This window comes from Nicotiana tomentosiformis, chromosome 1 (genome assembly GCF_000390325.3).
Source record: "Nicotiana tomentosiformis chromosome 1, ASM39032v3, whole genome shotgun sequence".
NCBI classification, from domain to species: Eukaryota; Viridiplantae; Streptophyta; class Magnoliopsida; order Solanales; family Solanaceae; genus Nicotiana; species Nicotiana tomentosiformis.
The window spans coordinates 52,133,563-52,205,394 of NC_090812.1; the positions used below are offsets into that span (position 1 = coordinate 52,133,563).

At 39.0% G+C, this 71,832-nt stretch overlaps 5 protein-coding genes across 6 annotated transcripts; 3 read left to right on the forward strand and 2 right to left on the reverse strand.

Annotated features, from left to right (window-relative positions):
* The first annotated feature begins 10,400 nt into the window (after window positions 1-10,400).
* LOC104116995 (UTP:RNA uridylyltransferase 1) lies at window positions 10,401-21,643 on the forward strand. Its single transcript, XM_009627968.4, has 6 exons — window positions 10,401-11,823; window positions 15,812-16,180; window positions 18,182-18,405; window positions 18,488-18,551; window positions 20,849-21,045; window positions 21,186-21,643. The coding sequence occupies exons 1-6, from the start codon at window positions 10,588-10,590 to the stop codon at window positions 21,394-21,396; spliced, it is 2,301 nt and encodes a 766-aa protein (XP_009626263.1). The 5' UTR covers window positions 10,401-10,587; the 3' UTR covers window positions 21,397-21,643.
* Window positions 21,644-21,711: 68 nt separating this feature from the next.
* LOC104116994 (glyoxylate/hydroxypyruvate reductase HPR3-like) lies at window positions 21,712-23,192 on the reverse strand. The gene is made up of 2 exons (XM_009627967.4): window positions 22,758-23,192; window positions 21,712-22,371 (listed from the first exon to the last, which is right to left on the reverse strand). Exons 1-2 carry the CDS (start codon window positions 23,190-23,192, stop codon window positions 21,850-21,852), a joined length of 957 nt encoding a protein of 318 aa, XP_009626262.1. The 3' UTR covers window positions 21,712-21,849.
* An 86-nt stretch (window positions 23,193-23,278) lies between these two features.
* On the forward strand, window positions 23,279-26,475 carry LOC104116993 (glyoxylate/hydroxypyruvate reductase HPR3). 2 transcript variants are annotated; one of them, XM_070182704.1, is made up of 3 exons: window positions 23,279-23,842; window positions 25,552-25,773; window positions 25,867-26,475. In XM_070182704.1, the coding sequence occupies exons 1-3, from the start codon at window positions 23,279-23,281 to the stop codon at window positions 26,071-26,073; spliced, it is 993 nt and encodes a 330-aa protein (XP_070038805.1). In that variant the 3' UTR covers window positions 26,074-26,475. The 2 variants fall into 2 exon arrangements, with proteins under 2 accessions (XP_070038805.1, XP_009626261.2); XM_009627966.4 differs by having other exon boundaries at window positions 25,552-26,475.
* A 799-nt stretch (window positions 26,476-27,274) lies between these two features.
* On the forward strand, window positions 27,275-31,731 carry LOC104116996 (glyoxylate/hydroxypyruvate reductase HPR3-like). The gene is made up of 2 exons (XM_009627969.4): window positions 27,275-27,937; window positions 30,709-31,731. Exons 1-2 carry the CDS (start codon window positions 27,479-27,481, stop codon window positions 31,228-31,230), a joined length of 981 nt encoding a protein of 326 aa, XP_009626264.1. The 5' UTR covers window positions 27,275-27,478; the 3' UTR covers window positions 31,231-31,731.
* A 17,304-nt stretch (window positions 31,732-49,035) lies between these two features.
* On the reverse strand, window positions 49,036-51,550 carry LOC104116153 (gibberellin 20 oxidase 1-D-like). The gene is made up of 3 exons (XM_009626953.4): window positions 50,980-51,550; window positions 50,330-50,651; window positions 49,036-49,603 (listed from the first exon to the last, which is right to left on the reverse strand). Exons 1-3 carry the CDS (start codon window positions 51,525-51,527, stop codon window positions 49,340-49,342), a joined length of 1,134 nt encoding a protein of 377 aa, XP_009625248.1. The 5' UTR covers window positions 51,528-51,550; the 3' UTR covers window positions 49,036-49,339.
* Between the last annotated feature and the right edge of the window lie 20,282 nt (window positions 51,551-71,832).

The following is a 71,832-nucleotide window of genomic DNA, read 5'->3' on the forward strand; positions in this document are numbered from 1 at the left end:
GCAGAGAATTGGGTTATTTCAAGAGAGATTGTCCTAGGCTGTTGAGTGGGGCTCCACAGTAGAGTTCTCGATCGACAGCACCAGCACCAGCATTTACACCACCTGCCCAGCCAGCTCGGGTAGGGGTCAGGCAGCTAGGGGTCGACCAAGAGGGGGAGGCCGATCAGGTGGCGGGCAGGCTCGATTCTATACTTTTCCTGCAAGGCCAGATGTTGTTGCCTCAGACGCAGTGATCACAAGTATTGTTTTAGTGTGCCACAGGGAGGCTTCTATATTATTTGACCCTGGTTTCACTTATTCATATGTATCATCATATTTTGCTTATTATCTGGATATGTCATGTGAGTCCTTAGTTTCACCTGTTTGTGTATCTATACCGGTGGATGATATTATTACTGTGGATCGTGTGTATCGGTCGTGTGTGGTAACTATTGGGGAACTGGAGACTAGAGTTGATCTCTTATTACTCGGTATGGTTGATTTCGATGTAATCCTGGGTATGGATTGGTTGTCTCCATGTCATGCTATTCTGGACTGTCATGTGAAAATCGTGACGTTGACGATGCCGGGTTGCCAAAGGTTGAATGGAGAGGTTCTCTAGATTGTGTTCCTAGCAGGGTAATTTCTTATTTGAAGGCCCAACGCATGGTTCGAAAGGGATGTCTATCATATTTGGCCTTTGTGAGAGATGTTGATACAGATACTCCTATTATTGATTCAGTGCCGGTCGTGCGAGACTTTTCGGATGTATTTCCTGCAGACCTGCCGGGTATGCCACCCGACAGGGATATTGATTTTGGTATTGACTTGGTGCAGGGCACTCAGCCTATTTCTATTCCTTCGTATCGTATGGCACCCGCTGAGTTAAAAGAATTGAAAGTGCAACTTCAGGAACTCCTTGAAAAAGGGTTTATTAGGCCTAGTGTGTCACCTTTGGGTGCACCAGTTCTGTTTGTGAAAAATAAAGATGGTACTATGCGGATGTGCATTAATTATAGGCAGTTGGACAAAGTTACAATCAAGAATAAATATCCATTGCCGCGTATTAATGACTTATTTGACCAGCTTCAGGGAGCGAGGGTGTTCTCCAAAATTGATTTGCGATCTGGGTATCACCAGTTGAAAATTCGAGATTCGGATATTCTGAAGATGGCATTCAGAACTCGTTATAGCCACTATGAATTTCTTGTGATATCTTTTGGGCTAACAAATGCCCTATCAGCATTTATGCATTTGATGAATAATGTATTTAAGCCATATCTTGATTTATTTGTCGTAGTATTTATTGATGATATTCTGGTGTACTTACGTAGCCAGAAGGAGCATGCACAACACTTAGGTATTGTTTACAGAGGCTGAGGGAGGAGAAACTTTATGCCAAATTCTATAAGTGTGAGTTCTGGCTTAGTTCGGTGGCATTCTTGGGACATATAGTGTCCAGTGAAGGAATTAAGGTGGATCAGAAGAAAATAAAGGCAGTTCAGAATTGGCCTAGAACATCTTCAGCTACTGAGATTCGGAGTTTTTTCGTCTTGGCCGATTATTATCGTCTCTTCGTGGAGGGTTTCTCGTCTATTGCATCGCCTATGACTAAGTTGACCCAGAAAGGTGTTCCGTTCAGGTGGTCGGATGAATGTGAGAAGAACTTTTAGAAGCTCAAGATAACTTTCACTACAGCTCCAGTATTGGTGTTGCCTACAGGTTCAGAGTCTTATACTTTGTATTATGACACATCGCGTATTGGTCTCGGCGCAGTGCTGATGCAAGACGGTAGGGTGATTGCCTATGCGTCCAGACAGTTAAAGGTACATGAGAAGAATTATCCAGTCCACAATTTTAGTTAGCAGCTATTATTCATGCTTTGAAAATTTGGCAGCATTACTTGTACGGTGTCCAATGTGAGGTATATACCAATCATCGGAGTCTACAACATTTATTTAAACAGAAAGATCTTAACTTGCGGCAGCGAAGGTGGTTGGAGTGTCTTAAGGATTATGATATCACCATTCTTTATCATCCCGGAAAGGCCAATGTGGTGGCCGATGCCTTGAGTCGTAAGGCGGAGAGTTTGGGCAGCTTAGCATACTTATCGGTGGTAGAGAGGACTTTAACCTTGGATGTTCAGGCCTTGGCTAATCAGTTTGTTAGATTGGATGTTTTCGAGCCGAATCGAGTTTTGGCCTGTGTGGCTTCTCGATCTTCTTTATATGTCGCATCAGAGAGTGCCAGTATGATGATCCACATCTGCTTGTCCTTAAAGACACGGTTCAGCACGGTGATGCCAAGGAAGTCACCATTGGATATGACGGTGTATTACGGATGTAGGGCAGGTTATGTGTGCCTAATGTAGATGGTTTGCATGAGCTAATTCTCCAGGAAGCTCATAGTTCGCGGTACTCTATTCATCCAGGCACCGCGAAGATGTATCAGGATTTGAGGCAGCACTATTGGTGGAGTCGGATGAAGAAAGATATAGTTGGGTTTGTATCTCAGTGTTTAAATTCTCAATAGGTAAAGTACGAACATCAGAGACCGGGCGGATTGCTTCAGAGACTTGAAATTTCGGAGTGAAAGTGGGAGCGTATTATCATGGACTTCATAGTTGGACTCCCACGGACCTTGAGGAAGTTTGATGTTGTCTGGGTGATTATAGATCGGCTAACCAAGTCCACACATTTTATTCCAGTTGGTACTAATTATTCTTCGGAGCAGTTGGCTGGGATTTATATTCGCGAGATTGTTCGCCTACACGGTGTGCGGGTGTCCATTATTTCAGATCGGGGTACGTAGTTTACCTCACAGTTTTGGAAGGCAGTGCAACGAGAATTGGGCACACAGGTTCAGTTGAGTACAACATCTCACCTTCAGATGGATAGACAGTCCGAGCACACTATTCAGATATTGGAAGATATGCTACGTGCTTGTGTCATTGATTTTGGGGGTTCTTGGGATAAATTTCTGCCACTCGCGGAGTTTGCTTACAATAATAGCTACCAGTCAAGCATTTAGATGGCTCCATATGAAGCTTTATATGGGAGATGGTGTCGGTCTCCGGTGGGTTCGTTTGAGCCAGGTAAGGTTAGACTATTGGGTAATGACTTGGTTCAGGATGCTTTAGAGAAGGTCAAAGAAATTCAGGAACGGCTTCGCACAGCACAGTCTAGAAAGAAGAGTTATGCCGACAGGAAGGTTTGTGATGTTGTTCACATGGGTGGGGAGAAGGTTCTGCTCAAGATTTCATCCATGAAGAGTGTGTTGAGGTTCGGGAAGAAGGGAAAGTTGAGCCCTCGGTATATTGGGCCTTTTGAGATACTTAAGAAAATTGAGGATGTGGCTTATGAACTTGATTTGCCACCAAGTCTATCAGGAGTTCATCCAGTGTTCCATGTATCCATGCTCCGAAAGTATGTCGGGGATCCGTCTCATATTCTGGATTTCAGTACAGTACAACTGGGCAGTAATATGACTTATGATGTGGAGTCGGTGGCTATTTTAGACTGACAGGTTAGAAAGTTGAGGTCAAAGAGCATAGCATCAGTGAAGGTGCAGTGGAGAGGCCAGCCATCCGGAGAAGCTACTTGGGAGATTGAGCAGGAGATACGGAGCAAATATCCACACTTATTTGAGACTTCAGGTATTGTTCTAAACCCGTTCGAGAACGAACGTTTGTTTAAAAGGGGGAGAATGTAACGACCCGGTCGGTCTTTTTGAGTATAATAACCCTGTTCCCCCATTTACTGCTCAATTTATGCTTTATAGTTATTTTATAACTTACCGGGGTAGTTGATTCGGGTCCGGAAGGAATTCGGAGTGAAATGAGACACTTAGTCTCATAATTGAAAAATTTAAGTTAGAAAAATGGACTGAATATGGACTTATGTGTAAACGACCTCGGATTTGAATTTTGATGATTCCAATAGCTCTGTATGGTGATTTTGGACTTAGGAGAGTGTCCGAAAAATTATTTGGAGGTCCGTAGTAGAATTAGGCTTGAAATGCCGAAAGTTAAATTTTTGGAAAGATTGACCGGGGGATTGACTTTTTTATATCAGGGTCAGAATCCAATGCTGAAAATTTGAATACCTCCGTTATGTCATTTATGACTTGTGTGCAAAATTTGAGGTCAATCGGATGTGATTTGACAGGTTTCGGAGTCATTTGTAGAAATTAGAAATTTCAAAGTTCAATAGACTTGAATTGGGGTGTAATTCATGGTTTTAGCATTGTTTGAGGTGATTTGAGGATTCTACTAAGTTCGTATGATATTTTAGGACTTGTTGGTATATTTGGTTGAGGTCCCGAGAGCCTCGGGTGAGTTTTGGATGGTTAACGGATCAAAAATTGAACTACAACAACTGCTGCAATTTCCTTCTGCTGGAAATTTCTTCTGCCAGATTCGAGCCCAAAATCAAGCCACGATCGAGCCCAGGGTCGAGGCCCACGATCGAAGGCAGGATCGAGGATCAGAATCGCAGCCACGATCGAGCACATGGTCGAGGGCCACGATCGAAGACCAGGGTCGAAGACATGATCGAAGGCCAGGGTCGAAGACATGATCGAAGGCCAGGGTCGAGAGCCATAATCGAGGCCCATGATCGAGGCCTAGAATCGAGGACCTCGATCGAAGGCCAAGATCAAGGCAGAACCGAGGCTGTCTGGGCAGTATTATAAAATAGGGACTTCGTCCTATTCGCCATTTTTGACAAATTGGTGCTTGAGGAGAGGCGATGTTTGATAGATTTTCAAGGAAAACTTGAGGTAAGTCCCTTGTAATCATTTCTACACCATAAAATTGAATTATCATCGAATAATCCGACTAGATTACATGATTTTGAGGTGTAAATCGGAGATTGGAACTTAGAAATTTGGAAATAAAATTTATAGATTTGAGGGTTGAGTTGAGGTCGGATTTTGGTAAAATTTGTATGGGTAGACTCATGGTTGAATGAGCTTTCGGATTTTGTAATTTTTGTCGGGTTTCGAGACGTGGGCCTCACAGGCGATTTTTGAGCAAAAATACAGATTTTTATTGAAAATTAGCATTTTCTTATGAAATTAATTTCAATAAATTTTATTGACTGAAACGAATTATTTATGGATAGATTCGAGGCGTTTGGAGGCCAATTCACTAGGAAAGGGCATTACAGAATAAGAATTTCATGGCTTGAGATAAGTAACAATTATAAATCTGGTCCTGAGGGTATGAAACCCCAGAATTTTGTGTCATGTGAATATTTTGGAGGTGACGCACATGCTAGGTGACGGGAGTGTGGGCGTGCACCGAGGGGATTGTGACTTAGTCCGTCCCGTGAAACTGTAAAGTTGAATAACTTGTTGTTAGCTATATGCTCTCTATGTGTTGAAGAAATTTGACTGTAAATCATGTTAGAAATCATGCTTAGGCTATGTGATAGTACTGTTGGGACCCACAGAGGTCACATACTTATTGAATTATTTGCTAATTGCTATCTTGTGCTCAGTCATGATTTTACTTGCGTATCATACCTCAGTCTTTCTTGATATTTGTTGATGCATTATGTTATCTTTGTTTGGGCTGATCTTGGTGATTTCTAGGAGCCCGAGAGACTAGGGAGGTTGAGGACTGAGTAAGGCCGAGGGCCTGTCAGTGAGGTAAGGATATTATGGCACGTGAGTTGTCAGTGCAGGATATTATAGCACGGGAGTTGTCCGTGCAGCACGTGAGTTGTCGATGCAGATTATGGCGCTTGGGCTGTAGGAGCTCCTTCGGAGTCTGTACACCCCCAGTGAGCGCAGGTACCCATTGAGTCTGAGTATTGAGGCCTGAGAGCCGAGTGGTTGAGTTGTTGTGATGAGTTGAGTGACTATTGCCTGAGAGGCTGTACTTGCTTTGCATTTGTTGCTGCACTTGGTTGCTATCTGTCATTGTTGTGAAATCTCTGAAAGATTTTATATCCGAATTACATGAACTTGAACTGTATAAAATTTATTTGACTTAAACTGCCGGGTTTGAAAACATGTCTATTCTTTGCTGGAATTACTGAAAGTGAACTATAATTGTTTAGCTCGTCATTATCTTCAGTTCCTTAGTTATTATTGTTACTTGCTGAGTTGGTTGTACTCATGCTACACCCTGCACTTCGTGTGTAGATCCAGATATTTTTGGACATGGCGGGTGTTGATCATTTCGCACAGTTGAGTTTCAGGATATTTTGAGGTAGCTACCGTATTCCGCAGACCTTGTCTCTCCTTCTCTATCTCCTTGTTTACTATATTTGGTCTCAGACTATTATAGACCATATTTTTCAGACTTGTATTCATATTAGATGCTCATGTACTCAGTGACACCAGATTTTGGAGAGTGTTCGTATCAGTATTTGTGAAATTTTGTATTGTATTAAGTTATTGTATTTTCAAACTTCAGAGAAATCGTGGTTTATCGAGATTATCGGCTTGCCTAGTATCGAGATAGGCGCCATCACGACAGGTTGGGATTTTGATTCATGACAGTGTCATTCGACCCTCGGCAATGCACATATTATTTTTGGATCGGGCAGTACAACCTTAGCATAAATCATGCATGATAGTACTCGCAGCCCGATTACACTTGATATTATTTTATAGCTTGAGAGGTTTTAATTATTTAATGGCCTGAAGTTGTTGGAATTAGCATGTGTCAATTGGAGACTTTTTAAATTGACTATTAGTTAAAGAACCATTTATTTATTGCTGGTTATTGTGTTATTATTATTATTATTCTTGTATTCCATGCCTATTTATAATTTTTGTATTTTATTATTGGCCCGTAGTAACTGTCGATGTCGACCCCTCGTCAGTACTTATTCGAGGTTAGACTGGATATTTACTGAGTACATGTTGTTTATGTACTCACACAATACTTCTGCACTAAACGTGCAGGATCTAAGGCGGGTGCATCTGACAATCATCTAGGCGCGCACCCCCGTTACTCTCGAGGCATAGTGGCGAGCTACTTTCTGAGTCCGTTCTGCAGCACCCACAGTCTCTATTTTGTATTTACTTTCTGTCAATATCATTTCAGACAGTAGCATAGATATTTTGTATATTCTACTAGTTGCTCATACACTTATGACACCGGGTCTTGAGAATATGTTAGTAGACACTTTATGGCTTTTGAGTATTTATTTCATTGTATTTGCTCTTTTATTAGTTTACGCTTTACCTTATTAAATTTTTCACTTCTCATTTACTCAAAAATAAAAATCAACTACTTTGAAATTATTATAAGGAATAAATACACGGCTAGTTCTCCGTTGGCTTGCCTAGCGACAACGTTGGGCGCCATCACGGCCTATAGGGGAAATTGGGCCGTGACAGGTCTCCCGAAAAAGGTTGGGAATATGTGTTGGTGATCCCAACATTATAGGGGAGAAAATGGGCATCTGAAAAAGGAATACATGGAATGAATTATTATGAGCACATCTAGATCCTCGTACAAGAAAATGTGAACTTGAAGTTCAAGTGATAATTCATTTGCAAAATATTGTCCGACGCATTTGCCGACCCAAAGCTAAATATCATATTTCAGCTGCTAATGTTCCAAATAGAATAAAGTCCATGATGGGACTGAGTCTATGTCACGCATAAAGCGTAATAGACTAATCGGTTCCAAAGATAAAATTTCTTGAAGAAGAAGAGGAGCAAATGATCAAGATGGCCATAATAAATAGGCTGGTGCTCTAGAAGAGCACCACGACATAACACTTCATAAAACCTCATGGGAGAGGCTCGGGTACCTGAAAATAATGAGATAAAGAGATCTTAATAAGTTATGTCTTTATTGGATAATGATGGAAGATATAAAATGATCGTCGACGATACTGTTGATATAATGTAGCACTGAATATTATTAATATTGACGAGGATCTTGAGCTCAAATCTGTTATGAAATTTGGATAGATAAATGATTGGCCAAATGAAAAAACACACTAAAAATTAATTTCACCTGAAAAATGTGAAGTTGGCCGGATAGTCCCAACACCTAAAAGTATAAAGCCAATGGAGGTATAAATGTGTTCTTGTGCGAAAATTTAAATAAACAATCAAGCCGATAGATATAAAGACGACGTGTGGCACAAGAAGGTTTGTATATATCTTGATATTGATTATATGGAGACATGTTCTCCTGTGATGGATGCAGTCATTTCAGATTTTGGTCTGACAATACATTTGATAGGCGTAAATTGAAGGATTTAAATTGTTCTGAAGTATATTAAGGTTCCCAAGAAATTTATTAAATAAAGCTTCAACAAATACTTATGTGGATTAGAACAATCATGCCGTACATGATTATTTTTGTGTCTATTGCAATTGGTGCACTAACGTATCTTGCTAGAACTATGAGTATAATAATATGCGAGCGAGATATAGTTTTACCTCTATATGAAGATATTGGAATGCGATTATTATTGTATTGCAAAGGAAATCTTTGATATAGATTTGTTTATTCTAACAAGTATTGTCAAGGTTTTATTGATTATGTAAATGCATGGCTGAAGTTCGTTCTTTAAGCAATTTATGCATGTGAGGGTATTATCATATTATGATATTCTACAAAGGCTGCCAATTATTGATTCAAGTCATGCCAAGATATTAGCAACTTATAAAGCAAGTGACTCAACACACAACAAATGTATGATTTTTCGTTGAAAAAGAAGATTTCATTAATATAGAAGACAATGCTGCTTGCTTATCTCAATTAGAAGAAGAATACATTGAAGGCGACAGAATAAAACACATTTTACCAAAGTTCTTTGTCAGACACAATCTTCTGATATTTTCATCAGGGGGAGTAAGATACGCGCTGCACTCTTTTTTCCTTAACTAAGGTTTCCTTAGCTAGTATCTGGGCATGTGCGTTGCACGTGTATCCCATATCAGCATTTATATATATATATATATATATATATATATATATTAAAAATATTTGATTGAGCTATAAATTAAAAATTAAATTACACATACAATTAACATTATTAAATATCCATAATACTACCTCTTAGGAATGAAGTCAAAAGACATACTATGTTATCTTTTTGAGTCGTCATCCTTTCAATTAAAACTTTTCTTTCTAAACTATGTAAATCTAATTGTTCTAAGTTTTATGTACGGGTCGACCATCAATTATTGTAATAATTACTATCACACAGTGTAAGCACCTTCCTCGTTTAGGGACAACTACTAAAATATTTGTATAAAACATAGTAGAATAAATATTTTAGAAATATTTGCTTGGAGTTTTAAAAAAGAAACGAAAATATACAAACAGTATCCTTTCATGAGTATATTGAGAGGCTAACAATTGTAAAACAGATGGAAATAGCTACAAATTATGCCCTTTCATTTAATTTGTCAACCGATCTCTATAACAACTATACTTCCAACAATTTCAATTCACTTTTTTCTTTTCAAAATTTAGTACCTTATCTAAAGTACTTTTTAAACTTTTAGCCGCGTAGCGCAAACAAAAACACTAATTTATATATGTAGCTTAACCAACCAAAGAAAACAAATGGAAGTAACGAAAACTAATGACGCAAAAATTGTTCAACATGGTAATCATGAGAAAAACAGAGGATCATACAAATTAAGATTCAATAAAAGTCTCACTTTGCAGTACATCTCAAACAAATTAGAAACAATTCTATTTACACAAATCAGAAATTACATCTAATCAAAAGATAATGAATACAGACTTAGTGTATCCAACGTCCAACAATCACATTATTTATATTCGAGATATGAAAAATATGAGGAAAAATAGTACTGCTCCTATTATAAATGAGTACATATCACCATTTCTCATCAAACTTGTATCTTCCATATTAAAGAAGTACATGGAATTTATTTTTGATTGACCAACAAAAGGCTTTATAAGTGAAAATCATGTGGAGTTATGTTCTAAGAACACTTTATTAATCTCCATTTTAAGACGTGAATGTGCATATAAAGTATTCTTTAAAAAAATTAATTATCTTCTTCTTTTTTCGTAGAGATAACAAAAGAGACTTATATGAATGATTTTAAAAAGTTGAATACCATACATATATAGTATATGCCTTAGGAGTTATTTCGTGTCAATAGATATCATCGTTTATAAAATATGAAGTAACTTTTGATTATCACTTTTAAATTTCAAAAATATATAAAGCATATATAAAGTGAAAATTCAAATAGCCAATTTGGATTGAATATTATTCTTGTTGTTGTAGTTCTCTTAATTCCTTACATTTCTTTAGGTATCAAAACTGAAAAGAGAAAAACAAATCTTGGTATTTCTACTTTTCTTTTCTTCTTTTCTTCTTTTTACTCTTTTTTGTTTTTGTTTTCGTTTTTCTACTAAAGTCTAATACTACAACTAGTAGTCTAGTAGTAGTGGAGTACGAACCATCCTACAAAATGGAGAAGACTCTTTTTAGTTTCCAGATATTTAAGAAGTATCAATAATTTAAACTAACATTTTTGTTTTCGAGAAATCCAATCAACGGACGGAATAGTTAAAGATTTGGTCTTTTTCTTGGATCGAAAAAAGTGTCAAATTAGACTTCTCCAGTACTAAGTTTCTGAACCATGAACGGCGTAGGAGGCGACGCCGCATCGCCGCCGCTATCCTCACAGTCAGCGACACCAAACAGCGGCGAATTCCTTCTTCAGTTACTTCAGAATCGTCCACATCACCACTACCCTCAGCACCAACCGCAGCCGGAATTGCAGACTCTGCCACATGATCCGGCGGTTGCCGCAGTAGGTCCCAGTGTACCCTTCTCGCAGTTGCCCTATTCTCACTCTCCTCCTCTCTTTGCACCCCATAATTTCTTCATTCAAGGGTTTTTCCAAAACCCTAATCCTAGCCATAACCTTAACCCTAATTTCTCATCTCCTCCTGCCCACCCAAGTGGGTTCAGTCAAATTCAACATGCTGGTGGCCCACTTGGATTTGGATCAGTAGGGGAAAACATGGGCAATTTGGGGATTTTCAGTGCTGATGCTAAGCCCTATAATTCAACTCATGAGCTTGATCAAAATTTGACCTTTGGTTCGTTACGTAGAGATATTCGAGGGGATTTGGGTATACTAAATAATCGTCTCAATGGTGATTTAGCTGGTAAAGTTGGTAACTTTGCACAGAAAAACCAAGAATCAAGATTAGGGAATGTTAGGATGTTGAATGGTGTGGAGGGTAAGCTTGACAATGTTATTGGTTCGGGTCGAAAACAGCACGAGAGTTTGGGAAATTTGAGGGGTCTTGAGCAACAGAATAGTACTAGTGGTGGAGGTGGGGGTGAGAGTGGGGGTTTGGGGTGGGGAAGACAGTTTCCGAGTGGGAGTGTAAGAGGGGTGGTGCCACCACCAGGTTTTTCGGGCAAGCCGAGGAGCATGGGCTTTGAGCATAATGTGGATAAGGAGAAGAGCAATTTCGTTGAGTTGAACCATAGGGGTATTGGCTTGAATCATAAGAATGAAAGGGAAAGTAAGTTTCTTCCCAGGAATGGTAAGAATTATGCTATTGTTTCAGATGGTCGAGGGATTTTTCGTCAGCTGGACGCACCTGGCCCCCCGGCAGGAAGTAAACTTCATTCTGTTTTGGCTTCTGATGTTGAGGATTCTATATTGGAATTACATGGTGAGGAAGCTGAGAGTGGAGAAGAAACTGGCACTGGGATGAGGGATAAGCTAGGTAGAGGTTCCTCTCGAGGTCAAAGCGAATTGGATGATTTGGGAGAACAACTTATCAGTTCGCTTGGACTCGAGGATGAATCAAGTGAGAGAAGTGATAAAAAGAAACATCATGGCTCTCGTGATAAGGTATTTGTACCCACATTTATTCAGATTTAATGTGCTGGATTTGGTAATGTGCCTCCTTAGTCCTTTTTTAGCCTTCCTTGTTACAGTGGTTTAAAGAATTTGAACTGTTAATATACAATGGAAATACATACATGCACTGAAAATATTCTTAGCTTACAATGCATGGTCTTGTGCCCTTATGTATGTTAAAAGTTTCAGCAGCAAATTAGGATTTAAGATTACTTTTTTCACAGTTTATATTTGTAAAAGAAAATTTGTATCAAGTACCTCTTTTTCTTTTATGCTACAATGTCTAACAATTTGTGATGTCAATTCGTATAGACATAATACATCTTATTGATTTCCTTCCCATGCAATGACTGGATTGTGTATAACTAATTGACATGTTATCTGACTTTCACAGCACATATATGTGAGGCTGATAGCTTTGACTGTGAGCTACCATATGCACTGACTAGCTGAGTTGCTAACTCATTGCATGCATAGGTGTATGTTAAATGCTACTAAAAATCCTCTTCAATTTCTGCTTTCACAATTTGAATCGAAGTCCTTGGGAGCAAAAAAATATTTACCTGGAAATTCAGATTGATTTTGGGAAATCCTCTTCAATTTCTGCTTTCACAATTTGAATCGAAGTCCTTGGGAGCAAAAAAAATATTTACCTGGAAATTCAGATTGATTTTGGGTGATATTGCCTTAAAAACATGGATCAATGTGTCGAGCTAACTAGACATAAATTAGAGTTTCAGGATGATTAGTATACTAGTCTTGTGGAGTTTTAATCTGAAATGAAGCACATCAGTTGAGTTGTGAACAATTGACTTTGGGGATAACATTGCGCCTATTTGTCAGTGTATCAAAATATATATGCTTTATCGAAGACATTTCTGACCAGCGTATTGTCGAAAGCTAGAAAATGACAAATTATAGAAAACAATATCTAGCTTTTTCACCCACGCATCTTTTCAAAGCAGATCGAACATCATAAGTACTTCCCGTTTTGTTTTTTGGCAAGTCAAAGAATACTTTCCTTGTCTCTGGTTATTTTCTTTTTCCATCCTACTATCTGGTAAATTTGACAAAGCTCCTTGGCGAAATATTGTTCGCCTTTTTTACCCCTTTAAAAGAAGCTCTCACATTAGACAAATCTGTAATTTATGTTACTTCCGTAATATTTAGGATTTTACAATCAATTAAAATTTGGTTATTAAATATTTCCTTATTGAACTAGGTAGAAAATCCTAATATTCAGGATTTTAAAATTAATTGAGATTCTTATAGTCAAACTTACACCACATCAAAAGAGCTTAATAAATATTTCTAAATCTAATTTTTACGGTAACCTATGATTAATAGGGAATATTATTAAAGCTGAAGTTGATTGACATGATTTGGATTCAAATATTATCTGATATACATATACAAAATGTAATTACATATCTAAAATAGTAAAAACTGTTGAATCATGTATGAATTCAACAATAAGCAAATATACATGAACATACATCAAGAAATAATAGTACTTATCAGATGAAATCATTAATCTTTGTAGAAGTGAAGAAAATAAAAGAGAAGAGATTAAAATTACCTTGTTAAGAGTCAACAACAACCAACCCAGTAGAATCCCACAAGAGGGGTTGGGGAAGGTAATGTGTATGCAGACCTTACCTCTACCTTTATGAAGGTGGAGAGGCTGCTTTCGATAGACCCTCGGCTCATGAACAGTGAAAGTAAGCAATAACTAATTAATAGCAACGACAAGATAAAAGGCAGCGGAAGCAAATGGCAAAACTTGTAATAACAAGAACAAGGACTACGAGAATACAAGACTAGTGTCAACTACTGGTAGCAGTGACGACGCACCGTGTAGTAACAAGGAACTAGGAATAGGATACCTTGTTAAGAATCAAGCTTTTGAAATTTCTTTCGAGAGTACTGATTACACCAACTACACAATTTTTTCTAAAATTGAGGTTCGATATAATTTATTTTGCTTATCAAATCTCAATAATAGTGGTTCAATGTTGTTAAACTAAAATATTGTATATTAAATTGTTTCTTTATTTAAATTTTTGGCTGAGCTAATATTAAAAATTTAAATCAACAAAAAAATTATAATATTAGTAATAAATTGAATATAACAATAATTTTTCGAAAAATATTCTCACATACCACAATAATATAACTTTATGAGACAAGATTTCTTCCTACACTAAGCTACCTAAATGAGATTAATTTTCATCCTTTTTAGGAACTTATTTTTTATTTTATTTTATAACACAAACATATTATTTATAAGAATTTAAGTAATCTATCTATATATCTATCTATACTGAATTAAAAGCACGAAGCCCCTTAGCAAAATATCACTCGACCTTTTTACCCTTTAAAATATATTTCATACTGGACAAAATTGCCATTTGATTAACTTCCTAATATTTAGGACTTCAAATTAACTATAATATTTTACTTATTAATATTTAAAGTACCAATACTTAAGACTTTGAAAAATCAATTAAAATTTTACCTATATAACATAACATAATTCGTTCCATCATGTCGAAGTTTGATTAATTAAAAGTTTTACTTACGTAATCTTTATGAACGAATATATTTAAGTCATAACGAAAATATTAGCGTCTGCTTATTTTAGACTCCTATTGTTATTTTTCCTCCCCCTTCGTCAAAACCAAGGTAATTAGTTTTTTATCTTCTCATTTTTTTTGGTTTTGAATCTGTCAAGCATAATAAAATGCTTAATTGAAAGTAGTAGACTTTATAACTCTTAATAAAGAACTTCCACATGATCGGTAAATACTTAGTAACTATCATATAGTTAATCCGTTAAATTAAAAAAATTATAGAAAGAAACTAGCGAGTAACATTCATTTGATTGCGTCTCAATAGGCATTGTTAAATTGAAATTATGTTCTCGTTATTTTCATGAGATATCATGATAGCTATTTCCCATTGGATTTTTAATATATTTAATCATAATTCTTGAAAGATTATCAATAACACAAATTATACATTAAATCCTTGTCTTTGAGAGATTTGGGAATGAAAAGGTTCATTTTCATTCCAAGTAAAAAGAGCATGGATAGTGGAAGAAATAAGAAAATAGGCAAAATTTGATTATAGTATATTATAAGAGTCGGTTGGCATTAAACTGCAATTTTGAAGGGAAAATAAAAGGACGAGACAGTAAAAGACAAAGCTTGTTCTAAATGGGTTGTCAATTATTTTTCTTTATTTTTTTCATTCATTCCGACTCAGAGAAATTAAAAATAATTCAGCAAAGTAAAGAACTTAAAAGTACAGTAGAACAAAGGAAGAAAGAAATTTAGTTTTTACTGAGTTAACAAGATCAGAAACAAATACAGGAGCAAATTGAAGAAAACAATCACTCAAGGGGATATGAAACCCTAAACAAGATTAATATTTATCATTTTAAGGATTTTTTTAGTTTTTAATTTTTATTTTATAACTCAAACACTTCTTTTAAATATTATGCATGTTGATTGTTTTTAAAATCTCATTAATATGGGTTACACGCGCAAAGCGCATACCCTAAGACTAGTCTCTATAAAACTGTGCAACTGTATTCTATTTCTCTAGCATATTGTGTTTTATTGGTGTCTCTGCTACAATGTTCCAATGGGGGTAAAGAGGAGCCGGAGTGAAAGTGGAGGGGTATGTGTCATTTCCCTTGTTTGTTAAGAAAGCAAAAAAGGAGCTGAGGGCTTCCCTTTGTGTCGGATCTTTCAATCCATTTAAAATTAGATGCAAAAAAGGAAGCATGGTATTTTACTTTCTTCCAATTGCGCCAAACAATTGGAAGTAAATCACTAATATCTCATAAAGGCGAAATAAACCAATTAATCTCTCTCCCTTATAAGAAAGAACAGTTAATATCTCTACCCTTTCTCATATCCTTCTTGAAGCCAAATTTAGTAATAGCGACTCACTTTTGTGCTGCTTTCATCAGGACTACCGATCAGATAAGAGAGGAGAATTTATACTTGGCCAGAGGATGAGGATGTTGAAAAGGCAGATTGCATGTCGGAGTGACATTAATAGGATGAATGCTGCTTTACTAGCAATATATGAGTCCTTAATACCTCCAGAGGAAGAAAAGGCAAAGCAGAAGCAGTTATTAGCACTTTTGGATAAAATTGTTAGCAAGGAATGGCCTGGTGCTCGGCTCTATGTTTATGGATCTTGTGCCAATTCTTTTGGTTTCTCGAAGAGCGATATTGATATTTGCCTTGCAATTGAGGATGCAAATATTGACAAATCAGAGGTATTGTTGAAGTTGGCTGACATGTTGCAGTCTGACAATCTCCAGGATGTGCAGGTATTGCAAAAATCTTAGCTACACATCTACTGATGTTCATTTATGCTCTATCCAGAGTATACATGATGAAGGGTACAACACAGGCCAGACTGGCTTCTAAAGAGGGGTTTCGAGCCAGAGATGGCAATGGGGCGAGGCGGGGCGGGTTCATCCTTAACCTGCAAAAAGTTCGCCCCGCTCCGCCCCGCATAGCAAGATATTCTTTTTTCAAACCGCCCCGCCCCGCCCTGCACAAACCCGCCCCGCAAAGCAAAAAAAATCATTTTTTCATTTTTAACAAGTAGCTTCTCTTTATAAAAAATTTTACAAAAAAATTAGTGATAACCTATGGCCTTCTTTTCTCTTTTTCTCGGTAGTTCCAGCTATGTCCATAATGTTTTCCATGTGCTACTGTATGTTTACTACTAATCTTGTTAGAAAATATCTTTTAGCATATTACTCCATAACAAAAGTAGTAATTTGATTAGTGAGTTAATTATAGTAATCAATTTTAAATATATCTTCTTAAAACTAGTATGCTACATTCCTACCGGATAGACACACCAATATTTGAATGACCCAAAAATTGGTAATATCTGAATATGTTCATATTTATAACTAGAATATATTATATGGATATTATATGACTCACATTTAAGCTTAAAGAAGCAAGAAAAGAGGAGATTAATGAACTAACAAAATTTAAAATAAAAATAAAAATATAAAGATGAGCAAGGGAAAGTTTATAAAACAGATTCCAATTGAGAAAGCAGATTACAACTCTACGAAAACATTTGAATCTTCTTTGACGAAAACCAGCAAATGTGCGATGCAGGTATTAAACAAATGCATAACCCGCAACCGCAGTTAAATAAATAAAAAATCCTTGAACCCGCCCCGCCCCACCGCTGCCCCGCCCCGTTTGCCATCCCTATTTCGAGGGCGCTAGGGTTGGTCTCAGCCAAAGGGGCGACAATCCAGGATTTGCCAGGAGGGCTGGTCCAAGGCCACTTTTCTTTTTATTTAATTAGTTATTTATGATTTTGCATATTGCAAACTGAAGAAAATAAAAGAAAACTGCCTTGCTCAAAAAATAAGAAGAGAAAATTGGACACAACTGTGTAAAAGAAAACTCCGAAGCCCTATAGACCTTGGAGAGAATGAAGGATATATATAGAAGGACAAACTTAATTTTCTAGTTTTATAGAACGATGAATTTCATTTTAGAAACATAATATACGAACAGGCGGAATTCATATGGGGTATTCATATAGCTAATTGCAACTGCTTTAGATTGAGACTGATTGAACTTATAGGTGAAAAATAATGAACGATTCCTTCATTAAATTGTTTAAATTATCGCCTGAATTAGAACTTTCTTGAATCTGTGAACTAAATTTATGTTTTTTTTACGAGTCTATGACTAAATTCTATTATCATTTCACTCTCATTACTGTTGACTTCAGAACGATGACGCTCAATGGATATATGAATATAGGCTAAATATTAGGGGTGGAAGAGTGAAACTTTAGACTCGCATAGTTTTGGGCTTGCATGTTGGTTTTACGTTTTTTTTTTTGGGTGTATTCTTCCGAGATCTAGCTACCAAAGCTGTGGTTGGGTGGTTTGACGATCCATTCAATTTACGAGTGCTTTCTCTAAACAATTGAAAATTCAACCATATATAGAGGTCAATGTATATGGATCCGACCTATTTTTTGGGCCACAAGACGGTTCGCTTGAAGGCCACGACCGATCCAGGTTGAGGCAGGTTCTATTCATCAAGTGGAGGACAGGGTGTTGGGTGGTCCCTGGCCTCCCCTTAGTGGTCTGGACAAGTCCACTTGCCATGTTCGTTACTTCAATCCAGAGTGGATCTAGAGTCTTATATGCTTCTGATTTGTTATGAGGTCCTTAAGTTTTATGGTACACTTCCCCTATGGGGCATGTTCAGCTTTGTTATCTGGCTAATCTTCTTGTAACACACATTTCAGCATGGTTTCTAACTAAGTTCCCGTACAGGCGCTAACGCGTGCTAGGGTGCCTATAGTCAAGCTTATGGATCCAGAAACTGGGATATCATGTGATATATGTGTGAATAATGTTTTGGCTGTTGTTAACACAAAGCTGCTTCGAGATTATGCACACATAGATGTGCGATTAAGGCAGTTGGCATTTATCGTCAAGCACTGGGCTAAGTTGAGAGGGGTAAATGTAACTTACCAGGGGACATTATCTAGCTATGCGTAAGCCTATGTTTTCTCAATTATTTTCTTTTCCTCTCTCATTCTCTTATACAGTAGGCTAACTTTTATTTTCTACTTCCAGGTATGTGCTAATGTGCATTCACTTTCTACAGCAGCGAAGACCTGCCATCCTTCCATGCCTACAGGTGTGTTTTCTTTAGCTCCTGTGTTATGATATATGCCTTGCATGTGAAACTTGTAAGATTTGCAAACTACCTGAACTGTTTGTCAGTAAGCCATAACTGCAAGGATGTGCGAACTATGTGTTGTTTGGTTGAGTGTGAATGGCTTTCCTCATCAATTGTAATCGGGGGCGGAGCTAGCGTGTTGGTCACGGGTTCGGTCGAACCTAATAACTTTGGTTCAAATTCTGTATTTGTTTTAGGAAATTCATTGAATACGTACCAATTATTAATTTGGACCCAGTAACTTAAAAAAAATTAGAATCCCGAACCCATAAACTTCGAATATTAGCTCCGCCTATGATTGTAACTCTTCTCCTCTAGACAATGACTCTGCAAATTATTAGTTGTTTGACTTTGATTGAGCTCAAATTACTTTTGCTCAATCTATTCTAGTCATATGTACAATGACTCTTCTTTCTTTCACGTGCTCCTTCAGTTAAGCACGTATAGTTTTCTGTGAATAACCAAACTGTTTCTTCTTAGTTTTCACTGTATGATTGTCCGCATGGATGCATTTGGAACTTATGAGCTGTGGGTGTTCATGTGATACCATTTAAAATTCTATCAGCATCTTGTACTAGTTAATTTACCCTCTCACCAAAAGACACCAAGATTCTGTCCTGTATTCTAAAAGGTAGGATTTAAAAAGTATGATCAAGAAAGAACTTAAATGATTCCTTCTCAAAGAAAAAGGAATATAAATGTTTTATTCACATGGGCAAATGAAAAGAATGAGCAATATGCTTTAGCATTTACCATAAAGTAACATGAAACATGCATGCTGTTTTCCTTATTTTTTCTCCTGTCTACAAATTATGTGTAGTTCACTTACTGCCATTTGGTTAATCAATATCTTTTGAAAAAAGTTAATCAATTTATTAATTTGTCATAACTCATTTGGAACGATAATGTGTCATGTCTTTGCTCTGGAATATTTACCCTTTACCAGGGCCGGCTCCAGTGTTATGGAAGGTAAGACTTGTGCCTTAGGCCCCTAAATTTGAGGGGCTCATTTTTTTAAAAATAATAGGTTTATAGGTATTTAAAAATAATATTTAGTACTTTTAATATAAAAGTAGAGTTTTTAATATAAAAAGAAAGAAAACTTTTTTGATATATAAATAAAGTAATAACTTAACTTACTTAAAAATGGGTGGATGAATAGTTCTCCTAGTGTTTTAATTTTTCACTTTTTACTCCTTCATTAGATAACGTGTAAAAATTTTACTCTATTCCTTAATTTGTCCAAGTCAATCTTTCTTATTTACAATCTCTTCATATTTCAGAAACTTCTACTTATTTTCTGTATCTCTTTGATATTCTTACTTACCTTCTTTCTCCAAGATTTCATTAGTTCAAGTGCTCAACAATACTTTTAAGCTTCCAATAGTTATATACTTCTATTGCTCTATAAAATCTTATTTTTAATCAACAATTTCTCAAGAAAGATTAAATGATGAATTGGCTATATTATCAATTGAGAATGAATTATTAGAAAAAATCGATTATAAAAAAGATTATTAAAAATTTGTATCTCAAAAAGTTAGAAGAATAGACTTCAAATAAAAACAATCTTATAACTTTCTTTTAAAAATTTAGGCTCCATATTAAACTTTGGCTTTAGCCCCCACATGTTCTTGAGCCGCCCCTGTCCTTTACATGTGTTACTTCTCGGGCTTGCAACCTGGTTGGGATATCAAAGTCTTTTCTAGTGGTGGCAAAATGGATTAAAAAAAATAATTATCCATCCATATTATTCACTGTGTTGAATAATGAACTTTTTAAAAATAGGTCATTTTTAAAATGGGTCAAATATAGATAAGATCCATATTATCCGCTTAAAAAATGGATAACCAATGTATGTTTTTACATTTGCAAAAACTCAAATTGGGGGTTACTCAAATTTGGGAGACTAGGAATGCTCCAAAAAGTGATCATATTCAAGAAGTCATGGATAATATGAATATCCATATTATATGCCGGCTAATCCATTTTCTATCCGTATTAAATATGGCGGGTCGGATTTTTTTATCCGATTTTGGCATTACCCGTTTTCGACCCGCCCGTTTGCCATCCCTATTCTTGCCTTTGATCTATTCTTGCTATATATTTCTTAACTCACAAGAGAAACCAAAAAACTTAAATCTAGAGGGGAATTCAGGCAAATGTATAATTGGAAGGGCACTTCTATCTATGTGCTACTTTATGTGAAGATAGTTATTCTTTTGTCATATTCATTTCCCCTGTTCGCTTATCAGGGAATGCAGCCAACCTACTCTGTTACTGTTGACAACATTGAATGTGCTTACTTTGATAAAGTGGAAAAGCTTTGTGGTTTTGGATCCCACAATGGGGAAAGTCTTGCTCGGTTGGTGTGGGCATTCTTCAACTACTGGGCCTACTGTCATGATTATGCAAATGATGTTATTTCTGTTCGTACAGGAAGCATGTTGAGGTAGGTCATTGCAGCTACACAACTGTTTTGTTCTTGTTGATTATTTGTTTTTGAAGATTTTCAAAATGAAATGGCATTAGTCATTTAGTGGTTCTGTTTTGGGTTGCTTACTACTACTCTTCCTGTATGGTTATGTACAGCAAGCGAGCCAAAGACTGGACTAGGAGAATTGGGAACGACCGCCATCTGATATGCATAGAGGATCCCTTTGAGGTTTCTCATGATCTTGGTAGGGTGGTAGACAAGTTCAGCATAAGAGTACTGAGGGAAGAGTTCGAACGCGCTGCTGAAATAATGCAGTGTGACCCGAACCCCTGTGTCAAGCTCTTTGAACCCTATATACCTAGCTAAGTTTGCCTTTTTCCTCAAGGAAACTGTCCCATAATTCTAAGAATGCCCTTTTGGATGTAAAATCGTTATTAAGTTCGGTTTTTTGTCTCTCTTCTCGTTTTTGCTTTCACCTAAATGTATTTAGGAATTAGGTGCTTTTGATCATCATCTAGGTGTCTATTTTTGTATGTAAAGAACACTGTCCTAGAATTCTGTGGTACATATTTATGTTGCGTATTATTAAGGCATGGAATTGTTGCAATGGTAACTTGATTTGTATGCTGGCCTTCTAGATTCGTGGATCATAACTATAGTAATTGATCAGGAGAATAATCGTTGCTGAAGGAACGACAATGTAGAACTTACATTTTATCTGGTGGTAAATTAATTATTCAATGATATACATGCATACTTTGTGATGAATTGTCATGAGGTCAAATCTGAACCTGAAAAGACCCAGTTCTAGTCCTCTATTCATTCATCTATAACTGGAGAAATCAATGGTTTATTCGAGAAAAAGGCTTCTAAGTTGGCCAGAACTAGTTGGAAAGCATCGCGAAAAGCTTCCTCAGTGAAAGCAGCTCTATGTGGTGTAAGAACAACATTATCCAATGCAATTAATTCTTGAGGAACCTTAGGTTCATTCTCAAACACATCCAAACCAGCACCTGCTATCTCACCTTCAACCAACAACTTCACCAGTTCTTTCTCATCGACGATAGGTCCACGAGCAATGTTGATGAGAATTCCATCCTTCCCTAATGCTTTTAGAACATCCTTGTCAATCATGTGACGAGTTTCGATAGTCAATGTACAGCATATGACGAGGATGTTACAGTTGAATGCAAGTTCACAGACGTTTGGGTAGAAATCGTAGGGAACTGGCTTCTTTTGCCTAGAGTTGTATGAAATTGTGCAGCCAAATGCCTCTAGCCTTGTTGCAACTTTTAAACCGATGTTGCCTAAACCAACTATTCCCACATGCTTACCTCCCAACTGCAAATGAGCAAATGCCAAATAAAAGACCAACATTAGATCAATTAACATTTTAACTAGTTAATTGATTATAACTAGCTGTGAAAGTTGTACAGTATCAAATGTTGTGATGAAATAGAAAGTATTCAATTTTTAACGAGCCTCGGAAAAAAAGGGTTTTTGGTAGGAAGCACGTTATCCCATAGTGGGACTTTTGGCACAAATCCGGACTATTCAGTTTCCAAAACGAATACCGAGTACTAGACGGGAAACCATAAAATTTTATAAATACAATATTATGTAAAATACCCGATATATACATACCAAAATTGAAAAGAAAATTATAAAATTGGACCTAATAAATTTACTACTACATTTTGTTATGGTGAATATGAATATTGTTATACCTTGGAACCCAAAGGATACTGAACGTTTTTAGGCCAAATTCCAGAGCGAACAAACCGATCACCGGAGCTAATTTTCCGAAGTACGTCAATCAACAAACCGACACCAATATCAGCAGTATCCTCAGAAAAGACATCAGCAGTATTAGCAACGGCGATACTTCGGCGACGGCATTCGGGGAGATTGATATGGTTGAAGCCGGTGCTAGCAGTGACAACGAGTCCAAGAGAAGGGAGATGGCGGAGTATGTCGCTAGTGATAGGGCTCTTGCCGTAGCAGATAAGGGCCTTAGTGGACTGAGCGTGGGCCTGTAGGAAGAGCTCTGTGGAGAGTGGAGATTCGTAAGCTTTGAGAAGTTTGAATTTTTGTGAGAATTGTTGTTGGTGGATGATGAATACTGGAGGTGGATGTATGACTAACAGCTCTGGCAGCTCCATTTCCACTTCAGATTTGATGAAATGGTTGTATTTCTTTTTTCTTTTGATCGTTGGAAATTTTGTTGAAATTAAATTAAATTAATTTAATGCAAATCAAACTCATCAATTTGTCCCTACCGTTTTCCTTATATTGGTGGGACCCTGTGGAATCCAATAACATGTGCCCCAAAACAAAAAAGGAGTTACTATCAAACTCAACAATGGCAGAACCCAAGGACGAGCTGCCGGCGGTGATAGTCCTGGGCCGGCCATCGGTTCTTAATTTCTACGGCGACCAATTTTCCTCAAAATTCCGACTCTTAAAGCCATGGGAATCTTCACTTCCATTGGACCAATTCATTTCCACACACGCTCAAACCGTACAGGCTATGTTTTGCTCCGGCACGACCTGCGTTACTCCGTCGCTGCTCCGCCAACTTCCTTCTCTTCGGGTAATCGTTACCACCAGCGCCGGCCTTAACCATATGGATCTCGACGAGTGCCGCCGCCTCGGAATTTCCGTTGCTAACGCTGGTACCGTTTTCTCGGAGGATGTAGCTGACTTTGCTGTTGGATTGTTAATTGATGTACTTAGAAAGATATCTGTTGCTAATCGGTTTGTTAAGAATGGACTTTGGCCTCTTCATGAGGATTACCCACTTGCTTCCAAGGTACTGTCACTTAGCTTTCTCCATTGATATCTTAAAATTTTGTGTCCGGATTGTAATTCTTTTCTTGTTACGATTTTGTAATTGTTGTTGAACTCATAATTGCATTTTAGTACGCTCACATATACATGTGGTTAGGAAAATCATCCATTTTGGTTAAACATGAATAAACCTGGGATTGTGCCTAAGGTTCATAGGTTGCCCAATTTGGGTATGTTTAAGCTCCTAAATTTGGGTAATATGTTCTATCATGGCTTAATTAGCTCAATAGGACTTCCACGTGCACTTGTTTTAAATATAAGAGATGGGTACTGTATTGGGCTAAGAGTTAAACTGCTTGGAGATTTTACTGAAGTTGAAAAAAAGAGTATTCGAAGTTGAAGTTGAAAAAGATCATTTGGATTTTCTTGGACATGAATATAACTTGGAGAAACGATGACATTTTGGAAGTGAGAACTATTATTTGACTTGAAATACTTCTCAAGCAATTTTTTCAACTTTAAATTCTCTATTTCTAGTTGAAGTTGAAATAATGGACGGAATTGTAAAACAAACATTGACTTCCAAATAATTTTTCAATATTTGCAAATAATATTTGGCTGAAGTTATGTCTAAATTCCTACGAAGTTAAATGAATGCATTGGTGTCCCTCACGATGACTATAGCGCTTGCTTCCTTGCCAATCCAAGAATGAATTGTTTAGCATCAAAACAAGAAAATGGCATTTGAAGGGGATAGCTATTGGACATCGAGGGACTATTGTACGCCGAAACATGCATGGAAAGTCTTGAGATATATGAGTTACTATCCTTCTCATATTATTTCCTAAACGTTTTTCTTCTAAAATTTTGAGACCTGCACTTTAAATAGAAAAGTTAAAATCATGTAACAAATTGAATTATGTATTAATGTGAAGTCCAAATTTTGTGTGCCCATTTGGATAGTGAGAGTAGCATAAATACATCTGAGTGCTGTAAGATTATGATAGTTATGAAACTGTAGTCGTCTTTCTATAATGTTTGTTGAAGCTAAGATTGGTTTGTGTTGCATAGTTTACTATGTTTCTGGTCATGCCTTGTTCTTCCTTAAATATATTGCACAGTCGAGGAGTACAAGGCTGTATAACAAGTTTTCAATAATCATTAGTGCATTTGGTTAAAGATCAATTTACAAATGTTATGTCAGGCTAACAGGTTCAATGTGCTTAGAAGTTAGAACTTTCCTCATCAGAATTCCACAGACTGGGGGATGTAAGGTGACATGCATGAATTGTCCCTGTTTTGAATCCAAGCCTTAAGTTTGGGCTGTCATGAGTGGACCTCACCTGCCAGAGAACAAGGTTTGGGCTATTTATATTGCTCTGATACTCAATCTGGCAACTGCAAAGGCTTCTAAATGTCAGCAAAAGAGTGGTGTCTGTACTTGATATTACAGAGGCTGTTTATAAAGATTTTTATGCTGACTTGGGTGGCTGGGCATTAATGGAGGAATTTTGGAGTTTATCTCATGCTCCTTGCCTGACTTCAGTTGGTTAAATTTGGAACAATACTTGTTGCAACAGGCTAGTACCATGTGTCCCATGGTTTTATCTGTCATCAACTGGTTTCCTTGATTGTTCATGATCCTTAAGATTTCAGGTCTACTAAATTTTCTTGTGTGGATAAGTTCTGCATTTCTAATTGTATATTCTTGATGGTTATTGATGATGGCAGGTGGGAGGCAGGAAAGTTGGAATTGTTGGGCTGGGAAGCATAGGCCTAGAAGTTGCAAAAAGGCTTGAAGCATTTGGCTGCATTATATCATACCAATCGAGGAAGAAAAAGCCTGTTGTCTACTCGTTCTATCCCGACGTTCATGAACTAGCAACCAAATGTAATGTCCTTGTCATTTGTTGTGCATTGACAGACGAAACTCATCACCTGATCAATAAGAAGGTACTACTGGCACTCGGTAAAGAAGGAGTAATCATTAATATTGCACGAGGAGCCATAATCAATGAGATGGAGTTGGTGCAATGTTTGGTGCAGGGACAGATTGCAGGTGCTGGCTTGGATGTTTTCGAGAATGAACCTAATGTTCCTGAAGAGCTCTTTTCATTGGATAATGTTGTACTGTCACAACATGTCGCGTTTTTTACCGAGGATTCTTTTCGAGATTTATATGAACTCATGTCAGGAAATTTGGAAGCTTTCTTCTTGAACAAACCTTTGCTTTCTCCAGTTTTAGATGACTAAGATATTCTTTTCAACTGGGAGATCTATATAATGTATCCTGAATTCCTGATCTGTTTTCATATTTTCAACGTCTCATTCTGGATACTCTCAGCAAAAGTGGAGTATGAATCTGCCTTTTGTCCCGCTTGACAAAAAACTTCCTTAACCTATTGGCGTATTACTGGAAGCAAGTTCTGTAGGATCCTTTTAATGGAGAAGCATTCTCCATACCAAATATGAAATGATTGTGCTACAACCAGGAGAAAAGCATTTGATTCATCTGCTACAACTCTGCAGAAAGAAGCTGCTTGTTTTATGACATTGTACTTGTGCGCATGCGAATGCTTGTCGTATACAACTTTCAGTGTTTGATTTCAGTGATGTTAGACATAGAAATCTGTCAATATGAGTTTCTATTTTCAACGTGTGGTTTCTCTGTGATCTCATGTTAAGGGATTACTCCTTGTAGTGTGAAAATAGAATTTCAGCTGATTGTCGATGTTAATGGTGTCTTCTTAATGCCACAAATAAAGGGTTTACCATTTCTTAATGCCACAAATGAATTTATAAATCTACCACTCTATATAAGTTCCTTTTTAATTGGTAGAATAGAAACTTTTATCTATTCTATAGAGTTTCTGTGTTACCCGAAAATCAAGTTCGTAGCTTTAATATATAGTCATGGCAATCTGGCAATCACCTTTAAATGTATTACCGGTCAATGTACTTAAACTTTACATGTTGTATTTCCTTCGCAATAATCAAAACACTGAGGCTTGCTGTTTCTTTATTAAATAGTTATCTGCTGCTAGATATTCATACACCAGTTATTTATTCTTTATCTAATGTTTGCTTATCGCGTGGGTGAGGTTGTGATCAAATGTATTATGTCATGAGTTGGCATTTGAACTTATTTTTTTCACCTCAACTCTCTTCCCCGCATGAACCTTACCTTTGACCTATTAATCCTTTACCAAAAAAAAAAAAAAAGAATCTTTCTTCTAAGTTTGAATATCCAAGCCTTAATATTTGATATTAAGAAAAAATCGAAATGCAAATCAAATAAAAAATCAAGACTATTAACTAGATAAAAATATTTTTCTCAAAAAAAGGAATTTAAATTATAGCGGTTTCTAATTCTAGCTCTATATATGGCTTATGTCAAATGAAAAAGCACTAGCTCTATATATGCCTTAATTCTTCAGTTTTGATGAATTCATGAAAAATGAAATTACAGTTAAGAAATCAACATCAACACCTAATATTCCTGTAATCAGAAAAAACCAAACCGAAACAACAAAAGCAGAAAATTCAAGAAATTATCATATATTGCTTTAATTTGTCTTTTATAGTTGACAAACTGAATAATCTTTCCGTACACAAAACAAGAAAAAGATTCCTCCAAAGATTACTCTCAAACTCATCAATGGCAAAACCCAACACTGCTTTGCCGGAGGTAATAGTCCTAGGTCAGCCAACGCTTTTCAATATCTACGGCGAACAGTTATCCCACAAATTCCGATTCCTTAAACCATGGGAATCTTCGCTTCCATCGGAACAATTTATTTCCACACATGCTCAATCCGTACAAGCCATGATTTCTTCTCCCAAAGATTTCGTTGGCAAGATTTCTTCCTCCTTGTTGTGCCTCCTCCCTTCGCTCCGAGTTATCGTTACCACCAGCGCTGGCGTTAACCATATTGATCTCGTCGAGTGTCGCCGCCGCGGAATCTCAGTTGCTAACGCTGTTTCCGTTTTCTCAGAGGATGTAGCTGACTTTGCTGTTGGATTGTTGATTGATGTTCTTAGAAAGATTTCTGTTGCTGATCGGTTTGTTAAGAATGGTCTTTGGTCACTTCATGTGGATTTTCCCCTCTGTTCCAAGGTAATGCCACTTTGCTCTTCTGTAGTTCTTGTTCTGTCTTCATCCCAATTTATGTGATGTTTGACTAGACATGATTTTGTTTTTTAAAAAAGGAAATTTTATGGAACTTGTGGTCTAAAATAAGCTTGTATGACAATACATTTCTCATTAAGCACAAAAATGGGAAGTGTAAAGTTAAATTGTTTCTAAATATAGAAAGATATTATAGGGAACAGACTAACCACAAGACGGAGGTCGTAATATGCTACTGAGCCTGCATAGCCAGTGAAATTGATACTATCATCTTATTGACTTTTTATGTATGATGTTTAAACTTTTCTTCTAATTTCATATGGTGATTTACTCATAGTTACATTTAGAAGTCTCATGTATATTATGTCAGAAATCATCTGTGTGGAAATTAAGTATTTGACAAATGAATTAGTGATATGGTTTCGAGAAGCATAGCTACCTTAGCAACCTGCATTTATATCAGGCACAAGTAGGATTTACATTCCTTTTCCATTTTCAAAGGCCCAAGCCTAATAATTACCTCGGCTTAGGAAAAAATTAGAAAGCAATTGAATTTCTTGCGTACTGATGCACAGTGGCGGAGGCAGGATTACCGCCAAGAGGGTTCAAAAAAAGGAAAAAATTAAAAGGGTTGTAGCTAGTGGGAATAGAATCAATGACCTTACAAAGGTTTTTAACCCCCTTGACCACTAAGCTATGCTTTTGGGCTGTGTCAAGGGGATTCAAAATATAATATATAGAGGTAAAAAATAGATTTTGCCTTACATATACAGTGTAATTTTTCGGCGAAGGGGGTTCGGGTGAACACCCTTCCGCCCCCCTAAATCCGCCCCTGCTGATGCATATCTTTTTGTTTCGCTTAATATGACTGTAAAGAAAAAAATGTTTAAATTTGTGGTTCGGAAAATTATCCATCATAACAAGTTGTTTCTTTGACTGAAAAGAACAATTTAGTGAAAATGTTGTAGGTCTACAATATCTATTTCCCTTAAGCAGGAAAGAAGATTTTATATCCCAAACGTGAAAATTTTATTCAATGTTGATGCAGAGAAAACGAAAGTTTCCCACTCATATTTGATTCAAGTGAAGTACTAGCATAATTTTTAGCTTCTCCTATCACTCCACTTCTCCTACTTTCTAATCAGAAACTTTTTTTCATCTAGGCTGCTTAAGGGTTTTCTCTCTAATACTTCCCTGCAATACCTCAGTTAAACTTTGTCACACGAAAGGCAAAACCACAAAAGTAACGAACAACGTAGAAAGGAGCCTAAGGTTCATAGGCACACACCTATTTGCCCATTTTAGGTTGTTTGTGAGCTCAATATGTGTACTCTGTCATATGATGGCTTAGTTAGCTCAATGAGACATCCACAGGCACACATTGCAAAATTAAGAGATGGATCCTATGTGGGGCTAACTGCTAAATTTAAAATGAACGCAATTGGTGTCCCTTATGATATCTCTATATCCCTTGCCTACACACCAGTCCAAAAATGAATTATTCAGTATCGCAGCAGGAGCTCGACATTTGAAGTGGGGAAGGTTTAAACATCAATGGACTATAGCACACTAAAAGGTGCCAAAAAAAACTGCACTATTTCACAAATGGGCATGCTAGACATATGTACATCGATCGGTGGATTTGCACCTGAGATCTTTCTATAGATAGTTGTGGTATCCACCCCTATGCCCATGATCTATTCGGAGGAATTAGTCTTTCAGATCAGCGAGATAGCTGAATGGTTGATAGCCCCGGGCTTGAAAACCGATATAGTTTTGAAAGAAAAGGTGCAAGGAAAGTTTTGAGATATATATGAGTCAATATCCTTCTTAGAAACATTTCCTAAAACGTTATTAATGATCAAATGAACAAATTGAACTATTTATTTGATAGTTCGAGGTTCAAGATGGTTTTCTGATTTTTATTGTTTTTTGTTAGAAAACTGTCAGCAGAATTCTTCCTAAGAAATCAGAGAAAAGGAAAAGATCATTATAGTTTCTGCAAAATGTAATTCTAAGTAATTGCCCCCATAGATCCTATATCTCTCTATATGAAGAAGAAATCATGTAGGGAAGGGGATTCTTATTTGTACAAATGGTACTTCGAGCTTGGAACGAGCATGAAGAGAAGTGTAGTTGTCTTTCTATAATGTTTGTTTAAGCAAAGGTTGGTTTCTGCTGCATAAAACTATGTTTCCATGTAGAGCAATTACAGACTTGAGGATTAACAAGGCTGTATAATAAGTATTCATATCAGTAGTGCGTTTGATTAATTACTAATGTCATCTCAGGCTGTCAGGATTACTTTGCTTATATCTTTCCTCATCCTTAATAGAGTTCTACATAGTGGGAAATGAAAAGTGACGTGCATCTGTTGTCCCTGGTTTGGAACTAAGCCTAGTTGTGGGATGCTGTCATTAGTTGGCTAACCTGCAAAGAGATTAAGGTAGGGATCTTGGCCTCTGATACTCAAGCTGGTAAGCCTCTGGACAAAATCCAACTGTTTGCAAGAGAGTGGCGTCTATACTTGACATCAATGAGGCTGTTCATAATTTTTTTTATGCTGGGTTTGGGTGGGTGGACAGTCATCGAGGTATTTTGGGTTTATTCCATGCCCCTTACTGGAGTTTGGAACAACATTTGTTGCAATAGGCTAGTACCAGTAGACCTTGTTTAAGATTTTAGGTCTAGTACAAATTTTGTGTGGATAACTTTTGCCTTACTAACTGCTAGTTCTTGATGGTGATTGATGATGGCAGGTGGGAGGCAGGAAAGTAGGAATTGTTGGGCTGGGAAGCATCGGTCTAAAAGTTGCAAAAAGACTTGAAGCATTTGGATGCATTATATCATACCAGTCGAGGAAGAAAAAGCCTGTTTCCTACCCTTTCTATCCTGACGTTCATGAACTAGCGACCAAATGTGATGTTCTTGTCATTTGTTGTGCATTGACAGAGCAAACTCGTCACTTGATCAATAAGGAGGTTTTACTGGCACTTGGGAAAGGAGGAGTTATCATTAATATTGCACGAGGATCCGTAATCAATGAGATGGAGTTGGTAAAATGTTTGGTGCAGGGAGAGATTGCAGGTGCTGGCTTGGATGTTTTCGAGAATGAACCTAATGTTCCTGAGGAGCTCCTTTCATTGGATAACGTTGTATTGACACGGCACGTTGCTTGTTGTACAGAGGATTCTTTTCGAGATTTATATGAACTCATATCAGGGAATCTGGAAGCTTTCTTCTTAAACAAACCTTTGCTTTCGCCAGTTTTGGATGACTAGAAGATAGTGTCTCAACTTTGATGCCTATATTATAAGATCAGCCTTGATATTTATCGACATCTCATTCTGGATACTCTCTGCAAAAGTGGAGTACAAATCTGCCTTTCGTGCTGCTCAAGAATAATTTCTTAACCTATTTGCATGTTACTGGAAGCAAGTGGTGTAGGATTGTCGGAATGGGGAAAGTGTTTTCTGTTTTCCATTACAAATGCAAAACCACAATGCTATATCCAGGGAGGAAGCAATCTGATTCAGCTACAACTCCGCAGAAAGGAAGCCATTTGTTTTATGCCATTACATGCAGTCGTGCAGATGCTTGTCATATCCTAAGTTAACAAACAAAGAACTGCTTTCCCTTGTTCTTGAGAAGAAGCTAAGTTAGCGTCCATGAAAGACTTGTATTATATATGTTTGGCAATTCCGTTCTGTCAAAGAATGCAAGATTTAACATGTTTAACCCTATATTTTTTATAACCCTTTTAGGGATTTTCTTTTGCATGAGTTAGTTGTCTCATTTCCTTAGGCAAATGGTTCTGTGCAGAAGTAGCTATCTGTTTAGTTTAACAAAATTCGTCTGGCTATTCTGCCTTCTGCCTTTAGGGTCAGCAGATGCACGATTATTCTAGTCAATGTTCAGTATTTTCTTGACTGGCATCTTTAATCAATTTTAAACGTGATGTTAGACATTAATGCTGAATTATGCTTCTTAATGCTTAAATTGTAATCTGCTGCTAGATATTCATACACCAGACTATTTGATCCTGTAGCAACTTTTCCTCACTTTTTGGGCTGAAGATAACTTGAACTATTTGATATCTTGCTCTATCCTACCCAAAAAGCCTGAGTTCTTTTTCAGAACGATTTCATCCCTTTGACATATAACATATTGATTGATTTAATAAAGCTATAAATCAAAGCTAGTGGTAATCATAGATGTTGTGGAACAGTTTAGATTTCGTTTAGTTTCAAAGTGGAGATAAATTGATAGTATACATAATACTGCAGTTCTCTTTTTTGTACTTGTGCTGATGGGAGGTAATATGTATCCAGCAGAATAGTAAAGATGAGCACAATCCAATCTGCATATAATTGCAGTTGAGGGTTAGGCTAGCTCGAACGGTAGAACTACTTGAATGGTTTTGTTCGTTAAGGAAGATGTTGGCAAAGCAATATGGCCTCTATCATTTGGTCTTTACTAGTAGCGGCGAAGCCAGAAATTTTACTTAGGGTGTTCAAATTTGAAAGAAGTAAAAAAAAATCCATGACAAAGGATGTTCAATATATGTTATATACATCTAAAACCTAATATTTTACTTATATATGCAGTGTAATTTTCCGAACCATAACCATAGTGTAGCTTCGCCCATGTTTACTACATAGGACCACATTTTAAAGTTATGCAATGCTTACGTTACCTTTGTGATAAAAAGTTGATACATACTCTAAAGATGTAGGACATGAATTGGATAAAAGCGACAGTTGTAGGGGCATTGCCATTTAAATGCTGGCTGGCATAGGCATATGCATATGCTAGGATTGTTACTGTTGCTGAAGTATTCATCACCTCATTTCTTATGGTTAAATGGATTGTACTTATCCGCTAAGTTTGGCAATGGATTATGATTATTTTACTTGGCACAACGGAACAAAATTAGATACGTGGAGTGATAATTACTTGAAATCCTACTAATTATTTGTTTATAGGCATTTAAACTAAGGTTTGAACTATTAATGTAACTAGAAACAAGGAAGCATCTTCATCTTTGTTTTATATCATGTCAACGCTCAAATACTTAATGAAAACTGCCATTAGTTTGATGTTATGTGCTGTTTTACTTGTCTGTTTTGCTGAATTATTGCATATGCCGACTGTTAATTAATTAATAATGTCAAAACATACGTCATTTTCATGCTTAGGTTAACATGAGCATCTAGAAAAATTTCTTTAGCCGTGTTTGCTGCTGTGAATTTATCATATTCATTAAATATTTAGCCCTTAGTTATTTGTCCCAGTCCTTGACCTAAAAAAGTTTTCAGTTTTCTTTGGTTAGCCAACAGAATCAAAAACAAAAGTTGGGACAAATGTTTCACTTTTGACATGTCAAGCTTTTCTTGTGAATTGCTCCAACACTTGATCCTACTTTCTACCTAATGTTGCCCCTTGAACAGGAACTTTAATTTGATGCAACTGTGGAGTTATAGTTTTTAACCAAACTCCCCAAGACTATCTGTACGTTTTGAAAGACCAAAGGCAAAATAGCTAAAGCAAGATATTAATGAAACTTGTATTTGTGTATATCTTATAATTAATAAATGTTTTTCAAAAAAAAAAAAAATCCAAGATCATTGAGTTGTTTTGCTATGAATTAACCTTCACGTGCTTTTAATGCATTTATGTTGCGAATAATCACATTGCATGGCCTAAAAATTACACAAAATCAAAATAGAGATCATTCACTTTCCATAATCAAAAGTTATGTTACATAGTCATATATACTTGATTATATGAAGAACCAATTAATTGAATTTCCATTGATTTAATCATGATAATTAAGTGGCACCAAATATTTACATAATTCTTTTAGCAAAGTAAAACTTAAAGCTAATTTCTGGGATATAATAAGAAGTTGCATGTGATTTGGAGTGTGTAATTATCAGCAGATACAGTCTCCAAAAGCAAGCAATTTAAATCATGATTGAAAAATCCATATCCATTACATCTGATTAGGGCTGACATTATTTACAACATTAGACATTAATATTTGTGGTTGTGTACTTGTCCATAAAAAAACATTTCAGAAGGTAAATGATGTTTCAAATTTCTTTTTATAATTAGCTTAAACATCTTGTAGTATATGTGTATATATTTCCAAAAATGTTACATCTTCGGCTTCCAACTGGGACTCATATTTATGTATTAGAAACAATTTTGATAATGTCGATGTTAGAATTCACCATACAAAATATAACGCTATAAATTGCTATAGTATTTTTGACTTTATTTTAAAAAAAAATCAAGTTTCACAAACTAGCAGATATTTTTCTATAGTGTGACATAGTGACAGTAATAAGTATGAGGAACTATCAGACAAGACATGTGCAACCCCTGAATGAAAGAGCACCCTAGGCATTTTGCTAACTAGTACTCACATTAACATACTCATTCTATTTCCAAACAATTGGCAAACAGCTTACAATGGAGACAATAATATTTAAAATTTGTGCCTCCCAAATAAAATGTACAAACTAATAATAATAATAATAATAATAATAATAATAATAATAATAATAATAATAATAATAATAATAATAATTTGGCTGGTTAAAAAGATATAGAAGAAATAATGATTTCAAAATTCTGTGTTTGCTATCACGCGTAGAACAGTAGAATTAAAGCAGATAACGTTTGTAGCTTTTGTTTCTGAAATTGTTTTCTTTTTTTTGACTTCAAACCTTTCATAATTCCTACAATTATTTTACATCTGAAAGCACTTTATTGGGGTTGTACTTGTAGCGAGCAGTTTGTCCATTTTTGTTTTTCAAATAAAACTTAATGGCACTCGTTTTTTCTCAACACATGCACATAACATGTCTTATATATTAGCTATTTCGATTTTAGATTAACCATTTATTTCACTGTACGTAAAGTAAAACATTAATAGTGACAATCGTATAAGTTACCTCTCTTGTTGGTTCAATATGACTTTCTTGCACGCTAGGTTTTTCTGATAAGAAATCTAGAAAGTGAATAATTTTTCTAAATTAATGAGTGGGTTGACACCCCTAATCAAAAGACTTATCTTCAATTTCTTTAGAGAGACATTGACACGACACTGAAGTAATATTATTCTGTTCAATACGAATTGTACAGTTGGGTGCGAGGCGCTTAATATACATTATATTGACTTGAAACTCTGACTTCGAATGTGATATTAATGCTTTCAAGTTTTATTTTCTAGAATAGGTAGTTTTTTCTTACGTTTATTTAGTTAGTATTTGAAAATTGGTAATCATAGCAAAAGCTTATTGAAGTCACGGTCGGGTTTGCGTTAATCCAAATAAGTTTCGGTCAGCTATATGAATCATCAATGATTTTATTTATTTTATTAAATTTATCTCAAACCAACATTATGTAAAATAAAATAGAAATAGAAAGTACTAAATTTCTTTATATTTTTAAATGGTATTAAAATCTATATTAGGACTAAAATACTCTTAGAAAGCATATGCATAAAGTAGAAGTCATTAAACATAATTAATATTTATAATTAAAACATAATCTCAACTGAATAATACTTATTAGATATTTTTTATCCTAATGTCCTATCTTACGTTAAGTCTGCATCGATCGATTCCAAGAGATTGTAGGCCTTTAAATATAATTTTTCATGTGATGTTAGGTCTACCTAGTTCACTTTTAAAACCTTCATCTACCATGACTTCACATCTACAGATCGATATATTTAGAGATCGACACAAAACATGACCAAATCATATCAAACTGCGTACTCTATTTTGTCCTTAATGTGTGCTACTTGCACTTTTTAACGAATGTGATAAGTTTAAATTTTGTCTGATCACATATTTATCTTAACATCAACATCTGACAAAAATAAAGAGGAGAAAAAAAGGAAAATCTTTCTTTCCATTCAAACAAGAGAACAAACAAATCACCTAAAAGTGAAAGATAAAAAAGTGTTATAAGTCAGACATAAAAGAGGCCATATTGGACTACGTACATCAAAAAGAGGTATGCCGAATCATTATTGTTATCAAGGTACCTAAATCTAAATAAAGGAAAGATGCATTTTGTCTTAAGGGTAACTATTTCTTTTTAATACGTTGATATTTTGCGAACTTGTCGAGTTTCTCCTAAACCTGAACCAAAAACAACTCCAACGAGACACAAAACTTAAATTTCAATATAAATCTTTGCCTTATCATAAACATGAAAGTCAATACATAGTATATATACATATGATTTATTTTTTTTACCTAACTACACAATATATTTTTCCCGTGAAGGGGTGTCATTTGACACCCCTTCCTATAAGGTAGCTCTGCCACTGGTGGTAGAGCAAACAGTAAAGGGTATGTAGCATTGTTTACCCGAAAAATCGGATAACGTTAAATTTAGATATGGTTCTAAGGGTATGCAAAATTCTTTGATACAAAATGACAATACAGGTATTTTTGCTGTAAAATGAGAATGATGGACGGGAAGACTGAAATGTATTAGAAAAACAAAGCACAATGAAATCTTAATGTATCTTGGAAGACCTGCGTCTATTGCAGTCTATCCCCCTTTTATAGTAGAGGATCACTGCTTTATCTATAATAACATAATAAAATAATACATATAGTGGAGGACCCATGATGGTTTGTCTCTTCCTTGATTCTCGCCAAGATTCTCCCCCTCGGTGCGGTTGTAACGGCTCTTGTCTGCGAGCTTGGTGTTAGATCGAACCCCCAGTCTTGGTTCGAGCTCGATTCTGCCTTGGGTCATCGATATTCGGGGCCTGTATCGATCGGTATTGCCCCGTAGTCCGATTCGGACACGGACTCGATAATGATATCGAGTTTTGCTGTTGATTGGTCTTATAGCTCGAAGCTCGACGTTCCTACTTCGGGATTCATCCGAGCTTGTCATGTGGATATCCTTCGATTGAAACGTCATTGTCTCGACCGGTCTTTATGACTGAGAATCGATTTTGATCGTACACAGATAGTCCCCTTGTTTCTCGGAAAGGATGTGGCGAGGAACGATATGATTTTCCTGCGGCTCGATCAAATTTATGCTGATGTTTCTATCAAACCCGATCTTGACGTATGTGATAGCGTCACGTCGGCTCGATTTTGCCGAAGTATTTAATGTGTGTCAGACAGTGGTCGGCCACCGCTGATACCGAACCGTCGTACCTTAGTCTATAAATAGTCTTTCCATACAACCTTTACCACTTTTGCGCCTTCTCTTCTTCCAAACTTTCTTATTTATCCTCTCTATTTCACTGCTACGGGGCCGTCCATACCAGAATTTTGGTGCTGTCTATTTCTTCACCTTCCTTTGCGCTCTTCCCTTTCATATCAATGACGAAAACTTTCAAAACCGTACCTCAGAAGGAAAAAGCTTCTTCCTCACGGCCGTCTGATGATAAGGCGCTGGTGGAGCCGTCAGTTCATGACTATGTTCCTGGCCCGTGCACTTTGAAGACTGATTTTAAGGTGGAGAATCTTTCCTCCGTTCTGGGTCGATGTGAACACGTATCGATGTATACGTGCTCTATAACGGAGGATCACCTCGAGGCCGTCAGAAAAGACTGCAACTGGGGTTCCGAGGTCGTGTTGCAAATTCCATCTTCCGATGAGGGTGTTACCACTTACGTGGAGGGTTTTTTAAGTGTTTATACTTATCCCTTCACATTGGGACCCGTCGACTCGGTGATTATTGATTTCTGCAAAAGGTATCAAGTCACCCTTGGCCAAATTCATCCCTCTTTATGGCGTATAGTGATCTTATTGCGCTTCTTCTTTATCAAAGCCGGGGGGTTGGATTTTTCTCTAAACCACCTCATACGACTGTATCGGCCTCAGATCTTTCGAGGACTAATGAGACTTCATCGTCGGGCATCGAAGGCTTTGATGTCGAGCATCGATGAAGACAAGGATCGGGGTTGGATGGGTCATTATATTCGAGTAAGGACCCATGATCTCATTCCGGAGGAGAAGATGTCGTTCCCTGAAGAATGGAATTTTGACCGTAAGTGATTTTTGTTCACTTTTCATGTCCTTTTCTGATTTTTTTTGATATCCTTCCCTGATGTTCAGCTGCCCCTTGGATGCCACAAGTGGTGCCTGACCTCGAGGACTGGGTTCGAAAGTTAGCCTCGACCTCCTCTTACGCCGAGCGCGCTGGGCGTGATTTGGCAAAAGGCATATGGGAGGTCAAGAACCATGGTGAGCTTTGCTTTTTGTTTCCTTCTAAGTATTCTTTGCGTTCTATTCATTACTGATTTCCTTTTGTGCAGGCGTAACCAGGGATGCCGCTTTGAGGCCTTCGAGCGGTGAAGAAGGAAACAAGTCCCTAGTCCCTAAACAGGGGGAAGATAAGAAGCGAAGAGCTTCCTCTCGATCAGAGGACCCCAAGCCCAAAACTCGAAGGGTGAGGAGAAAAGCAATTGCCCTTTCGATTGATTCGGTCCAATGACTGAGAGAAGAAGAAGAAGAAGAAAATAGCTCCTCGGCTTTGGTAGTCTGATCTACGGAGGCCATCGAGGTTGCCAGAGCTCCCGAGCCGATGGCAGCTGTGCCTGTCGGGGTTGTTTCTGAAGACCTGAGTCTCGACTGGAGTGCTCTGAGTGATTTGCTCGGGGCAATGACAATAGGTCACTCGCCTTCTCTTCTATCTTTTTCTGAGGAGGTGTTGAAGGAAGCTCGAGAGTTGAAGACTCCCGATATCGGCGCAGGCTCTGGTGCAGGGGATCCTTTTAGGGATTATTTTACTGGAGTCGACGAAGGTTCCGATATTGGTGACGCTTCTCTTTTATTAGAGGAGGCTCAGCGTTTCAGTACTCGGGTAATAATTCTTCCATACTTGGTTTCTTTGTTCTTTTCCATACTTGACTCGTGTTTCTTACTGTGCAGGCCATTAGTAGGTTTCGAGTCGATCTTAGCCAGTGTGAGGCCGAGCTCCGGAAGGTCTCGGGTGAGAGAGATGCCCTGCGGCTTCTTTGCAGCCAAACAGACGAGGCTATAAAGGACCTCCAAGCGGATTTGGCTAAGGTCCGTGAAGAAGGGGTCGAGCTCGATAAGCAGGTGAGCCTCGTTCTGTTAAAGTATGGGTCTGACTCAACCGTGAAATTTAACCCTTCGTTGTCTCAGTTGCAGCAAAAGATCGAAAAGATGGGGTTACTTCGAGAAGAAGTCGATCAAATCCGAGCTGAATGTAATCGGTGGAAGGAGACCCTCAACCCCCTAGCAGCGGAAAAAGAAACCATCTTAACAAAATAATTTTCGGCCGATGTTCAACTTCGAAGTGTCAAGCAAAAGGGGTCGGTTCAAGCTAAGAGGATCGAGGAGCTTGAAACACGACTTGCTGAGGCTAAGGCAGAGGTTGAGTCGTCGAAAGTCTTGGAGGATAAGTCCATTGCTGTATATCGGGCTGATGCTGAGGCTGCTCAGATGGAGGCCCGGGAAGCGGCAAAGACCGCCGATACTCGAGCTCATTGGGTTGCCGAACTTGCCAAGTGTAGGTCTCGGAGGGAGACCCTTGAGGAGATACACGCTCGAAGTTTCGACCTTACCGAAGAGGTAAAAAAGGCAAAAGAGCTCGAAGCGGAAGCTGAAGACTTGGCTTCTGATGATGATGATGATGATGGTAGCAAAAGCGAATTCGAGGACATGGAAGAGCTCGACCAGGAAGCTTAGTTTCTAATTCTTCATGTTCGTAAATTAATCACGTAGGCAATTTTTGTATATATATGTATAACGAGGTCGACTTGTTTTTGTTTTGTGAAGACTTTTAATCTAATGTTGACCTTGTAGTCTCTCTGATCGATCAGATTTGTATCCCCTGGGTTTGCTTGTTGAGTCGATGATTCAAACTTTGAAGGATTAATCCGTAGGTGTAATGTAATGGTTCAGTTAATGTAAACTCAGAGTAAAAGTATCTTATTAGCCGTTGAGTGAATGTTTTGAACTTGAAATATTGTAGCCCGTAGGCGTAATGGTCGAGTGAGTTCTTACTCGAACTCAGAATAATAGCAGCCCGTAGGCTTAATAGTCGAATGATTGTTCTAAACTCGAAATATCGTAGCCCGTAGGCGTAATGGTCGAGTGAGTGCTTGCTCGAACTCGGAATAACAGTAGCCCGTAAACTTAATAGTCGAGTGAATGTTTTCGAACTCGAAATATCGTAGCCCGTAGGCATAATGGTCGAGTGAGTGCTTGCTCCAACTCGGATTAATAGTAGCCCGTAGGCTTAATGGTCGAGTGAGTGCTTGCTCGAACTAGGAATAATAGTAGCCCGTAGGCTTAACAGTCGAGTGCATGTTTCGAACTCGAGATAATGTAGCCCATAGGCATAATGGTCGAGTGAGTGCTTGCTCGAACTTGGAATAACAGTAGCCCGTAGGCTTAATAGTCGAGTGAATGTTTTGAACTCGAAATATCGTAGCCCGTAGGCGTAATGGTCGAGTGAGTGCTTGCTCGAATTAGGAATAATAGTAGCCTGTAGGCTTAATGGTCGAGTGAGTGCTTGCTCGAACTCGGAATAATAGTAGCCCATAGGCTTAACAGTCGAGTGCATGTTTCGAACACGAGATAACGTAGCCCGTAGGCGTAATGGTCGAGTGAGTGCTTTCTCGAATTCGGAATAATAGTAGCCCGTAGGCTTAATATTAGAGTGATCATTTTGAACTCGGAATGAAAGTAGCCCGTAGGCTGAATCTTAATTCTGGTTGCACAATAAATCTCAAGTCATTGCACATGTGTTTATGTTTGGGCCAATCTATATGAGCATAGTTCATTTTGACCATTTGGCTCTTACAATTTTTCCTGTTGGAACCCTATTGTTGTGAGATGACTTTCTTGCATCTGAACTCGATGTATTTGAGGGCCCTGATGCCCCCCGGTATTCGAGGTCGGTTGGAAAGAGGCCTCGAATATTGTTAAAAGTGCAGCACGATCGATGGTTGCCTCATTAAAAACCTTGCCGAAAAACCCATTTGGGAAAAAACCGGTCTAAGGGAAAAAGAGTGCAACGCGTACTTTTAAGCGAAAGATCTTCTTCAGCTCTAGTCCGGACTTCTGCATGGGTCAGTTAGATGAATATGAAAAGGTCGTACCTTAGCAGTAGTACCGTTTTAGATGTGATACATTCCAACTGCTTGATAGCTGTTTGCCGTTTATGATGCCGAGCCTGTATGATCCTTTTCTAACGTTCTCGAGCACCTGGTATGGTCCTTCCCAATTTGGTCCTAATTTTCCTTCGTTTGGATTCCGAGTATTGATGGTGACTTTTCTTAACACTAAGTCCCCGGGCTTGAAATGGAGAAGTTTAGTTCTTCAATTATAATACCTTTCAATTCGTTGCTTTTGGGCGGCCAATCAGATGAGGGCAGCTTCTCGTCCTTCGTCCGATAATTCAAGGCTGGTGTTCATAGCCTCATTATTTGATTCTTCCGTCATGAATAGAAATCTGGGACTAGGTTCACCGACTTCGGCTGGTATCAATGCTTTGGAACCATATACTAAGGAGAATGGGGTCGCCCCGTACTGGATTTTGACGTTGTTCGGTATGCCCAAAGGACTTCGGGCAGGATTTCTCTCCATTTTCCCTTCGCGTCGTTCAATCTCTTCTTCAGGTTTTGAAGAATAGTCTTGTTCGTTGATTCGGCCTGACCGTTCCCACTGGGGTGGTATGGTATTGATAATATCCTTCTTATTTTGTGATCTTCGAAGAATTTTGTGATTTTGCTGCCAACGAATTGCTTCCCATTGTCGCATACTATTTCGGCGGGTATCCCGAATCGGCATATGATATGATCCCAAATAAAGTCTATAACTTCTTTCTCTCTTATTTTCTCGAACGCCTGTGCTTTAACCCATTTAGAAAAATAGTCAGTCATAAATAAAATAAATTTGGCTTTACCTGGGGTCGATGGCAGAGGGCCGACGATGTCCATTCCCCATTTCATGAATGGCCATGAGGATAGGACCGAGTGAATTTGCTCTCCGGGTTGATGGATCATTGGCGCAAACCTTTGACATTTATCACATTTACGAACAAATTCTTTCGCATCTTTGCCCATATCGATCCAATAATACCCCGCTCTGATCACTTTTCGAACTAATGTGTCGGCACCGGAGTGATTGCCACAAGTGCCCTCGTTTACTTCCCGGAGGATGTAATTGGTATATCCCGGACCCACGCATACCGCCATTGGTCCATCGAGTTCTTCGATATAGTGTTCCGTCCGCAGCCAACGTAAATCGAGCAGCTTTAGTCCGTAGGGCCCTGGAATCTTTAGGGTCTGAAGGGAGCTTTTCGTTTTTTAAGTATTCAATATACTTGTTTCTCCAATCCCAGGTTAAGCTAGTAAAATTTATTTCGGCGTGCCCATCTTCGATTACTGATCTTGAAAGTTGAACGACAGTCCCCGAGCTCAAATCATCTACCTCGACCGACGATCCTAAATTTGCAAGAGCATCGGCCTCATTATTCCATTCTCGTGGAACATGCCGTAGGGTCCATTGTTTGAAATGGTGTAAAGTGATAAGCAGTTTGTCCAAATACCTTTGCATCCTACCTTCTCGGACTTCGAAGGTTTTGTTTACTTGACTCACCACCAGCAAAGAGTCACAATGCGCCTCAATGACTTCTGCTCCCAAGTTTCTAGCTAGTTCGAGACCTGCAATCATGGCTTCATACTCGGCCTTGTTGTTAGTTAACCTGATAGTTTTAATAGTTTGCCTAATAATGTTACCCGTGGGGGGTTTCAAAACTATGCCTAACCCGGACCCCTTTATATTCGAAGCACCGTCCATAAAAAGGATCCATATCCCGGACGATATACCTGATTTCAAAAGGAGTTCCTTTTCGACTTCGGGTATGAGGGTTGGCGTGAAGTCGGCCACGAAGTCTGCTAAAATTTGATACTTGATGGCCGTACGAGGTTGATATTCGATATCGTACCCACTGAGTTCGATGGCCCATTTGGCCAATCGGCCTGATAGTTCGGGCCTATGTAAAATATTACGGAGTGGGCAGGTGGTTAATACGCTTATGGGGTGACATTGAAAGTACGACCTTAACTTTCTAGATGCGCTTACCAGTGCAAGTGCCAATTTTTCTAAGTGCGGATACCTAGTTTCCGCTTCCCCTAAGGTCCGACTTACGTAATAAACGGGAAATTGCGTACCTTGCTCTTTTCGAACTAGGACACTGCTTATGGCAACTTCCGATACCGCCAAGTACAAGTATAGTTTTTCGTCGGTTTTTGGAGTGTGAAGCAGTGGTGGGCTCGATAGATATCGTTTCAATTCTTGTAACGCTTGTTGGCATTCCGGTGTCCAGGCGAAGTCGTTCTTCTTTTTGAGTAGGGAGAAAAATTTGTGACTTCGATCTGATGATCTTGAAATGAACCGGCCTAAGGCTGCAATTCTTCCCGTTAACCTGTGTACAGCTTTTACGCAGTCCATGATGGTGATGTCTTTGATGGCCTTGATTTTGTCGGGGTTGATCTCAATTCCCCGATTTGACACCATGAAGCCGAGGAACTTGCCCGAACCGTCCCCCGAAAGCACATTTTTCGGGGTTGAGCTCATGTTGTATTTTCTCATAATCTCGAACGTTTCCTGCAAACGGGCCAAATGGTCCTCTGCGCGCAGGGACTTAACTAGCATATCATCAATATAGACTTCCGTTGTTTTAGCTATTTGTTCTTCGAACATTCTATTTACTAGGCGTTGATAAGTAGCTCCTGCATTTTTTAGCCCGAAGGGCATTACGTTATAAAAATATGTTCCATATCGGGTCACAAATGAAGTCTTTTCCCGGTCGTCCGGGTTCATTTGAATTTGATTATACCCGGAATAGGCGTCGAGAAAGGTGAGGATCTCGTGGCCGGCCATGGCATCAATCATGCGATCGATGTTGGGCAGTGGAAAGGAATCTTTGGGGCATGCTTTGTTCAAATCCTTATAGTCCACACACATTCTAAGTTTGTTCCCTTTTTTAGGTACTACCACCACATTGGCTAACCATTCGGGGTATTTTACCTCCCGAATGGACCCTATCTTGAGAAGTTTGGTTACCTCGTCCTTTATGAATGCGTGTTTTTCCTCGGACTGGGGCCTTCTTTTTTGCTTCACCGGTCTGAACCTAGGGTTCAAGCTTAGCTGGTGCGCCGTTATGTCCGGCGGGATCCCTGTTATATCTAGATGGGACCAGGCAAAACAGTCGATGCTATTGATAAGAAATTGAATGAGTTTCTTCCTGAGTTCGGGGCTCAAACCCATTCCCAGTTATACCTTTCGTTCGGCCCAGTGTTCGATCAATATGATTTGCTCCAGTTCCTCAATTGTTAATTTAGTGGCATCGAAATCATCGGGGGTTACGAAGGATCGAGGGATCCATTGATCATCATCATCTTCTTCAATGCTCTGCTTACCTGGCTGGGTCGAAGCCGATGTCTGTGATTGCTATTTGGCGTTCTGCTCTCCGATTGTGTCTCTTTCTGAACCTGATCCTTTTATCGTCGAAGACGAGGATATTGATTTTGCTTCTTCGACGGAGAACATTTCCTTTGTGACCGGTTGTTCTCTGTACACTATTTTGACACCTCCCGATGTTGGGAATTTGAGGACCTGATGTAGGGTCGAGGGTACGACTCTTATGCTGTGGATCCACGGCCTTCCGAAAAGGGCGTTATATCTCATATCACCTTCGATCACGTGAAACTTTATTTCCTGGATGGTTCTGGCCACGTTTGTAGGTAGGGTAATCTCGCCTTTGGTGGTTTCACATGCCATATTGAATTCGTTTAGAACCACAGTTGCGGGTATGACCTGATCTTGCAGGCCGAGCTGTTCTACGACCCTCGATCTGATGATATTGGCCGAGCTACCTGGATCAATTAACACACGCTTAATCTTAGTTTTATTCATGAGTACGGATATTACCAGTGCATCGTTATGGGGTTGGATGATTCCCTTTCTATATTTTCATCACTGAAGGACAAAGTCCCTATGGGTGTATAATCTTGAGTTCGAGATCGCTTTTCCCTCACAATCGATGTTTTAGTGCGCTTAAGCATCGGTCCCTGAGGGGCATCGACGCCGTCGATGATCATATGAATGATGTGTTGCGGTTCTTCTGGCTCGTTTTGCTTGCCAAATTCCTTGTTCCTAAAACGGTTCTTCGCCCTATCACTCAGAAATTCCCGAAGGTGTCCTTTGTTAAATAAGCGGGCCACTTCCTCTCTTAGTTGCTTGTAATCTTCCGTTCTGTGGCCATGGGTGCCATGATATTCGCATATTTGATTGGGATTCCTTTGGGCAGGATCGGTCTGCATGGGTCGAGGCCATCTGGTGTCTTTGATGCGTCCGATGGTCGATACGATGGCGAATGTACCAATGTTGAAATTATACTCCGATAATCGAGGTACTTCTATAGGATCAGCATATTTATCAAAGCCTCTCTTGCTCATAAGTCCCCGAGAATTTTGCCCCCGATCAGTTCTTCGGTTGTTCCGAACCGTATCATGTGTTGAACCGTTGTTCATCCAATCTGTGTCGTACGGTTGGTATCGGTCTTTGTTCGATCTTTGTTCTCTGTTGATTTCCCTCTGATTTTTAGTGGTTGTGTGGTTCTGACGTACGGGCCCATACGGAGCTCCCAATTGATCATCTTCGACCCTGATTTTTGATTGGTAACGGTTGTGTACATCTGCCCAAGTTATTGCTGGGTACTCGATCAAATTTTATTTCAGCCGACGTGATGCTGTCGAACTTAGCCCGTTCAGTCCTTGGGTGAAAGCTTGTACGGCCCAATCGTCTGTGACCGGTGGCAAGTCCATACGTTCCATTTGAAATCGGGATACGAATTCCCTCAGCATTTCGTTACCCCTTTGTTTTACTTTGAAGAGGTCTGATTTCCTTGTTGCAACCTTTATGGCACCAGCATGTGCTTTTACGAACGAATTTGCTAACATGGCAAAAGAATCAATAGAATTTGGTGGTAAGTTGTGATACCAGATCATTGCTCCCTTTGCGAGGGTCTCTCCGAACTTTTTCAACAACACGGATTCGATCTCATCGTCCTTCAAATCGTTGCCTTTGATGGCACATGTGTAGGAGGTGACGTGTTCGTTAGGATCGGTAGTATTGTTATATTTGAGAATTTCGGGCATACGGAATTTTTTGGGGATTGGTTTTGGGGGCGCGCTCGAGGGAAAAGGCTTTTGTATGAATTTTTTCGAATCAAGCCCCTTTATCATTGGTAGAGCCCCCGGGATTTGATCGACCCTGGCATTGTATGTTTCCACCCTCTTGTCGTTGGCTTCGACTCGTTTTGTGAGTTCCTCGAGTAATTTAGTAATTCTGGGAGTAGTCCCTGATTCTTGCTTGTTAGATTTCACTACGGCGGGCTCTGTTCTGGGGGTGACTTCTCAAAGTGGATTGGAATCCGTCCTGCTTTGTGCGCGAGTTTGGCTCTGTAGCTGAGCTATCGCTACTTGTTGGGCTTGCAGCATCTCGAAGATCATACGTAAGCTGGCCCTGATTTCCTCCGCGTTTTGGGTGTCTCGAGCTACAGGTCGAGTACCGCCCTGAATGCTTCTTTCCGGTTCGGAACGCTGGTTCGCCTCCAAAGCTATTTGTGAATTGACATCCAATGGTATTTCGGCTCGAATTTCGAGTACTTCGATTCGAGCCTCGGGTGCCAAGTTGTTGATTTCATCTTGAAGGCCGGCTTCGAGGTCGATAGGTAGAGCCATTGCTGATTTGAAGTTGTAAGCTGGAGTGTACTGTAGATTTATATCAAACAATCACTGTTACCCTTAGCCCCACGGTAGGCGCCAAACTGTTTACCCGAAAAATCGGATAACGTTAAATTTAGATATGGTTCTAAAGGTATGCAAATTTCTTTGATACAAAATGACAATATAGGTATTTTTGCTGTAAAATGAGAATGATGGACGGGAAGACTGAAATATATTAGAAAAACAAGCACAATGAAATCTTAATGTATCTTGGAAGACCTGCGTCTATTGCAGTCTATCCCCCTTTTATAGTAGATGATCACTGCTTTATCTATAACAACATAATAAAATAATACATATAGTGGAGGACCCATGATGATTTGTCTCTTCCTTGATTCTCGCCAAGATTCTCTCCCTCTGTGCGGTTGTAACGGCTCTTGTCTGCGAGCTTGGCACTGGCTCGAGCTTGGTGTTAGATCGAACCTCCAGTCTTGGTTCGAGCTCGGTTCTACCTTGGGTCATCGATATTCGGGGCCTGTGTCGATCGGTGTTGCCCCGTAGTCCGATTCAGACACGGACTCGATAATGATATCGAGTTTTGCTGTTGATTGGTCTTATAGCTCGAAGCTCGACATCCCTACTTCGGGATTCGTCCGAGCTTGTCATATGGATACCCTTCGATTGAAACGTCATTATCTCGACCGGTCTTTATGACTGAGAATCGATTTTGACCGTACACAAACATATATATTGGTCAATCGGAGAATATTGTGATATGAAGCAACTGAGTATAAATGCCCCTCTTGCAAACTTGAATGCAGTCAAATTCATATGATGGAATTGTGGAATTACTTTATCTTCCTCTCTGATTTTTCTCGAAATTTCTTGTCAACATTTTCTGATTGGCCTTAAGATGCTGCACTCTCCAAGATGCTCGACGCTTCACCACTAACCTTAGCTTTTTAATGAAAAGTTAGTCATTTCACTTCAAAGTTATTTCATTAATGGGGTTAGACACTTGGAATATTTGAAGTTCCCACTGGATTGGCGAATTAATTAAAAGCACAACTATCTAGTCTCACACTTATGGGTTCTCCACTTCTCCTTATTAGCATTTTCAGCATAAAATTCTGTTTCAGTTTATAACTTAGATTAATTAGAAACAGATACAGTTTACTTAATCTAATTTTGAATTTATGTTTCTGAAAACCTGAATTTTTTTATCGCCTATTAGGTTTCAAACGGGATTTACAATGTCCTCGGCGTTATTGCAGTTTTGTGTTGGATAGTCAAATTCTTTGACATTTTCCCCTTATTATAGCCTAACGCACTTCATTACAGATCTTTCTCACATCTCTGTAATAGACTTAGTGGTCAACAAAATTTCATCGCTTGACCAAAACAAGAATACTATTCGTACTAACTTCTTGATGGGACGAACTTAAAATATTTGGCAATTTCCTCTATAATCCGAATCTATCCAATTTACCAATCATTGACCTTTAAAAATATATAAAATACAACATCACAGGTGATTAAAACCTTCATTCAAAATTGAATGGAGTTCAACCATCTGGTTCATGTCTTTGCTATATATGTCTGAGTATATACCTCAGTATATTTTTGTAAGAATTCAGTACCATTGAAACAAAACATTAATGAACACTAAATCCATTTATTAGTTGTTAATCTAATGTGAAAAATGAGAGTCTTTTATTTTTTCCTTTATTTAATAATGATTTTTTTTTGGGGGTGGGGGTGGGGGATTGACGTGCAAGGGTGTCTTAGGGGTGAAAGTGGGAGCAAAGTTGTTGGATGTGGTACAATAGCAAAAGACTTCGATCAGGAGAGCTAGAAAAGGTTACACTTTAGACATAAAGTGTCCACAAATAGAAAAGCGAAGAATGGTCTCGTAAACCATTTGTTTCTTATATTTCAAGGACACAAAAAAATTACTATGTTTATCACAGATCAATGAAGACGTGACGTTTGTCTTCACATAAACTTTTGTCACTATCATGATTCTTTAATTTGTAATCTCGCCTCTAATTATCACTTAGGTAAAGCAGTATGAAATATTGAGTACGGGTAACTACTTTTCAGATCAGAATTTTATGGGGAATTTATTGGATGATATGATGAGTGTAAGCAACCTCCCCCAACGGACCAGGACGGCAAAATAACCAATTTTGTAAGAAATGAAACTGATTTGAAAACTTTTGGCCATATTTTTAAGATTATAGCAGCCATGTAACATTTTCAAGGTAGTACATAGGCATAAATAGTATGCCTATAGTGACTATTTATGATGTATTATAACTCAAAATGATCAACTGTCCTGCCTTTTCATATCATAAAAAGTTGAATGTTTTGATACCAAATCTGGCATACTCAACCAAAGAGACAAAGAAAAAGATGAAAAGCCATATACATATATAAGCTGATAATCTTATAAAATTTCAAGAAGCTAGCTGCTCTAGTTCATAGGTATATATTTCAATTTGAACAGCTGTTTGCTCTTTTCCTCTGGCTTCTTTCTCCTTTCTTCAAAACCTTAGTACGTAGAACAAATTGAAATAAAAAGGAAGAAAGGACATATTGATATGTAGTTGTAATTATATATATCTGAGCTAGTAGCCTTTGTGAAGAAGCCAATGCACAAAAGCATCAAGAGTTTTTTTGTCAGCTCTGTAATGTTTCTGAGTGAATTCAAGAAAAACCGGCCATGTGAAATCAGGGAACTTCCTTGGTAGATTCCTCGTAATCAACTCTTTTGGTGGGCTTACTATCTTGTCCTTCTTTGGACATAGGAAAAATGCCAAAGACTTCCTTGGTTTTCTACAGTTTACTATTGCTCTGTGCAAGCAACTCTTGTATGTCCCATTTGACATTACCTGACCAGATAAAATCAACATTCCAATAAAGTTCCATTAGCGCATTGTCATCAAATAACAAATTAAAGTAGATTTCGCCTCAGAATCCTTTGCATTTTGAGGCTGGCCGGTCGGCCGTCCAAGAGGCTTTTTTTTTTCTTCGCTCTAGGCAAGGCAAGTCGAAGAAAAGATCTTCCCATTAATGCTTTAAATCTCGTGACTATGATAATGGTATCTATATATCCGTTAACTTCTTGAAAAAAGACGACATTTTACATCACATTGCATGTTATGATCGCTTAAACATGTCGTGTTATCTAATGTTGGGACCAAATGTATAGTGGACAAATGCGAGGGTTGTCTCTCATGTTGGTCTTTTGGGACCATAAGTTTATTGTACTTTCATGCTTGTTTAATTTGTCTAAGGTTTTTGAGTTAAACATTGTAGTGTTGTGTGGTCGTGAGAATAATAACGATCCTTCATATCTACTTTTATTTATTTACGAGTTAAATTTTTAAACGTTCACAATATAATTTTTTTTATACTATCAAGTCATAAATATGAAAAATATCCATAAAAAGTACTACTACTATATTAGTAACTGGACTATTAGATAATTAAGTTAATTATTACTCGCCACAATAAATTAAAATACGCCAAAGTTCTTTATATATACTGACAGTGTAGAAAAGTTAAATCCTTGATTTATTTTTGTTTGTAGTTAGGAAATAAAGAGTTGAACTTACCATGAATGTATCACCAATGTTGACCACAAAAGCGTTAGTATTGGGAGGAATGGAGTGCCATTTTTCATCCACAAAGACTTCAAGGCCACCAACATTATCTTGATGAAGGATGGTTAAGGATGTAGGATCACAGTGAGGTCCTGTCCCTAGAGTCAAATCAGGCTTTTGGCAAGGAGGGTAATAGTTCAATCTCATTATTGAATCATTCCCTTCAAAAAATTCTCTGAAATATGCTCTTCCCACTCCTAGGCTTTCTCCTAAAAGCTCCATTACTTTAAGGGAAAGCTTGCTCATTTCTTCACAGTATTTTTGGTACACATTCCTACAAGTATAACAAACATATAGTAAGCAAACACTAGTTAGTCCAAACTTAGGAACCAAAAATAGATTTCACTAAAAGTTGAAAGTGTACAGTGACATATATTTACGTATATAAAACAATAATTATTAGACCATTTGTCCTATGCCCTGACACTGATAGCACAAGTTTGTATCGCACCATACACATGACATGCATAGTGCATAGTGATATATTAAAAATGGTAAGTGTAGAATATCGTTATAAAACTTAGTTAAATTTTGAGATAGTGCTATGTTCTAAGAATTAGGCCAAATATAACCATTTTGGCTAATATTGCACTAAATCTTACCCAAAATGAGTGTACTCTTGGCCCATGACATTCAAGATGTAGCTTTGGACTATATGATCTGAAGAGGGAACCTCAGCAGAATATCGAAAAGAAAGTGTTTCTTTCCAAGGAAGATTGCAAGAGAACCTACTAGTAAAGCTACTAGCATAACCACAATAATCACCAAGCTTTCTCTTGGCTCTTTCCTTCTCCACAAGAGGTTTTCCAAAGAAAAAATCCATATTTTTATGAGCTTCATTTATGAGCTTCGAATCTATACCATGGTTAACGACGAGGAAGAAACCATGCTTTCGACATGCCTGATTGACAAGGCGAGTGGCGTTGGAGACGGCGAGGGGGTCGCCGGAGAGGTAGTCATTCAAGTCAATTGGAGGGACATGTAGTGAAAGTGGTGGCTCAGGGCATGGCTTTTCGCCTTCCGGCCATATGAATTGCTGAGGAATGTTTGAATTGTTTTGAAGGAAAAGTGCATCAAAAACAAGAGATGTTGTTTCTTCGTTTTGTGTTTCATCATGCATTGTTGCATTTGCATATGATGAAGAAATCATTGTAAATGTTTGTTATAATGGACTTTTTGTAGACCATCTTTGTAACTATATATAGACATGAGGGGTTCTGACAGTTGGTTTTTAGGGCTTAGGGAGGGGTACGTACAATTAATCTTGTTAGAATTAGGTACAAAGTATTGGAGCATTTGTTTAGGATGTAATAAATCATTTAGTGTCACAATATTCATATCGAAATAACATGGTGCATACGGAAGCTAACAACAAATCCTGAAAACCACAATTTAAAAGACAAGAAAAATATTACTAAACTAGGCATAATAATTAAGTTATTATGATTTAATTTGGTCAATCGACCTACATATGATTCATCACTAATATCAAAAGAGAAAATAATTTTTTTGAGAGAATAGTCTACCCTAAACAAAACTCTCCGAAAGACTACATTGGTTGTTATTTTTATTGTAAGTAAAATCTTTAATTTATTCCTCCAAGAAAAGGATAAGACATGTGAAAGAGTTTTATTCCTTTTAGGAGTCTTTGTCCCTTTTTCAAGAAAAAAAGTCCCAATAAATTAAAATTTCAGGACAAAATCCTAACACTCGCATCTATATCCTCACCATGTAAGAAGAATTACACTATATTTCACTTATAATCAATGAAAATATAGTCAACCTGGAAAATAAGACAAGCTAAGTAATCCACTACCACAGATTAAATTGTACCCATTCATATGTAAAATTTTATTTACAAGATAAATCCAACCATATAGTGTGTGCATATACACTTTATTTTGACAAAGTAAAAGTTACTCTACTTTGCTCCGAAAAATTACTTTTTTAATATCGAAAAAGGTATATATATCTTTGTCCTTGAAATGGTAATCTATGCTCTAAACTCAAAAGTGTTAAGTAAAAGGGATTAAGAAAAAGCCAAGTGACTTTCATTGGAGAAGTAGGCAAAGTGAAAAGTTGGAATCTTAATGTATGCCACTGTTGCGTCGTTCTCACTAACTTGAATCTTGAGTTGTCCATTCCTCACCTTTTTAAGATACCATTGCCTTTTTGCCTCATATACCACTAAGTTTCATAACTTTGTCAATCTACCCCTTTCCTGCTCTTTCCGTTATGGCTTGGCATATATAGGGTATAACCGATAGTCCGAATGAATAAAATGCTATTGGGTTATTGATATCGGGTTATTGGATAAATAGTTTGGTTTATAGCGCGGCCAACCTGGTTATAGATTTCACGAAACCTGGTCTATAGCGCGGTCAACCTGGCTATTGACCTCGCGAAACCTGGTCTATAGTGCGGTCAACCTGGCTGTTGACCTCGCGAAGCCTGGTCTATAGCACGGTTTGGGTACTTGATGCTTTTGCGCTCTTTTCTTGCATTTTTGTCCTCTTTTTGTGCAACTTTCATTCGACTATTTCTTCCAATGTTCCTACACATAAAACAACACAATTTAGTTCAAATGTCGCACAATAATTCACTAATCAACAAAATATAGGACGAGTAATGTGCTAAAGGTATAGCATTTTGGCCGAACATCATTGTTCGATAATGGCTTAATGTTATTTGACTATTGGGTTATCGGTTCGGGTCTCGGTTTGCCCAATTTTATTAACGATTTAATCAATAGCCCAATGAGCTTTAACAAAATTATAATTTTACCCACTAAGCATATAAAGCCACGTTATGACTTCATTCTCTCATTCTCTCAATTCTCTCACAAGTTACTCTTCATCTTCAAACCTTAATCCTTAGAGTAAGTTTTAAACTTTTTTGAATTTCTCACCTTAATTTTTCAGTTAAGATTTTTTTGTTTTAAACTTTAAAGAATTAATTGTTTAGATTTTTAATTTTTCTATTTGTTTCTTTTGTTACACTGATTCTTTAGTATTTACAAGATTAAGATTTTATTATTTTTCAGTGAATTATGCCCGCCCATAGTGAGATAGTTAGTAATATTAGATTATTGAATGTCTTCTTCCTTATTCTTACTAACTTATAACTTTGAAAATTGAGATCATTCATTGGGATTTTCAAATGCAAAGAAAACTTTCTTTTTTAAAGTTGAAATTTAATCCATCTTTTCTTAAGAGCAAAAATTCAATTCCTTTTTCTTAACAATATGATCACAATTTCTATAATAAAAACATAAAATTTTAGATTTTTTTATTTTTATTGGGTAAACCGATAACCAAACCGATAAGGATCGATAATTGATAAACCGATACCCGATAATCGATATCTTATCAGTTCGGTTATCAGTTTAGCATATTTATAAACCGATAATCGATATGCCGAACCGACCGATGCGCACCCCTACTGTACCTTGCTTCTTCTTCCAGTAGAAAGACATGAACGTGTTAGCATTTGCTTTCCAAACAACATTAGCTAGTCATCTAATAGCTTCTTGTACTAGTCAGCCAAAAACAGTTAATTAGTGAATGTATGACATTAGCATTTTCATTTTTGGGGTAAAAAACGTTTGCATTTTCATGAATGTTTAACTACGATATATATTAAATATTAAAAAACGTCATTACATGCCATAATATTTGTAATAATCTAACAGGTCATTTTAACTTTTAGAACCCAGTTTCCCTAAATAAAACTTTCCGTATGTGCTTTTATCAATTTATGACTTGCGAGAATGGTTGGTTCGAAATTTGGAAGTGTTCGGGTTGAAATCGGAACACTTAGTTCCTTAATTTGGTTTTAAAAGCCCAAGTTTGACTTCGGTCAATATTTTGAGAGAACGACCCCGGAATAGGGATTTGATGGTTCCAATTGGTTCGTATGATGATTTTGGACTTGGGCGTATGTTCGAATCGGATTTTGGATAACCTGGGAGCGTTTCAACGCTTAATAGTGAAAATCAACTATTTGAAGGTTTAATGTTCTTTAAATTTGGTTTGGAGTAGATTTTGGAATAATTGAAGTCCGTTTGGAATTCCAAGCCTGAAAATAGCTCCATATGGTGATTTAAGACTTGCACATAAAATTTGGTATCGTTCCGAGTAGTATAAGTATATTTCGGCACGTTCGGAGTAAGTTTGAAGAATTTGAAAATTCTAAGTCGAATCAATTTGGTTTGAGGTATGATTCTTAGTTTTGATGTTGTTTTATACGTTCCGAGGGTTCGAGCGAGTTCGTTTTATGATTTCAAACTTGTTGGTATGTTCGGGAAGGGCCCTGGGAGCCTCGGGTGTTCACCGGACGAGGCTCGGACCAAATTTGGACTTTGGAGCAGCAGCTGAAGCTTCCAGCTTCTGCTGCAACCGCACCTGCGCTTTGCCAGCCGCAGGTGCGAGCTCGCAGAAGCGAGCCATGAGCCGCAGAAGCGGACAAGCCAAGCACGCCCAGGGGTCGCATGAGCGAGCTTTTTAGCGCACCTGCGAGCGCGCAGGTTTGGTCCTTAGGGCGCAGATGCGATGCTTGGCCAGGCGAGGGAAACTCGCACCTGCGAGGCTTTTTCCGCAGGTGCGGCTAGCCCTCCGCAGGTGCGAAATTACTGCTGGGCAGAACGTTTTAAATGGGCGAGGCTCAGCCATTTTAGCCCGTAATTCCTCCATTTTGGGAGATTTTGGAGCTTTTGAGAGGGGATTTCAATTGGCAACTTGAAGGTAAGTTAATCCTACATACTTTGAGTTAAATATATATATTATGGGTAGATTATAACCTGTAAATTTGTAGAAATCAAGGGTTAGAGGAAAAACCTAGATTTGTATAAAAATGAAATTTTTAACCACGAAAGTGGTTAGGAATTGGATGGAAATTGTATATTTAAGTTCTTGAGATTATGGATAACAATTTCCTCCGAATATTTTTGAAATCCGGGTACATGGGCCCTGGGTGAATTTTAGGAGTTTACCATTTTTGGATAGGGTAATTTATTTAATAGTCTAATTTTAAATTTTTGAGCATGTATTAATTATTTTATATAACTTTTGGATAGTTTCGGATTTTTTGGCACCGAATTGAGATTTTACGCGACATTGTGCTTGGGAAGTGGGCTTTGAGACAAGGTAAGTCTCTTGCCTAACTTTGTAAGAGAATTTACCCCATAGGTGATTCATATTAATAATTTTTGCTAATTGTGGGGGCTACATACGCACGAGGTGACGAGAGTCCGTGCGTAGCTACTAATTATGTTAATGTCTGTGTAGTTTAGGACTCAACTCATAAATTACTTGTGATAATTGCTCCTTTTATTTAATTAAATTACTGGAATTATATTGTAAATTATTTGAGGAAATAATAAAAGATCGAAACTTCGTATACTCGGATTTTGTATAAATTATTGAATTGTTAATAGAGATTGAACATCCTATGTGTTAATATTATAATAACTTCTCATTCTAGAGAATCATAAGTAAATGTCCTCCTTTCTTGTGAAGCGGACCGAATGCCTCGGTAATATAGATGCATCTATGGATCGTGCCGCACGTCCCTTGACAGTGTACACGACACTCTGGATCGGGCCGTACGACCTCGGCAGAAATCGTGCCTAATAATAATAATTACACGATACCTTGATATTTTAATTGCTACTTGTGAAGTTAATTGATAAATTGGAAATTATTGAAATGTAAGAAATTAATTATTTCTGCTTGTTAAGAAAATTATTGTTGTTCATCTAAAAATCATGTTTAATTCAATATATTCTATTGTAATATTATGGAACCATAGTGAATGTCAAAGTCGACATCTCGTCACTACTTCTTCGAGATTAGGCTTGATACTTACTGGGTACACGCTGTTTACGTACTCATGCTATGCTTGCTGCACTTTTTGTGCAGGACCTGAGACAGGTACTATCGGAGGATCTATCGGCGCGTACCCACGTTATCTAGAGGCTTAGTGGTGAGCTACCTTTCTGAGCCGTTTTGCAGCAACTAGTGCCTCTTCTTGTATTTGTATTCTGTCTATTTTATTTCGGACAGTATTTAGAATTTTGTATAATCTACTAGATGCTCATACACTTGTGACACCAGGTCTTGTCACACACACTAGTAGAATTTGTGGATTTAATTATTTTACTTGGGTTTTAATTTATCTTACTTTCTCATATCTTTCTTAAATTTTGAAATTTTGAAGAGTTTGATTACTCGGATAATTTTTAAAGAAATGAATATACATTTAAATCATTAGTTGGCTTGTCTAGCTGGGATGTTGGGCTCCATCACGACCTATATGTGAGTTTGGGTCGTGACAACATGGTATCAGAGTACTAGGTTCACGTAGGTCTCACAAGTTATGAGCATGACTAATAGAGTCTTGCGGATCGGTATGGAGACGTATGTACTTATCTTCGAGATGTTATAGGGTGTTAGGAAAACTACCTTTCTTCATATCCCATTGTGCAAATAATATAGTACTAAATATCCTCCTCTTATTCTCTCACAGATGGTGAGAACGCGCTTTAATGAAGTTCTAGACCAGGGAAGAGCTACCCCCTATTGTTAGAGGCCGAGGGAGGGCTCCAGCCCGTGGTAGGGGACGAGGATGTCCCAGAGTTGTTCCAGTTATGCCACTAGTGGGTCCAATAGAGGATCCTATTATTGAGGAACAGGGCGAGGTGCCCGTAGCAGAGCCAACTCCGGTGGATTTCACGTCTGCAATGGGATTTCAGGAGGTCATGGGCCGTATGCTGCGGTTCATGGACACTATGACTCAGGCTGGTATATTTCCAATAGACCCAGCCATATCTCAGGCGGGCGGGGGAGCAAAAACCCCTACAGCACAGGCTCATGGGCAGGAAACTGCTGTATATCAGATCCAGGGTGCACTACTCGTAGGTGGAGTCCAGCCAGTGGCAGCAGCTACACCTGAGCGCAGACCAACTGCGGCCGCCGAGCCGCAGAAGCTATTGGACAGATAGACTAGACTACATCCTTCTATCTTTGGGGATGAGCGACATGAGGATCCCCAGGATTTCATTGATCGGTGCAGGAACATACTGCACAACATGAGGATATTAGAGTCTCATGGGGTAGACTTTGCTACTTTTCAGTAGGAGGGTAGAGCCCGTAGATGGTGGAAGTCTTATCTTCTTGGCAGACCAGTAGATTCTCCTCCCATGACTTGGGACAGGTTCACCCGTATTTTTTGGACAAGTATATTCCACCCTCTAAAGGGAAGAGTTGCGATTTTAGTTTGAGTAGCTCCAGCAGGTTCAGATGTTAGTGACCGATTATGAGGCGAGGTTCTTTGAGTTATCTCACCATGCACTTATGATACTCCCTACTGAGGCGGAGAGAGTGCGGAGGTTTATTACGGGTTTACATGCTGGCATTCAGGCCACTATGGCCCGAGAGGTTGAGATAGGGACTTCTTATGAGTTGGTTGTGGAGATAGCCCGAAGGATTGAGGGTGTGCGTCAGCGCAGCCGAGAGCAGGTTATGAGGGATAAGAGATTTAGATATTCTGGAGAGTTCAGAGGTGCTCCGCATGGGGGTAGAGGTCAGTTCGTGAGAGGGAAGTCCAGCAGGCCCCCATATCCAGCACCACCGCCTCTTTGGGGTGCCCCAGTGAGACCTTATTTCAGTGCTATGCCAGAAAGTTCTAATCGCCCACCAGCTATTCAGGGTTCTTCCAGTGGGTACTCAGGTCACCAGGGTTAGACTTGTAGTCAGCATCCCATCACACCGAGAAGTTGTTACGAGTGCGGGGATTCCAGTCACATGCAGAGATTTTGCCCCAGGCTTCGGGGTAGACCAGTGCAGTAGGGTCAGCAACCTATGATTACCGCACACGTTTCTCCACTAGCCGTTCGACCACCCAGAGGTGGAGGGAAGGTGGGCAGGGGCCATCCTAGAGGTGGAGGCCAGCCAGTTGGTGCTCCAGCCCGGTTTTATGCTTTTTCAGCCAAACCAGATGCAGAGGCCTCAGATGCAGTGATTACATGTATTATTTCTGTTTGCAAAAAAGATGCCTCTGTATTATTTGATCCAAGATCTACGAATTCATATGTGTCCTCTCTATTTGCTCATTTCCTGGGTGTTTCTCGAGAGTCCTTGAGTACTCCTGTTTATGTGTCCACTCCTGTGGGCGATTCTGTTGTTGTGAATCAGATCTATCGATCCTGTGTTGTTATATTCTGTGGTTATGAGACTAGAACAGATCTTCCGCTGCTTGATATGACCGACTTCGAGATTATCCTGGGCATGGACTAGCTATCCCCATATCATGCCGTCCTAAATTGCCATGCTAAGACTGTTAATTTGGCAATGCCAGAATTTCCTAGGTTGGAGTGGAAGGGTTCGTCCGTCAGCGCATCTAATCATGTTATTCCCTTTCTAAAAGCTCGATATATGGTCGAGAAGGGTTGTTTGGCTTATCTAGCCTATGTTCGGGATACTAATGTAGAGACTCCGACTATTGATTCAGTGCCTGTAGTTCGGGAGTTCTCCGATGTATTCCCTTCAGATCTTCCAGGCATGCCACCAGATCGTGATATTGATTTTTGTATTGACTTGGCTCCAGATACCCAGCCTATATCTATCCCACCGTATTGCATGGCTCCGAAAGAATTAAAGGAATTGAAAGAATAGCTTGAGGAGTTATTAGCAAAAGGTTTCGTCAGACCAAGTGTATCGCCTTGGGGTGCACCAATGTTATTTGTGAAGAAAAAGGATGGAACTATGCGAATGTGTATTGACTATCGCCAACTGAACAAAGTCACCATTAAGAACAAGTACCCGTTGCCGCATATTAATGATCTATTTGACCAGTTACAGGGTGCTAGGGTGTTTTCTAAGATCGACTTAAGGTCGGGGTACCATCAGTTGAAGATTCGGGATTCAGATGTTCCGAAGACTGATTTCCAGACTAGATATGGCCATTATGAATTTATGGTGATATCTTTTGGTTTGACTAACTCCCCGGCGGCATTTATGGATTTGATGAAGGGGGTATTCATAACATATATTTATTCGTTTGTCATTGTCTTCATTGATGATATTTTGATTTACTAGCTCAGTAAGAAAGAGAACGAGCAACATATGAGAGTGGTGCTTCAGACACTGCGGGAACAAAAGCTGTATGCTAAGTTCTCCAAATGTGAGTTATGGCTAAATTCTGTAGCATTCTTGGGGCATATTGTATCGGGTGAGAGCATTAAAGTTTATCCTAAAAGATTGAGGCAATTCAGAATTGGCATCGTCCCACTTCGGCGATTGAGATCAGGAGTTTCCTAGGTTTAGTAGGTTATTATCGTCGGTTCGTGGAGGGCTTTTCATTTATTGTAGCACTTTTGACCAAATTAACCCAGAAGGGTGCTCCATTCCGATGGTCTGATGATTGTGAGGTGAGATTTCAAAAGCTCAAGACAGCATTGACTATATCACCGGTGTTAGTGTAGCCTTCCGGTTCGGGGATGTATACAGTGTATTGTGACGCTTCACGCATTGGTTTGGGTTGTGTATTAATGCAGGAGGGGCGAGTTATTGCATATGCCTCACGTCAGCTGAAACCTCACAAGAAGAATTTCTTGGTACATGATTTGGAGTTAGCTGCAATTATTCACGCTCTTAAGATTTGGAGGCATTATCTTTTTGGGGTGTCTTGTGAAGTTTACACTGATCATCGTAGTTTGCAGAATTTGTTCAAGCAGAAAGACCTAAATTTGAGGCAGCGCAGATGGCTTGAGTTACTAAAAGATTATGACATTGCTATCCTGTATCATCCGGGCAAAGCGATTGTTGTTGCCGACGCCTTGAGTAGAAAGGCGGAGAGTATGGGTAGTCTGGCTTTCATTTCAGCAGAGGAGAGACCATTAGCTTTGGATATTCAATCCTTGTCTAACAGACTTGTGAGGATGGATATTTCAGAGCCCAGCCGAGTTCATGCATGTGTTGTAGCCCAGTTTTCACTATTTGAGCAGATCAAGGCTCGCCAGTTTAATGATCCACACTTAATAGTTCTTCGAGAAACGGTACTACTGGGTGGTGCTAAGGAAGTTACTATTGGCGCGGATGGTGTTTTGCGACTCCAGGATCGTCTATGTGTTCCTAATGTGGATGGACTGAGAAAAATGATCCTAGATGAGGCACACAGTTCTCAATATTCTATTCATCCAGGTGCTGCAAAGATGTATCGTGACTTGAGGTAGCATTATTGGTGGCGGCGGATGAAGGACATAGTTGAGTATGTAGCTAGGTGTCTAAATTGCCAGCAAGTTAAATATGATCACCAAAGGCCAAGTGGCCTACTTCAGCAAATGACTATACCCGAGTGGAAATGGGAACGCATTACTATGGACTTTGTAGTTGGGTTGCCACAGACCTTGCGAAAGTTTGATGCAGTCTGGGTCATTGTCGACAGGTTGATCATGTCGGCACACTTCATTCCGGTCGTAACTACGTACACTTTGGAGAGGTTGGCCTAGATTTATATTCAGGAGATAGTTCGGTTGCACGGTGTGCCAATTTCCATCATATCAGATAGAGGCCCTCAGTTTACTTCACATTTCTGGAGATCAGTACAAAGTGAATTGGGAATCCACGTAGAGCTCAGCACAATCTTTCATCCGCAGACCGACGGACAGTTGGAGCGGACAGTTCAGATTTTGGAGGATATGCCCAGGGCATGTGTGATTGACTTTGGAGGTCAGTGGGATCGTTTCTTTCCTTTAGCCGAGTTTACTTATAACAACAGTTACCAATCCAGCATCGAGATAGCTCCATTTGAGGCTTTATATGGTCGGCGATGTCGTTCGCCCATCGGATAGTTTGAGCCCGGTGAGGCTAAGTTACATGGTACTGATTTGGTAAAGGATGCCTTGGAAAAGGTAAAATTAATTCAGGAGCGACTTCGTACAGCACAGTCCAAGCAGAAAAGTTACGCGAATCAGAAAGTGCGTGATTTATTGTTTATGGTGGGTGAAAAAGTTCTCTTGAAGGTTTCGCCGATGAAGGGAATCATGAGATTTAAGAAGAAGGGCAAGTTGAGACCAAGGTTTATAGGACCATTTGAGGTGTTGAGACGAGTTGGGGAGGTTGCTTATGAGCTTTCTTTGCCTCCCAGTCTATCAGGAGTTCATCCGGTTTTCCATGTATCTATGCTTCGGAAGTATCATACCGACCTATCGCATGTGTTAGACTTCAACACGATTTAGCTAGATAAGAGCTTGGGTTATGAAGAGGAGCCAGTTGCCATTGTTGATAAACAGGTTCACAAGTTGAGGTCCAAGAAGATTTCTGCGGTAAAAGTCCAGTGGAGGGGCCAACCAGTCGAGGAAGCGACTTGGGAGGCCGAGGAGGACATGCGGAGCAGATATCCATATTTATTAAGCACTCCAGGTATAATTCTAAACCCGTTCGAGGACAAACGTTTGTTTAAGAGGTGGAGAATGTAAAGACCCAACCGATCATTTTGACTTTTAGAACCCCGTTCCCCTAAATAAAACTCCCCGTATATGCTTTTATTAATTTATGACTTGCGAGGATGGGTGGTTTGGGATTTTGAAGTGTTCGGGTTGAAATCGAAACACTTAGTTCCTTAATTTAGTTTTAAAAGCCCAAGTTTGACTTCGGTCAACATTTTGAGAAAATAACCCCAGAATTGGGATTTGACGGTTCCAATAGATTCGTATGATGATTTTTGACTTGGGCGTATGTTCGAATCGGATTTTGGACAACCCGGAAGCGTTTCGGCGCTTAATAGTGAAAATAAACTATTTGAAGGTTTAATGTTATTTAAATTTGGTTTGGAGTAGGTTTTAGAGTAATTGAAGTCTGTTTGGAATTCCGAGCCTGAGAATAGTTCCGTATGGTGATTTAAGACTTGCACGCAAAATTTGGTATCATTCTGAGTAGTATAAATATATTTCAGCACGTTCGAAGTAAGTTTGAAGAATTTGAAATTCTAAGTTGAATCAATTTGGTTTGAGGTATGATTATTAGTTTTGATCTTGTTTTACACGTTCCGAGGGTTCGAGCGAGTCCGTTTTATGATTTCAAACTTGTTGGTATGTTCGGGCGGGGCCTCGGGTGTTAAGCAGACGAGGCTCGGACCAAATTTGGACTTTGGAACAGCAGTTGAAGCTTCCAGCTTCTGCTGCAACCGCACCTGCTATTGGCCAGCCGCAGGTGCGAGCTCGCAGAAGCGAGCCACGTGCCGCAGAAGCGGACAAGCCAAGCACAACCAGGGATCGCAAGAGCGAGAATTTTGGCGCAAGTAGGTGCGGTACTTAGGACGCAGATGCAAAGCTTGGCCAGGCGAGGGAAACTCACACCTGCGAGGCTTTTTCTGCAGGTGCGGCTAGCCCTCCGCAGGTGCGAAATTACTGCTGGGCAGAACGTTTTATATGGGTGAGGCTCATCCATTTTAGCCCGTAATTCCTCCATTTTTGGGCGATTTTAGAGCTTTTGAGAGGGGATTTCAACTAGCAACTTGAAGGTAAGTTAATCCTATACACTTTTAGTTAAATACATAGATTATGGGTAGATTATAACCTGTAAATTTGTGAAAATCAAGGGTTAGAGGAAAAACCTAGATTTGTATAAAAATGAGATTTTAACAACGAAAATGGTTATGGAATTGGATGGAAATTGTATATTTAAGTTCTTGAGATTATGGGTAACGATTTCTCTGAAAATTGCCGGAATCCGGGTACGTGGGCCCGGAGAGAATTTTAGGAATTTACCATTTTTGGATAGGGTAATTTATTTAATAGTCTAATTTTGAATTTTTTTTTAGCATGTATTAATTATTTTATATAACTTTTGGATAGTTTCAGATTTTTCGGCACCGAATTGAGATTTTACGCGACATTATGACACATAAATATTTCTATTTTTGGAAATTTTAAGTGGGCGTTCAATTTCTTGTTTAGATTCAATAAATTTCGTGTATTTATATGTCCGATTGTGTTTTTAGTTGTAAAAAGTTGTAATCTTGAAGGTAATAATGTTGAAATCCATTGTTTGTTTAGTGTTTCTTTGTGACTTTTCTTATGTGATTTGATGAAATTCAGTGTTTTAAAAATCTTGTAGGGTTGACTAGCAAGATTGGCTTCGGAGTGAGCCACTACCAGTAAGTGCTGAGGAAGAATTAGATGTTCTCGAACAACTAGAACAAAGTGATAATATTTTAATTTATTTGGTTGTATATTATTTTTATAAATAGTTTGTTTAATATTTTTGTTATTTGACTTGTTAATATATATTATTCTCTTTAGATATTGCCAAACTTGGAAAAGAACCTTGCGATGATGATATGTAGAATCTTAGATAGTTATGAGTTGAAAATTTGGTAAGTTCATTATTCAACTTCTATAGTATGCATTGCTAAGAATTTATTTGACTTAATATTTTTTCTTTTTATGTTTAATAGGTGTATCATGTCTAGACTTCGTGGTCACAAAACTACCTCACCTGTTTGGAGTTACTATGAAAGGATTGAAAAAGGTAATGATGGATGGTGGAAAGTAAGATGTAGTCATTGTCATCTTATTTTTTTCATTACAATGCACAACAAAGTGGTACTAAGTCCTTAATGAGGTATGTTGGACGTTGTTTGGAGTGCAATTTGGTGAAGCCTATAAGGATTGAGTAGTTGTTGTCTTGTTAACTTGAATTTGAACTGTTAGTACTATATGTTTGGACTTGTTAATTTTAAGGTAAAATTTTTACTACTTTGTATTATTATTAAAATGTATTTGGACAATTGTTATTGAAGAATTAGTACTATTCCAGTTATGGCCACTAGACAGAATGCAGAAATGGGTAGTATACTATATGTGAATTCTTCTCTTTTTTGCTTAACTCCAGTGAATTGTCTTCTCTTTTTTACTTAACTCTAGATTGAGTTATCTTATCGGGTAAACCGATAACTGAACCGATAATGATCTATAACCGATATCTTATCGGTTCAGTTATCGGTTTATCAAATTTATAAACTAATAACCGATATGCTAAACTGATAATATTCATAACCGAACCGAACTGACCGATGCCCACCCCTAGTGCGTAGCTACTAATTATGTTAATGTTCGGGTAGTTTAGGACTCAAATCATGAATTGCTTGATAATTGCTCCTTTTATTTAATTAAATTACTGGAATTATATTGTAAATTGTTTGAGGAAATAGTAAAAGATCGAAACTTCGTATACTCAAATTTTGTGTAAATTATTGAATTGATAATAAAGATTGAATATCCTACGTGTTAATATTATAATAACTTCTCATTCCGGAGGTTCATAAGAAAATGTCCTCCTTTCTTGTGCAGCGGGCCGAACGCCTCGGTAGTATAAATACATCTATGGATCGTGCCACACTGTCACGACCCAATTTCCCCTCCGTGTGACGTCGTGACGACACCTAGTCTCTACAACTAAGTAAGCCTAATATTTTGCGGAATAATAATATAAAAATATAAATTTAACCAACTATTCAAAAATACATAACAAATTCTAAAACCTGAAACATCGTGAATCATAAACTACAGAAGGAAAGATCTAGTGTCTCTATACATCAGAGTCTAACAAGGAAAAATACGGAAGATAATGGTCATGGGAAAGAGTAGAAGGGGACTCCGAATTCTGTGGATGCGACAGATATACCTTGAAGTCTTCAAAACTGTCCCGGCTCACTGATAGTGCGGCTGATAAGGTGCACCTGGATCTGCACACGAAAAACATGTGCAGAGAGTAGAATGAGTACACCACAATTGGTATCCAGTAAGTACCAAGCCTAACCTCGGTCGAGTAGTGACGAGGTCGGGTCAGGGCCCTACTAGTAAATATATAATAAAACAATATAGAGTGTAATACTGCAATAAAATAAAGGTTGAAATTTAACAACAATGAAATCATAGAAGGTAACAACTCAGTACACAGAAACACAACAGGGGATCTCCCGAGATACTGTCTCGTAGTCCCAAACGTAAATGAGCAGGGGGATCTCCCGGAATACCGTTCCGTAGTCCCAAAGTAAATGTGCAGGGGATCTCCCGGAATACCGTTCCATAGTCCCAAAGTAAATATGCAAGATAGGGGGATCTCCCGAAATACCGGTCCGTAGTCCCAAAGTAAATATGCAGTATATGAGAATCTCCCGGAATACCATTCCGTAGTCCCAAAGTAAATATGCAAGGCAGGGGAATCTCCCGGAATACCGGTCCGTAATCCCAAAGTAAATATGCAGTACATGGGGATCTCGCGGAATACCATTCCATAGTCCCAAAGTAAATATGCAAGACAGGGGGATCTCCCGCAATACCATTCCGTAGTCCCAAAGTAAATATGCAGTACAGGGGGATCTCCCGGAATACCGTTCTGTAGTCCCAAAGTAAATATGCAGTACATGGGGATCTCCCGAAATACCGTTCCGTAGTCCCAAAGTAAATATGCAGCGCGAAAGATAGAAATACAACTACATCACGAAATTCTTACAATTTAGACAAGTACCAGTTAGGGAAGAAGCAGGAAAATCACTAAGCATGCTGCACATAATTCACATAAATAATTAAGATACGTAGACATGTTATATTAGACTAAACATGATAGCTACACATATTTGAATAACTCAATTAAGAATGAAAATAGATTAGTACTCATTAAAATGGTATAACTCAAAATAATAGGAAAACATGTTGCTGCTCAGTAAGAAAATCGGGTTTTACCACAACTAGCTCGTGTATGTACTCGTCACCTCACGTACACGGCGCTCACATAACACAAAAGTTCCAAATCTTAAGGTGATTTCCCCCACACAAAGTTAGGAAAGCCACTTACCTCGAGTCAAGCTTAATCAATCCGTAAGAATGTCCTTTCCACGAATATCCGGCTCTGAATGGACCAAATCTAGCCAAAAGCAATTACATATCATAATTACAACAATAATAGAATCATATAATTAACGAAATCAATATTTTATCAAAAATTCCGAAATTAACTCAAAATCGCCCGTAGGGCCCACTTCTTGGAATCGGGTAAAAGTCATAAAATACGAAACCTCATTCACTCACGAGTCTAACCATATCAAATTTACTAAATCCGACACCAAAATCTCGATTAAAGCCCCAAAATTCGGCCTAAGAACTTTTCTCGATTTTTCACCCCAAATTCGAATTTAAACGATGAATTCAAGCATAGATCAGTGGAATATAACCATAAGGGAGTTAAGAATCATTACCCAAAAAATTCCTCCGAAAATATCTCCAAATTCTGCCTTCTACCGAGCTCTGAATCAAATTTGTAAGGTGAACTTTAAACCCTCGAATCTGCCCCTTTTCTGCTTAGTTATTCCGCATCTGCGGACCTTTGGTCGCACCTGCGATACCGCACCTGCAGAATTTACTTCGCAGGTGCGGAAAAGACTTAAGAGGGATGGGTCCGCTTCTGCGGAAAAAGGGCCGCACCTGCGAGTGCGTGCTTGCGGACTATTGTCCGCTTCTGCGATCTCCTCCCCGCCTGCGGGTCCTTTAGCGCATGTGTGGGCATCGCAGATGAGGCATTTCCCTTCGCACCTGCGACCCTTGACCACCCATCCCAAATCCACTTCTGCGCTTGCCTCTCCGCACGTGCGATCACGCACCTGCGGTCTCTCCACCGCAGGTGCAAAAATGACAGATGCGTGAAGACTTCAGCAGCAACACAAATACAACTTTTGATCCGTTAAGCACTCGAAACTCACCCGAGGCCCCCAGGACCTCAACCAATTCTACCAACCAATCCTATAACACCATACGAACTTAGTCGAGCCTTCAAACCACATCAAATAACACCAAAAATCATGACTTAAGCACGGATTCAAGCCTAAGAAATTAGAATTTTCCAAATTCTACAAACGACGCCGAACCATGTCAAATCTAGTCCGAATTACCTCAAATTTTACACATAGATCACAAATGACACTACGAACCTACAGCCTCTTTTGGAAATCCATTCGGAGCTCGATATCAAAATTTCCACTATCGGTCGAAATCGCCGAAAATCTAACTTTCGCCAATTCAAGCCTAAATCTACTACAGACCTCCAAAACACATTCCGGATGCGCTCCTAAGCTCAAAATCACTCAATGGAGCTAATAGAGTCGACGTAATTCCATTCTGGATCCGTCTTCACACAGTTCCGACTACGGTCCAAATTTTAAGACTTAAGCTCTCATTTAGGGACTAAGTGTCCCAAAACACTCCGAAACTCAAAACCAATCATCCCGGCAAGTCACAATAGCAGAAATAGATATAGGAAAAGTAGTTAATAGGGGTTCGGGGATCTAACTCTCAAAACGACCGGCCGGGTCGTTACATCCTCCCCCTCTTAAAACAATCGTTCGTCCTCGAATGAGCATAGAGACATACCTAAAGTGGTGAAAAGAGGAGGATAACGGCTGCGCATATCCTGCTCGGTCTCCCAAGTCGCCTCTTCGACCGACTGTCCCCTCCAATGTACCTTCATGGAAGCAATGTTCTTTGATCTTAGCTTTCTGACCTGCCTGTCTAAAATAGACACTGGCTCCTTAACATAAGATAGATCCTGGTCCAATTGAACTGAGCTGAAATCCAACACATGGGTCGGATAGCCGTGATACTTCCGGAGCATAGAAACATGGAATACCGGATGAACTCCTGCTAGACTGGGAGGTAGGGCGAGCTCATAAGTAACCTCCCCAACTTGACGCAACACCTCAAATAGACCAATGAACCTTGGGCTCAGCTTGCCCTTCTTTCCAAAATTCATAACGCCCTTCATAGGCGAAACCTAGAGCAAGACTCACTCTCCAACCATGAATGCCACATCACGAACCTTCCAGTCCATATAACTCTTCTGTCTGGACTAGGCTGTGCGAAGTCTATCCTGAATCACCTTCACCTTTTCTAAGGCATCCTGAACCAAGTCTGTACCCAATAATCTGGCCTCACCGGGTTCGAACTAACACACTGGGGACCGACACCGCCTACCGTACAGAGCCTCATACAGTGCCATCTGAATGCTGGACTGATAATTTTTATTGTAAGCAAACTCCGCAAGTGGCAAGAACTGGTCCCAAACACCCCCAAAATCTATCACACACGCACGAAGCATATACTCTAATATCTGAATTGTGCGCTTGGACTTCCCCCATCTGAGAGTGAAATGCTGTGCTCAACTCAACCCTAGTACCCAACTCCTACTGTACAGTTCTCCAGAACCGTGATGTAAATTGAGTACCCCAGTCAGAGATAATAGATACCGGTATGCCATGAAGCCTGACGATCTCACGGATGTAGATTCGAGCTAGCTGCTCGGAAGAATAGGTAGTCATCACAGGAATGAAATGAGCCGACTTGGTCAGCCTATCCACAATCACCCAAACTACATCAAGCGTCTGCTGAGTCCGTGGGAGACCAACAACGAAGTCCATAGTGATCCGCTCCCATTTCCACTATCTCTATCTTCTGAAGCAACCCACCCGATCGCTGCTGCTCATACTTCACCTGCTGGTAATTTAGATATTTAGCCACATACTCTACTATATCTTTCTTCATCCTCCTCTACTAATAATGCTGCCTCAGGTCCTGATACATCTTCGCGGCACCCGGATGAAGGGAGTACCGCAGCTGTGAGTCTCCTGAAGAATCAACTCATGCAAACTATCTACATTGGGAACACATAGCCTACCCTGCATCCTCAATGCACCATCATCTCCAATATTGACCTCCTTAGCATCACCGTGCTGGACCATGTCCTTAAGGACAAGTAAATGGGGGTCATCATACTGACGCTCCCTGATACGATCATAAAGAAAAGTCCGAGAGACCACACAAGCCAATAATCCACTCGACTCATAAATATCCAATCTCACAAACTGGCTGGCTAAGGCCTGAACATCCAACGCCAATGGTCTCTCTGCCGCTGGTAGATATGCTAAACTCCCAAAACTCTCTTCCCGGCGACTCAAAGCATCGACCACTACATTGGCCTTCCCAGGGTGGTACAAAATAGTGATATCATAATCCTTAAGAAGCTCCAACCACCTCCGCTGACTTAAGTTAAGATCTTTCTGCTTAAACAGATGCTGCAAACTCCGATGATCAGTGTAAATCTCACAAGGAACACCGTACAAATAATGTCACCATATCTTCAAGGTATGAACAATAGCTGCTAACTCAAGGTTGTGGACAGGATAGTTCTTTTCATGCACCTTCAACTATCTGGATGCATAGGCAATCACCCTACCGTCCTGCATCAACACCGCGCCAAGATCAATCCGCGATGCATCACAATATACAGTATAAGACCCCGAACCTGTAGGTAATACCAACACTGGGACTGTAGTCAAAACTGTCTTGAGATTTTGAAAGCTCTCCTCACATTCCTCTGTCCACTTGAATGGAGCACCCTTTTGGGTCAGCCTGGTCATAGGTGCTGCAATAGATGAGAATCCCTCTACAAAGCGACAATAATACCCCGCCAAACCAAGAAAATTCTGGATCTCTATAGCTGAGGACGGCCTGGGCCAACTCTGCACTGCTTCAATCTTCTTCGGATCTACCTTGATCCCATCACGAGACACTATGTGGCCCAAGAATACCACTGAATCAAGCCAGAATTCACACCTAGAAAATTTTGCATACAACATCTTCTCCCTCAAAGTCTGAAGCACGGTCCTCAGGTGTTGCTCATGATCTTCCCGAGACCGGGAATATACCAGGATGTCATCAATAAATACAATGACGAAGGAATCAAGATAAGGCCGGAACACACTGTGCATCAAATGCATAAAGGCTGCTGGGGCATTGGTCATCCCAAATGACATGACAAGAAACTCACAGTGACCATATCTGGTCCTGAAAGCAGTCTTCGGGATATCGGGCTCCCGAATCTTCAACTGATGATAACCTGAACATAAGTCAATCTTGGAAAACAATCTGGTACCCTGTAACTTATCAAATAAGTCATCAATATGAGGCAGTGGGTACATGTTCTTCACTGTGACTTTGTTCAACTGGCGGTAATCAATACACATCCGCATAGAACCATCTTTCTTCTTCACAAATAAGACAGGAGCACCCCAAGGTGACACACTGAGCCGAATGAAGCCTTTATCAAGCAATTCTTGTAACTGCTCTTTCAACTCCTTCAATTCAAGAGGAGCCATACGATATGGAAGAATAGAGATGGGCTAAGTGCCCGGCAACAAATCAATGCCAAAATCAATATCTCTGTCGGGCGGCATGCCCAAAAGATCAGCTGAAAACACATCTGGAAAGTCCCTCACTACTGGAACTGACTCAACTGTAGGGGTATCAATACTGACATCTCTCACATAAGCTAGATACGCGTCACAACCCTTCTCAACCATTCGTTGAGCTTTAAGAAAAGAAATAACTCTGCTGGGGGGAGAGTGTGGCTACTGTGACTGGCTCGGGCCAGGTCTGCTGGACTAGCCGCTAGGAACACCCCATGTAGGAGGCACACTAGATACTAGCGGTGCATAATAAGGCTCCTGGGGTCTAGAAGGAGCTGGAACACCGCTGGAGGCTGGAAGAGCTGAATGAACGGGGCAGCTCACATAACCCCTACCATGGCGAGCTGCTGGGGCACGAGCTCCAGAATAATAACCAGCCTCTCGAGACCTCTTGGCCTCCCTCTCCTCTCTATCCCGGGCAAACATGCCCTCGAACCTCCTGGAAATACCCACAACCTTCTGATAAGAAATATCCATCTCCAATTCCCTGGCCATACTACTCCGGATGCTGGGATGGAGACCCTCAATAAATCGTTGAACCCTCTCTAGAACTGTGGCAACTAAGGCCAGTGCATGTCGGGCCAAATCACTGAAGCGAATTGCATAATCTGACACAGTCATAGCACCCTGGCGCAACTGCTCAAACTCCGCGCGCCATGAGTCCCTGAGGCTCTGAGGGACATACTCTCTCAAAAACATGTCCGAGAACTGAGTCCATGTAAGTGAAGCTGCCTCAGCCAGACTACTCAACTCATAAGCACGCCACCACTGATAGGCCGCTCCTCTATGCTGGAATGTAGTAAAAGAAACCCCGCTCGTCTCCGTTACGCCCATAGTACGGAGAATACGATGACACTCCTCCAGAAAACCCTGAGCATTATCTGTAGCCAATCCGCTGAAGGTAGGTGGGTGGTACTTCTTGTACCTCTCAAGTCTGAGCTGCTCCGCCTCAGAAGCTGCTGCCCTAACCTCGGGCTGAGCTGGAGCTATCGGCTGCATTGGTACTATCTCTGGAACCTGGTCGACCTGAATCCGCTTCTCTGGAGTACCGGCGACGGGAGTCTGTGCTCCTCCCCCGGCCTGAGAGCTCACGACACCTACGAACCTAGAGCTCTGATACCAACTTGTCACGACCCAATTTCCCCTCCGTATGACATCGT

Coding starts and splice junctions, on each gene's coding strand:
- LOC104116995 (XM_009627968.4), top strand. CDS start 10,588: ATGAACGGCGTAGGAGGCGACGCCGCATCGCCGCCGCTATCCTCACAG. Junction 11,824..15,811: donor ATCATGGCTCTCGTGATAAG/GTATTTGTACCC, acceptor TGCTTTCATCAG/GACTACCGATCAGATAAGAG. Junction 18,552..20,848: donor CCATCCTTCCATGCCTACAG/GTGTGTTTTCTT, acceptor TTCGCTTATCAG/GGAATGCAGCCAACCTACTC.
- LOC104116994 (XM_009627967.4), bottom strand. CDS start 23,192: ATGGAGCTGCCAGAGCTGTTAGTCATACATCCACCTCCAGTATTCATC. Junction 22,372..22,757: donor AGTATCCTTTGGGTTCCAAG/GTATAACAATAT, acceptor GCTCATTTGCAG/TTGGGAGGTAAGCATGTGGG.
- LOC104116993 (XM_009627966.4), top strand. CDS start 23,279: ATGCAAATCAAACTCATCAATTTGTCCCTACCGTTTTCCTTATATTGG. Junction 23,843..25,551: donor ATTACCCACTTGCTTCCAAG/GTACTGTCACTT, acceptor TGATGATGGCAG/GTGGGAGGCAGGAAAGTTGG.
- LOC104116996 (XM_009627969.4), top strand. CDS start 27,479: ATGGCAAAACCCAACACTGCTTTGCCGGAGGTAATAGTCCTAGGTCAG. Junction 27,938..30,708: donor ATTTTCCCCTCTGTTCCAAG/GTAATGCCACTT, acceptor TGATGATGGCAG/GTGGGAGGCAGGAAAGTAGG.
- LOC104116153 (XM_009626953.4), bottom strand. CDS start 51,527: ATGATTTCTTCATCATATGCAAATGCAACAATGCATGATGAAACACAA. Junction 50,652..50,979: donor CAAGAGTACACTCATTTTGG/GTAAGATTTAGT, acceptor TTATACTTGTAG/GAATGTGTACCAAAAATACT. Junction 49,604..50,329: donor ACATTGGTGATACATTCATG/GTAAGTTCAACT, acceptor TTATCTGGTCAG/GTAATGTCAAATGGGACATA.